At 41.5% G+C, this 72,089-nt stretch overlaps 2 protein-coding genes across 2 annotated transcripts; one reads left to right on the top strand and one right to left on the bottom strand.

Moving 5' to 3' along the window:
• Positions 1–41,138: 41,138 nt before the first annotated feature.
• cebpg (CCAAT enhancer binding protein gamma) lies at positions 41,139–49,003 on the bottom strand. Its single transcript, XM_060912092.1, has 3 exons — positions 48,872–49,003; positions 46,649–46,884; positions 41,139–44,207 (listed from the first exon to the last, which is right to left on the bottom strand). The coding sequence occupies exons 2-3, from the start codon at positions 46,766–46,768 to the stop codon at positions 43,845–43,847; spliced, it is 483 nt and encodes a 160-aa protein (XP_060768075.1). The 5' UTR covers positions 46,769–46,884; positions 48,872–49,003; the 3' UTR covers positions 41,139–43,844.
• A 4,389-nt stretch (positions 49,004–53,392) lies between these two features.
• On the top strand, positions 53,393–55,034 carry cebpa (CCAAT enhancer binding protein alpha). The gene has a single exon (XM_060911270.1). It carries the CDS (start codon positions 53,688–53,690, stop codon positions 54,606–54,608), a length of 921 nt encoding a protein of 306 aa, XP_060767253.1. The 5' UTR covers positions 53,393–53,687; the 3' UTR covers positions 54,609–55,034.
• The last annotated feature ends 17,055 nt before the right edge of the window (positions 55,035–72,089 follow it).

Here is a 72,089-nt window from a genome sequence, read left to right as displayed (position 1 = left end):
CATTATTCTTGTATAATATTACACCAGATTTGTGATGATTTTACAGTCTAAAGAAATGCAAATAAAATTCAAGAGACATCCATATTTCCTCAAATGCACCTCTGCATGACATCATGACACCACACATCCAGCAATGCCAAAGCTGGTGAAATTCTGGCCTCGTGTCTTTTTGTGTAATCTGTCATCATGCCCATTGATCTGTTTGAATATGTTCTCTTGGATATCTAACCTCAGATGACATTTACTCGAGAGAGAGAGTCAGTGTTCTGTGAGTGAGACCTTTGGAAAGCAGGAAATTGGATGGTTTGGAGGCTTGGCCAATCTGGTGACGAAGGTGAGCTACTTGCTAATCTGGTACTGATCACAAGTAGGATACTGCAAAAAAAAGTGAAGTGAGAAGTCTTTTTCATTTTACTTAAATTTTAAAAATCTTGATGTTGCTGGAAAAGTGTGGCATGGATCATCAATGATCAGGAATGACTGGTCTAAACGATTATCTTGAATGAGCAACCAGGTATAGTCCGACGGTTTGATGTTTTGTCATGCTTGCTTGTTTTGGACATAACCTGAATCAAACATAAAACAAAAATAAACAGAAGTAGTGTTTGTGAGGCGGCACGGTGGTGTAGTGGTTAGCGCTGTCGCCTCACAGCAAGAAGGTCCTGGGTTCGAACCCCGGGTCCGGCGAGGGCCTTTCTGTGCGGAGTTTGCATGTTCTCCCCGTGTCCGCGTGGGTTTCCTCCGGGTGCTCCGGTTTCCCCCACAGTCCAAAGACATGCAGGTTAGGTTAACTGGTGACTCTAAATTGAGCGTAGATGTGAGTGTGAATGGTTGTCTGTGTCTATGTGTTAGCCCTGTGATGACCTGGCGACTTGTCCAGGGTGTACCCCGCCTTTCGCCCGTAGTCAGCTGGGATAGGCTCCAGCTTGCCTGCGACCCTGTAGAAGGATAAAGCGGCTAGAGATAATGAGAGAGAGAGAGAGTGTTTGTGAATCATATAGCTGGCAGTAGGTTCTATATATCGGATCCTATTGTTTCATAGGAAATAAAAAATTATCTCTAGTCAGGCCACTCCCACAAGCAACAAAACTATAAGTGATGCCCACTAGTGTGAATGTAAGGTAATACAGAAACATTTCAAAGAGAAAAATGTGACTTTTGCATCATGGAATTTTGACCCATCAATCTATGAGGATGTGTCTACAAGGATAATTATCTGAGGATAAGTCTGCAAGGAGAAGTCTAGGAGGATAACTCTCAGAGGATAAGTCTATGAGGATAAATATATGAGGAGAAGTCTATGAGGGTGAAGTCTACGATGCTACTGTAAGTATACAAGGAGAAGTCTATGAGGATAAGCCAACAAGGATAAGGCTATGATGATTCTAAGAGGATAATGCTATGATGATAAGGATATGAGGATAAGTATATGAGGATAAGCCAACAAAGATAAGTCTATGAGGATAAGTCAAAAGGATAAGGCTATGAGGATAAGTCTATGAGGATAAGCCAAAAGGATAAGTCTATGAGGATAAGCCAAAAGGATAAGGCGATGATGATAAGTCTACGAAGATAAGTATACAAAGATAAATATATGAGGATAAGTCTATGATGGGCGGCACGGTGGTGTAGTGGTTAGCGCTGTCGCCTCACAGCAAGAAGGTCCTGGGTTCGAGCCCCAGGGCCGGCGAGGGCCTTTCTGTGTGGAGTTTGCATGTTCTCCCCGTGTCCGTGTGGGTTTTCTCCGGGTGCTCCGGTTTCCCCCACAGTCCAAAGACATGCAGGTTAGGTTAACTGGTGACTCTAAATTGAGCGTACGTGTGAATGTGAGTGTGAATGGTTGTCTGTGTCTATGTGTCAGCCCTGTGATGACCTGGCGACTTGTCCAGGGTGTACCCCGCCTTTCGCCCGTAGTCAGCTGGGATAGGCTCCAGCTCGCCTGCGACCCTGTAGAAGGATAAAGCGGCTAGAGATAATGAGATGAGATGAGATAAGTCTATGATGCTCAGTCTATGAATATAAGTCTCAGAGGATAATTCTACAATGATAAATCTATGATGAACAATTCTATGAGGATAATTCTATGATGAAATGAAAATCTTAAACTTGCAACATAAATTAGAAGTCAATAAAAAATTCTACAGAACACTGGAGACTCATTAAATGCTGGAAAACTTGTGTTGACTGAAATAGAGATTCTGTAATGTTCCAGTTTTGTGACATCAATCTGCAATAAACAGTGCAAAATAAACCAACATTATCGAGTCTGTACAAAAATATAATGAAGGCTGCTAGGTTTTGGTGCAAAACTAAGAAGCGAGTGTGACAGTCAAAGTGTCCAGAAGAACTGTGGCTGGTTCTGTAAGATGCTCAGTAAAACCTACAGATCATTTCCGCATAAAACTGCAACTCACTGGACCTCAGACTACTATTTTTTTTTAATCACACCAAATTTTGAAGGCATCTTTACTCACAGAGTTTCTTTGCACACGCCTGAGACTTTTGCACAGAACTGTGTGTAATCTGATCAGTATTCGAGTCTGAGCGCACTTCATGATTTTGCTTGTGCACAGATACACACACAGTCTTATTTAATGGAGAACACACACTCACTCACTCACTTCTCTCTGTCTCAAAACTCTCACTCTGACAGTGAGGGGATCTTCTCCCTGACCCATTTCACCATGTCCTCATGGACACAACACAGATGTCTTCCAGCTGTAGCGTTGCGTGCATGTGTGTGTGTGTGCGTGTGTGTATGTGTGTATGTGTGTATCAGCTGGGTGTTATTACATTGTGTATCTCCTCTACATGCAATCAAACACGTGATACTGGAGTCATGGTGATTTGCAGTCAGCACAAAGACTTTCCTTCTTCTTTAGTACAAAAATGAAACACTTTCTTTTCTTATTTTGAAATAAAGGTGTGAAGTGTGTGCATCTGTGTGAGATGTGCTGACTCTGTATGTGTGTGTGAAGAGAGATTGTTTTTTTACTGACTCTTAAATATAAACCCCAAAATTCAAAGAACCCCAACACATAGTGTGAGATAAAAGTGTGTGTAATTTTGCATGTTTGTAGATGTTAACGAGGACCAAATGTCCCCACGAGGACAGGAATGTCGGTTTTGACCTTGAGAGGGCATTCAGATGGTCCCCATAAGGTAACCTGATACACACACAGATATATATATATATATATATATATATATATATATATATATAATTCTCATCTCATTATCTCTAGCCGCTTTATCCTGTTCTACAGGGTCGCAGGCAAGCTGGAGCCTATCCCAGCTGACTACGGGCGAAAGGCGGGGTACACCCTGGACAAGTCGCCAGGTCATCACAGGGCTGACACATAGACACAGACAACCATTCACACTCACATTCACACCTACGCTCAATTTAGAGTCACCAGTTAACCTAACCTGCATGTCTTTGGACTGTGGGGGAAACCGGAGCACCCGGAGGAAACCCACGCGGACACGGGGAGAACATGCAAACTCCGCACAGAAAGGCCCTCGCCGGCCACGGGGCTCGAACCCGGACCTTCTTGCTGTGAGGCGACAGCGCTAACCACTACACCACCGTGCCACCATATATATATATATATATATATATATATATATATATATATATATAGTGTCTCCATTAAGAATGAGGTCCATGGAAAGTCCTCATAATGATAGTAAAACAAAACAAAAAAAAGTGTGTAATATTACAGATAGCAGAAACAAGAAAAATCAGGGAAATCAACCAAGTATGATAAAATCTCCCTCTCTCTCTCTCTCTCTCTCTCACACACACACACACACACACACACACACACACACACACACACACACACACACACACCTGCATCCAAACCTTACATAAACCATGAAGATGACCATTAATCAGTTTTCATCTCTCTCTCTCTCTCTCTTTCACACACACACACACACACACACACACACGTCTCTCTCTCTCTCTCTCTCTCTCTCTCTCACACACACACACACACACACACACACACACACATCTATCTCTCACACATTCTCTCTCTCTCTCTCTCACACACACACACACATCTATCTCTCACACATTCTCTCTCTCACATCTCTCTCTCTCTCACACACACACATCTATCTCTCTCACATCTCTCTCCCTCTCTGTCTCTCTCTCTCTTTCTCCTTCACCGTGCCGTGATTCTCCCTGACAATCAATGTGAATTATTTCATTCTGGTGTGTCAATCAACTCCATCCTGATGGCTTACAGATGCTTTGTGAGGTCCAGTGAAAACACACACACACACACACACACACACACACACACACACACACACACAGAGTTTTCTTACTATCCTTAGGAGACCCTTTCATGGACATTATTATTAACGAATACAGTAATTACTCCTCTGTTGCACCTAAATCTCTCCCTGACCTTCACCTCTGACACCAAAAGGAAGCAGTTTTCCTCACAGACACCAGTCAAATGTCCCCACAAGGTCAAATCTGTCAGATACTGCTATCCTTGTAAAGAAACCGGGTCCCCACCAAGATATAAAAACATGGCTCCCCCTCCCCTCCCCTCCCCCACACATAAACACTTTCTTTAACCCCAATCAGTCCGTTCCCTCCCAGCGTTCTTCCTCAAGCTTGTGCTTTCTTTTATTCGGCTCTAAACCTAATTGTATGCACACACACACACACACACACACAAATTATAAAAGTCATGATTTGTTCCTGATTTATTCTCAACCACAGCCAAGACTCACACACAGGTTTTAATTTCGCATGTTTGATGCTTGTTTCAGTCTGTAAATCTCACACAGAATTCGGCTCTCTGTGTCGAGGGAGTGACTGTTTAACTGTTTGCATGCCTAATACGCATGGAGAAACTGTAGATCTGGGAAATTCATACATGTGTTACATGTCTGACAAATAAATAAACCATTTTTTCCTCTGGACGTAATAGAAAGAGATGTGAATGCAGTATTTAGTATATTCAGAAATAAATTCCTAATATCTTACACGAAACTTGATGTGTGTCTCTTTAGATATACCTGGATATGCAAGATACGTTTATACAATGGTGAACTGTTACTATTAGAGCTGGGACTTGAGCTCAGCCAAAACTTAGCCAGACACCAAAAAAGCAACATGGCAAAGGATTCTGTAAGGGATTAGCATCAGGCTGCCGGGTCACTCTGTTGTGTGTAGCTGTCGATGTTGATTTTAAAAGTAACTCAGTAAATTACACAGGGAAATGAATACTTAAGTCTGAGTGAAAAATACTGTAGCGAGCGTGCGGCGTGGAAGAAGAGTCCGGAGACAGAAATCTTCATTTCTCAGTCATTAGTCTGTGCCATTTGCTCTCAGTAGATAGCACTAGCTGAACTGCTTTATTAATTAGCATTCGCTAACACTACTGATGAACGCTACACCAGCTGGAAGGTGACTTCACTGCTGCAGTGACGGCGCTGACTCGTGGTTAAGCTCACACTGGGGTTCGAGAAGGTCTAGGGTGATAAATTTTTGGTCCCTTTCATTATAAACCAAAATCTGATTGGTAAATTCATCTGTCACTTCCTACATAAACATACACTGCCATGACCTTCTGTCCCGGCAATGAAGTCCTAACCAGTGAGTAAACTAAACTCTTCTCAGCCTAGAGACAACAAACAAAACAATCGCACTGGATAACTCAATTTTAATGTTTTCAGGACAGTAACCCTTTCATTTCTGAAGCAAATTTGATAGGAAATGGGGCCGAATTAAAATCAGAAGAGAATAATGATCATGAATTATGAAAGAATGAAAGAAATTAAATATAACATTTGAAATGCTGATATGTTTGGGCTTCTCTGAAGATCTAGAAGGCCCTGACGGTTCCCTTCTGCATTTATCAATGCTAAACTTTAAGTATATCTACTCATGTAGTTCTCTTTACGATTAATGTACTTATAGTAAAGTTGAATAAACTTGTTGTATAAATTTAAAAAAAAAGTTTATTTGTGTCCAGGTGATGTTTCATTGTTTCAGCCATCGACTGTAGAAAACATGGACTGTGTGGCTCTGTTGAATCCTGTTCTATAGAAACAAAACCAAAATTTCTCCGCCATGTTGTCAGATTTGGAGCCGAGCCAAGAATTACCAAAGTCAGGTACGCATAGTCATTTGTTAGGCCCTGCCCTCTTCTTCCAATGTACAGTGGTAGAAACGAACAGATGAATCGTATAGTCGTCACATTCTCAAATTCTCTTTATAATATCTATCGAGAGCGTAAATAGTTTCAGCTGGAGATATTTCATTAATACGATGCGTCTCGGAAGGAAATTTATCACATGAACTGGAAATTCACTGCCACATCCTGGTGGTTTAGTAACTCGTGATTTGGGACACATGGCTATTCCGAGCGCACTGTAAACTAACTCACTGATTTATGAAATCCATCCTAATGTCACTGATGAACAAATGGGTTTTGTGTGGATTTTGATAGCTGACTGGCTGGATGTTGTTAGTGTTGATATAATGTAGCTATCAAGGTGGCGATGCGCCTCATTAGCTAGCGTGATTAAACTCGCCTTTTCCTGTGAAACGTCTTGATGTTTTCAACGTTTTTAACAGAAATGGCTATCAGTTTGTACGAGTGTATTAGTGCATGTGTTCAGAAAAGTTCTAATAACTCAGTATAGACCCTTTTCAGTCACGTGACCTTCGTAAACGCGACCACCATTTTGGACATGTAGTGGACTTCGGCTCGAATCAGTTTGAATGCGAGGAAGGCGACAAACGAAAAACATAAAAAAAAAAGGAGCGAGATGCAGAAAACACCTTCACTATCCAGCAACGTAGGGCATTTACAGGGTGAGCAGAGGGAGAGGTATTTGCAAAAATTGAGGTTAGCAGGCTTAGAGAACGACGTTTACCTGCTTCCACCAGGATTGTTCACTGACGTACGCTCCGGCTTGCTCCCCCTCAAATTAAGCAGCGCGCTTCGGCTTACTCCCGGAGTGCTCCGGCCGAGGTTCCGGAGCCCCGGAATCTTGGCCGGAGCACTCTGGGAGTAAGCCGAAGCGCGCTGCTTAATTTGAGGGGGAGCAAGCCGGAGCGCGCTCCGGAACCTCGGACGTTGGCTCCGGCAGCTATTTACACTGGATCCGGTGTAAATAGCTGCCGGATCATAATTACAGTAAACTAGTAAATACAGTAAAGGAAAAACTTGAGACTGAAAGGTTTTAACAGTCATCCAAATGACTGAATGTAAACATTGCTACAGTAACATACCAGCTATGATGTTGTTGACATTAGCTAGTCAACAATAGCTACTACAGAAGAACAAAGAGGTTACAATGGGTTATTTTAGCCTATTTGGTTACACACTCGCCACCACAGAATGTTAACAGCAATGTAATGCCTTTTCTGGCTAATTTTATTCGTCTTACCTCCAACAAAGTGGTCACTGCACAAGCGTTGGTATGCCGAGGGCTGCCAATCTTTCCTGTTAATGGCCGCTATCCATCTTCTCCGTCGGGATCCGATAAAATGATAAACCTTGCCTTGTGTGTTGATGGTTACTACATCCAGGTGCACAACAATATAGTGGCATGATGGAAGTCTTGCTGAAAGTAAAAACTTTCTTTGCTGCCGTTCCTCAATGTTGGCTGTGGTAAACTACTGGTAGTACATGTCCAAAATGGCGGCCGCGTTTGTCGTGACGTCACGTGAAAAGGGTCCATATGTAATGAACAGACAGGGCGTGACGCACGCAGGTGCTGCAGCCGGTTTCTTCCAGCCAAGGCTGTCAATCAGTTCGTTCCCAAGTGTAGCCACGCCTTCTTACGATAAAGTAGAGTAATGTTTTATAAACTAATTCCTGTGGGAAATTTTAAATGAAATGTGCAAATTTTAGCACAGGGAAAACTGTTTTGAATTAGACATTGTAGATGGAAAGACAGTTACTGTATGTATACACACACAATATATATATATATATATATATATATATATATATATATATATATATATATCAATTAAGTGTTGCTGGAGAAGATTTGAAAAATTACTCATCACTTTGCTAATGCTTCACTTTGTCTCTCTTTACCCTTTCTGACATTTGGACATCTCAAGACATTTAACATGTTGAGTGAAAGAAAAGAAAAGAAGTGAAGGATAGAAAGAAAATGTTCGAGATAGAGACACTCCCTATCTCTGATTCGCTCATCCATCCCCATCCCCTAAATGCCTTTTTCTGCTGTGGTTGCATAAAGTGCACATTGTTGGCAACAAGTATTGTGTGTGTGTGTGTGTGTTGGGGGGAAAGCAGGGCCATGCTGGACGTTCTCTCCTTGCGGGGGTGGACTGTTCTTGGCTCTGATGGGAGGATGTTTTCGCTTTATTTTTGGTCTCTGGCGGTTTTTTTGGGGAGTCGCGCTGTAGCCGCTTAGCACGCCGCAAACAGCGGCCCGTGACCTGAGAACACTGAGATGTCTCTCTCTGAATCATGGAGGGGGTAAACAAACACTTGCTGACACACACACACACACGTCAGTGCATGTTTTTTTTTTTTTTATCTCACCAAACAATTAAAGCTATCCGTGTGCAGCTGTAAATCACACCCACAAAAACCTGGAGCTCTATCTGTGAAACTCCTGAGAGCTTGTGAATATTTCTGACATCATAAAAATGTTGAAGACAAACAAAGAATGAAAGAATCCTGTCTCGGTTTCCTTATCTGACCTCTGAATGAGTCTGCGAGGTCTTGGCATGAGTGTGCGCTGCTCAATGCTTCGCCCTTTTATTATTATTATTATTATTTTTAAATGAGCAACCTGTATGAATGAAATGATGGAAAAAAATAAGATCTTTTGCTGTGTACTAAATTATGAAAACCATTACAGGCTTAAAAGGGCGAGCAACAAAAGCTCGATGTCTCCATGGGACATATTTGCCAGATGTTTTTGAGTGGAAAGACTCTTGCCAAGTTCTTCGAGGAGGTTTATTTTAAATGTATCTTGGCATGTTTGTTGAGGAAAATGGGGGAAAAGGGAGGAGAGGTGCAACCAAATGGACATCAGTCATTTTTATGATGTGCTCTTCGTTTGCTTATTTTTTTCATTGGGTGAGGGGTTGAGTAGGTTGGTTGGTTTGGATTGGTTGGATTGGATTGGGTTGGATTGATTGGTTTGGATTGGGTTGATTGGTTTGGGTTGGTTGGATTGGGTCAATTGGTTTGGATTAGGTTGGTTAGATTGGGTTAACTAGATGGGGTTGATTGGTTTGGTTATAGACCTATATCCAAACTACCATTCCTTTCAAAAATTCTGGAAAAGATTGTTTTTGCTCAATTAAAATCATTTCTGGATGAGCATAATATCATGGAGATCTTCCAGTCGGGTTTCAAAACCCTTCATAGCACAGGGTCAGCTTTGTTAAGAGTTTTTAATGACATCCTTGTAACATCAGATTCTGGGGATCATGTGATTCTTGTCCTGCTTGACTTAACTGCAGCCTTCGATACTGTGGACTACAACATTTTATTATATCGTTTACAGCATCTTGCGGGCATTTGTGGTTCTGCTCTGGACTGGTTGAGGTCCTATCTGTCAGATAGAACCATGAGCATAAACATTTGGGATTCTGAGTCCTCCTCCGCTCCCTTGGTATGTGGAGTTCCACAGGGCTCAATCTTAGGGCCCTTGCTTTTTTCACTTTATTTACTTCCCCTGGGCTCTATTCTCAGAAAGCATGGTATCTCTTTTCATTGTTATGCTGACGACAGCCAAATTTATGTACCATTGAAACGAAAGGATGACTACTCATTTAGACCCCTACTTGAATGTCTCAATGATGTCAAATCCTGGATGGCCCTTAATTTTTTAAATTTTAATGATAAAAAAACTGAAGCGATGGTGTTTGGTCCCAGTGGCTCTTGTGAGTGCCCTCCCATAGACCTGGGCCCCTTGGCACTGCATCGAAAGCCCACAGTCACCAACCTGGGCTTTAAGATTGACAGTGACTTTAAGCTGGACCATCAAATTGCTAATGTCGTGAGGTCCAGCTTTTTTCATCTTAGACAGTTGGCGAAAGTAAAGCCTATTCTTTCCAGAGAGCACTTTGAGACCGTGATCCATGCCTTCATTACATCTCGGCTGGATTACTGTAATTCACTCTATCTTGGAGTTAGCCAGTCATCCCTCTCATGTCTTCAGCTGGTTCAGAATGCAGCTGCGCGTCTTTTAACTGGTACACGTATGAAAGATAGCATAACACCCATCCTGGCTTTGCTTCACTGGCTCCCTGTGTTTTTTAGAGTTCATTTTAAACTTCTTTTATTTGTTTTTAAATCCTTACATGGTCTTGCTCCGCCTTACCTTTCAGAACTGCTTCAAGCGTACGTTCCTGCTCGGTCGTTCAGGTCAGCTGATCAGCTGCTCCTGGTGGTACCAAAATCAAAGTGGAAGCTCAGAGGGGACAGAGCGTTTTCAGTTTCTGCCCCTAAGATGTGGAACAGTGTGCCCCTACATATCAGACAGGCTTCTTCTGTGTCCACTTTTAAAACATATCTTAAAACTTATTTTTACTCACTGGCTTTCAACCCAGCCTGAGACATTGATTTGATCTTACTTGTTTTGTTTGTTATTATTTATTTATTTAAAAAAAAAATTTTTAGTTTCTTTTTATTCCTGTTTTAGCTGTATTTTATTGTCTTACCTGTTTTTATGTCTTGTGTTTTAAATCATACTCTTCATGTACAGCACTTTGTTTTCAACTGTGGTTGTGTGAAAGTGCTTATAAATAAAGATGGTATGGTATGGTATGGTATGGTATGGTATGGTATGGTATGGTATGGTATGGTTGGATTGGTTGATTGGATTGGCTGGGTTGGTTGGATTGGTTTAGTTAGGTTGGGTTGATTGAGTTGGCTAGATTGGGTTGGCTAGGTTGGTTGGATTGGATTGGTTTGATTTGTTAGATTGGGTTGATTGGGTTGGCTAGATTGGGTTGGCTAGGTTGATTGGATTGGATTGGTTTGGTTAGATTGGGTTGGCTAGGTTGGCTGGATTGGATTGGTTTGGTTGGATTGGTTGGTTGGGTTGATTAGATTGGGTTGGCTGGGTTGATTGGTTGGGTTTGTTAGATTGGGTTGCTTGGATAGGATTGGTTTAGTTAGATTGAGTGATTTGGGTTTATAGGTTGGGTTGGATTGATTAGATTAAAGCGACAGTTCTGTGGGTGGAAACAAACGCCTTGTTGACAAGAGAGGCCAGAGGAAAATGAGCAGTGCCGAGTTTCCTGATAGCATTATAGCACAAAGATCATCATTAAATGGTAGAGCGAGCAGCACAATGAACACTCTCTCTCTCTCTTTAGTGTTCTCCTTAGTGTTACTTTTAGTGTTAAGAGGCTTTTGGGAAACCCACCGCAGATTGGTTTGAGCTGTTTTGCCAGCAAGGATATAATAACTTATAGCAACTCATTACAACCATGGTGAGCAGAAAAGCATCTCAGCATGCAACAGCAGAAGAGCACATTGGGTTCCACTCCTGCAGCCAAGATCAAGAATGTCAGTTTACTTAACGTACATATTTACTGTAACATCCACAAGAGTAAAATGCACATAAACCTACAAATCCAGCAAATCATACAAATCTTTGATTTGGCAGAAATTGTTGCTTTGACCCTTCACTACATTATGCAAGCATTTCATGAAATCTACTCTCTTAAAGTTGTTTGCATATGATATATGAAAAGTAAATACTTTCCATCAAGTGGATGGTTGCTACAAGTTAGCACAAGCCTTCCAACACGACTGCATTAGTCTAAGAATTCACTTCAGGAGTTGAAACTCATCAACGCAGAGAAGATGTTTGGACAAGGAATCCGCCGAGATGCCTTTTTATCAGGAGGAACGTTCTGCTTTGCACCATGCGAGAGGCACCTGGCAAGCAAAACCTTCTGACCAGCCAATGACCTTCTCCCACATGAAGCTCCAGCCAATAACATCATCTGCTGGAGGCCAGTGGCCAATGACCTTTCTCTGACCAGAGCTGAACCAAACCACTGACGACACCAAACAGTTTGGCATAAACCACACCACACCACACCATGGACTATCTGTTTCTGAGACTCTTCAGTCAGCACTCATAACATGTCATCATTAACACCTTTACTCTAATCACTAATGTTTCTTGCTTGTTGTGAAATTTATGTTTAAAAAAAAATCAGACAGATTGGCGATATGAGGATTTGCGTGTCTGTCAAATATGCTAGTTAAACGCTGTACAGGAAGCGGCATCCGTGTCATGCCGTGTGATATTAATATATTACGAATATTAAAACAGGAGACAGCAAGAGCGGTGTTGAGAGTAAACAGAATCAGCATAGCTCAGATTCCTACTGTAAGCCCTGTGTCTTTTCCTCCTTCGTTTGATTTACAGCAGCATGGCCACTGTGGAGCGCTTCGTACTCCTGCACTCACTCCGACACTTCTTCAGCGATAAATCCCTCAACTACATACAAATGTATATTTAATAGTTATTCCACAAAATCAAGTCATACATGAGCCGATAGCTGACGAGGCGCGTAGCACCGAGTTGTTTATGATCCATGTACGACGAGATTGAGTGGAATAACTGTTTTATTCTATGCACATTCACTGGATTTTGAGAAACAGAGCATTTTTATTTTTATTTTTTGCAAATTCAATCAATAAAAACTTTATACAAAACGTCTGACAAAATCATTTCCGCTTAGACTGTAAACAAACCGGTGAAATGACAGGAGCAATTTGTGAAAAATGCAATAATAATAACGCTTGAAAAAGAATTTAAAAAGATACGTTCTTACCATCAAATACTTTTATTCCATATTTTGTTGCTTTTTTTTTGTATTTTTGGGGTTTTGCTTCCGAGTAGAGTTTTTATTTCATCCTCGGTTGGTTCAGCAACACACACCACCATTTTGTTTTTCTCTACTCACGGTATATGAGCTGATATCCTAGTATCCTAAAGTAGCCAATCAGAGCGCACGATTGCTCATATCCAGTCAGTGTGGATAGAATAATTATAGATATTTGGCTCGATTGTGAATTCATAAGGTTCACGTATAAATAATTAACTCCTCTCAGATGCAAATTCTGATTATAAAGACTGCTGTTTGTTTGGTAAATTTGTTAAATTACTCTCCCCTCCCCTCCTCACAGAGCATCAATATTATACTGTATAACTGATTTGGGGGAGGGGCCATGTACAGTTCCTTCCACAATTATTGGCACCTTTTGTAAAGGTTAGTAAAAAGGGTTAGAAAAAAAATCCACCTTTTGGTGAAGTTGATTTATCTCACAGGGCGGCACGGTGGTGTAGTGGTTAGCGCTGTCACCTCACAGCAAGAAGGTCCGGGTTCGAGCCCCGTGGCCGGCGAGGGCCTTTCTGTGTGGAGTTTGCATGTTCTCCCCGTGTCCGCGTGGGTTTCCTCCGGGTGCTCCGGTTTCCCCCACAGTCCAAAGACATGCAGGTTAGGTTAACTGGTGACTCTAAATTGAGCGTAGGTGTGAATGTGAGTGTGAATGGTTGTCTGTGTCTATGTGTCAGCCCTGTGATGACCTGACGACTTGTCCAGGGTGTACCCCGCCTTTCGCCCGTAGTCAGCTGGGATAGGCTCCAGCTTGCCTGCGACCCTGTAGAACAGGATAAAGCGGCTAGAGATAATGAGATGAGATTTATCTCGCACTGAAAAAAAGAGAAAAATCCAACCTTTAATTGAAACAAAGTTATTCAGAGGAAAATAAATCCATCATCAAGAAAATTATTTTCAACAAAAACACACTGTTAATACATGTAATACCTTGTATAACCTCACTTTGCCAGTAAAACACCAATGAGTCTTTATTTCCGAAAAAAAAAGGTTGGATTTTTCTCATTTTTTCAGCGTGAGATAAAGCGACTTCACCATAAGGTGGATTATTTCGAACCCTTTTTACTAATTCTCTCACAAATTTTGGCACAAAGGACTGAGCCATGTCCCATCCTTGCTTGTAAAGACTGACGCTTCAGTGCTGCACCTTTTATATCCAATCATGAGACCAAATAACCTGCTGATTGTGGAATCTTCCAGAATGGTGTTATTTGAATATCCGATAAACTTTTCAGTCTTATTTTGTCTCTGTCCCAACTTTTTTTTTTTTAGTGTGCTGCAGGCATCAAATTCTAACTTTGTTTATATTTACTGTACAAAATACAATTAAGTTGGTCAGTAAAATTTTATTTCTTAAAGTTTCAATTGTCAATAAAAATTGCGATGTTTTAATATTTTTATTCTTATTATATTTTATTTGCTATTATATTTGTTATGCACAGCTTTCATGTAAATACGTGTCAGCTTTTGAAACCCTCTGTCAAATTTTGTTTTTATTATTATTATTATTATTATTATAACTATTGAAAACCTTTTCTTTGTACTTTTGCTAGTTAAATAAAGTTTCACATGAATTAACAAATCACAGATTTTTGTTTTGATTGCATTTTGAAAATATCCCAACTTTTCTGGAAATGGGGTTTGTAAAACAAATAAATAAAAAAAATTGTGCTGTTATTGAACAAAGAAACAAAGACGTTGAGATGGTGGAGTTTTCTGTCAGGAGATGTTTGCTGAGTATTCATGGAAGGAGTCTCCAGTGTGAGTCTGAGGGAAAGATGGAACCAAGTTTTCTGACATCTTCAGGATAGAAGAGATGCTTTCTTCAGTAACACATTAGATTTTTTTATTTTAAATAATCAAATTTGGAGTCACATTGCGAGATTACAGTAAAACAGATTTAGTCATTTTAATCCTGTTTCTTTTGGTCGATAAATTTCCTTCTCTTTAAAAAAAGAACGATAAGCAAGATCTGGCAATAAAATGAGACTATTTCAAATGTGAAATGAATAAAAATGAGAAGTACTGTAGGTTTAATAATATATTTGTTTTATCTTAAGCTTATGATTCAAAATATGAGATAAATCCTGGACGATTTTGTGTTTTTTTGTTTTTTTGTGATGCTTTCCAGATCTTGCATTTATGAGGCTCCAAACTGTCCAAATGTCTCAAAGCACTTCTGCAAAGGAAACAGATGTGACTAAGAATGTTAAAATACCACTAGACATATTATTAAAATGTATAATAATAATAATAATAATAATAATAATGATAATAATAATAGAGGGCGGCACGGTGGTGCAGTGGTTAGCGCTGTCGCCTCACAGCAAGAAGGTCCTGGGTTCGAGCCCCGGGGCCGGCGAGGGCCTTTCTGTGCGGAGTTTGCATGTTCTCCCCGTGTCCGCGTGGGTTTCCTCCGGGTGCTCCGGTTTCCCCCACAGTCCAAAGACATGCAGGTTAGGTTAACTGGTGACTCTAAATTGAGCGTAGGTGTGAATGTGAGTGTGAATGGTTGTCTGTGTCTATGTGTCAGCCCTGTGATGACCTGGCGACTTGTCCAGGGTGTACCCCGCCTTTCGCCCGTAGTCAGCTGGGATAGGCTCCAGCTCGCCTGCGACCCTGTAGAACAGGATAAAGTGGCTACAGATAATGGATGGATGGAAAGGAAATGCATTTTAAGGTGAGTAATACTGACTGGTGAAGATAAAAAAAAGAAGGTTTACAAGCAAGAAAGAAATCAGTTATAAAAACAACCTGACTGACTCATTAATCAATCGATTAATTCACTCATCTATTCATTACAATTTTGTTACATTAACGGAAATGGAAAATAAGGGGAGTATATACACTCACTGGCCACTTTATTAGGAACACCCATCCATCCACCTGCTGTTTGTTTTGATGCAGTTTTCTAATCAGCCGAGCCCTTGATGCATCAAATCACGCAGATACAAATCAAGAGCTTCAGCTAGTTAAAGGAGAATTTAAGTCATTTTTAAACTTGCTTTATTTCTTAATTAACATGTTATTCAATGACGTTTTCAGTTTTAGTAACCTTATATTGAGACTCATATTGGCAACTAATTGCAATTAAATATTATACTTATCGGCCTATTCGGTTTTTAGCCGTGTTGAATTTAGTTCGTTTGGTCCACAGCAGGCGTCGCTTATCCGCGCGATCTTCACGAGACTTGTGCGAGACTTCGAAACGTGAAGTGTCAGCCAGGTGTCAGTGCCGCCATTTTGAAAACTGTTTTCCAAACGAAGTATTGCACAAAAACGAGTTTAAATGACGATTACTGCCTACTTTTTCAAACTTTCCTGATTGCTATCAAAACAAACAAAACTTCCGGCTTGATTACATCAGCATTTGAAAGAGAGCACACGCGTCTTTTGACGACGTTGGCAGATGTCGGTCACTTTGATTTCCGCTGTACGTTTTACTTCCGTCCTACGATGTCTTGCACAGGTCTCAACGAATCTCGTTTATGGCCATTGCTTTGACATATGGACTGATATATTACAGAGCATATTTCAAACACTCATAACTTGCTATAGCAGTGACAAAATAGCGATCAAAAATGCATTCCGATATTTAATAAAATGAGATAAATAGAATTTTGAGAATAAAAAATTTGCCTTCGGTTCTCCTGTAATGTTCACAATGTTCAAACATCAGAATGGGAAAAATTGTGATCTCACAGTGAATTGTGACTTTCTTTCACTGTGGTATGGGTGTTGGTTTGAGCCAGATGGACTGGTTTATTTGAGTATTTCAGAAACTGCTGATCTCCTGGGGTTTTCACACACAAACAACAGTCTCTAGAGTTTACACAGAATGGTGTGAAAAACAAAAAAACATCGAGTGAGCGACAGTTCTGTGGGTGGAAACAAACGCCTTGTTGATAAGAGAGCAGAGATCAGAAAATGGACAGATTGGAAGGATATAGTAACTCATATCATCACTCTTTACAACCGTGATGAGCAGAAAAGCATCTCAGTGTCAAACAGCAGAACACACACACACACACAATGTATTTCGAGGTGAGTGTAATACTGTAATCCTGGTGATCATAAAAAAAGGTCAAGAAGGTTTTCTTGTAATAAAAGGAAGAAACAAACAAAATGGATAATAAAAAAATAAAATAAAGATCAGACTGTACAAAAGGAAAGGGTGTGTATTTCAGGGTGTGTGCAATACCGACTAGCGATCATGAAAGAGAAATTGACTCCAAGTGGGAAAGAAATAAAATTAAAAATTAAAAAACTAAACTAAAATATAAAACAGCATAAACGTATTGTGTTTCCTTCAATCCTCACCAAACTTTTACTGTTTGCGCTGAGATTATTACAGTTTACACTAAAGTGGCAAATTTAATAATAGCAAAGAACAGAGCTGAAAGGAAACTCTATGATGTAAACCCCAACATGTGCCATGGTCTTCGCTGCACCTCCACACACACACACACGGCTGAATCATAAATCAGGTCGTGTTTGTTGGCCTCCATGCTGAAAGGCCGAGTGATAATTATAGTAACAGTGAAGTGTGGGAGTGCATGTGAGGTTGCTGTGAGATCAGACCAACAGATTCACGTGTCAGAGTACACGCTGTGCCCTTGAGAGGATCAGATACACATAGCACTTATTCTCTCTGCCTGTTTCTGCGTCTACCTGAACTTCTACCTGTCTGGGAACGACACTGACATCAGCGGGTCACTGATTAACTAATGTACCGCTGGGCGGCTGTACATCTGAACTGAAGCCTCAGCAGTGGTAATTTACCCTGCTATTGATTCAGCACTTTATTATCGGCTCGTTCATGTTTCCAGCTGGCAGCAGTGACACCGAATCAACAGCCTTGAACATGGTGGTGACATTGTCCAAGTCCAAAGCAACGCACCAAATTTATTGCAGTCATGAAAAAAAAGGTTTGCGAGCTGTTTGGAACGATCACAGCTTGCCGTTTCTGCATGAATGGCTACTAAAATGTTATCGGAACGTCATCTGAGGCTGTGATAATGAATCGAGACAGCTTTATTGAACATTGCTATGATAAAAGATATGCAATAAAAGTTTGGGAGGAGGACGAGCTTAACTCCCAGATAATCACCAATTCCATTCTTCAACATGTGTTTTCTTCAACGTCTCCTTTTTCTGCTGTTCTCCAAGACGTTTTTCACCTTCCACAGCCCACAGATGATTCACTGAAGACCCGAGGCTTCAACAAACATCTGGAAAATATGTATAAATGTAAATCCTTATATTGTGTAAATGTAAATCCTTATATTGTGTAAATGTAAATCCTTATATTGTGTAAATGTAAATCCTTATATTGTAAAAGCCCAACAGCGTCTGTACTTCCTCCGCAAACTGAGGAGAGCAAGAGCAAGAGCCCCGGCCCCCATCATGCACACATTCTACAGAGGCACCATCGAGAACATTCTGACCAGCTGCATCACCGTGTGGTACGGCGCCTGCACCGTGTCCTGCTGCAAGACTCTGCAGCGCATCATGAGAGCAGCTGAGAGGATCATTGGTGTCTCTCTCCCTTCTCTTATGGATATCTATAACTCCCGCTTCACCCGCAAAGCCATCAGGATTGCAGGTGACCCCACCCACCCATCTCACAGCCTCTTCAGCCTGCTGCTGTCGGGGAGGAGACTGCGGAGTCTCCAGGCCAAAACCAGCAGGCTCAAGAACAGTTTCTTTCACCAGGCGGTCAGGAGGCTCAACTCCCTCCCTGTTCTGCCCCTCCTCCCCCCTCTGCCCCGTGCCACAGATTCTGCCCATACACCCCCCTGCCCCCCCTTCAGCATCTGACATCATGTCACCCTCACAGTTCCCCCCCCCCCAACACACACACTCTCAACATTCATTCGCACACTGAACTCAGGGACCGCACATTTCACTTTACCTCGCTCATTTGCACTATTCCGCACTACCTCACCTTAACAGCTATTAGTTTATTGTTTATACTGCTTATTTCATGTTTACCTGCTATACCTCAAGTGCCCTTGACTGTTTATTTTATGTCCTTTGCTCTAATTTATATATATATATATATATATATATATATATATATATATGTGTGTGTATATATATCTCATCTCATTATCTGTAGCCACTGTATCCTGTTCTACAGAGTCGCAGGCGAGCTGGAGCCTATCCCAGCTGACTACGGGCGAAAGGCGGGGTACACCCTGGACAAGTCGCCAGGTCATCACAGGGCCGACACATAGACACAGACAACCATTCACACTCACATTCACACCTACGCTCAATTTAGAGTCACCAGTTAACCTAACCTGCATGTCTTTGGACTGTGGGGGAAACCGGAGCACCCGGAGGAAACCCACGCGGACATGGGGAGAACATGCAAACTCCGCACAGAAAGGCCCTCGCTGGCCACGGGGCTCGAACCCAGGACCTTCTTGCTGTGAGGTGGCAGCGCTAACCACTACACCACCGTGCCGCCTGTATTTATATATGTACCTGTGAGTGTTTAGTCTGTCTATTTCTTATCTAGAGTGTTTTATACTGTTTATATTGTTTATTTCAGTTATTCTATTTTTATTTATTGCGTTGCCTGTTTGCACCGTGGGTCAGAGAGGACTGAAATTTCATCTGTGCTGTATGTCGAGCATGTATAGCATATTTGACAATAAAGTTGACTTGACTTGTATTAAGTGACTGAATCATAAAAACACTTCTGGAGGAAATGGGGAATTATCCTCATTGGTGCAATATCTCAAGAACTTGTGGTTGAACGTTTGTCGGATTCATCACTGTAACTCGGAAATGAACAGATAAGGGTCAAGGTCACAGCAAGATTAACTATCAAGGAATAACTCCTTGTGACTCATTTTTATCTTTCAGATCCTCTATATGGCCAATAGTATGTGCACCCCTCCCTGACCATTACACTCATCTGTCCTTGTTGAACATCTCATTCCAGATTTAGTCCCTTTGCTGTTACAATAAGCTCCACTCATCTTCTGGGAAGGCTTTCTACTAAATTTTGGGGTGTAGCTGTGGGGATTTGTGCTTGTTCAGCGACAAGAGCATTAAGGAGATCAGGGACTGATATTGGGATTGTGAGGAGGTTCCAGTTACAGTTTATCCCAAAGATGTTCAGTGGGGTTCAGGTGCAGGACACTCGAGTTCTTCTACTCCATTCTGAACACACTGTACCTTCATGGAGCTTGATTTGTGCAAAGGGGCATCGTCATATTGGAATAGGTTAGAGCTTCTTCGTTCCACTCAAGGGAAATTTTAAAGCTACAGCATACACAATTCAATACAATTGTGTGATTCTAAACAACTTTGTAGAAAGAGATATGAGTGCGATGGTCAGGTTATTTTGTTGCTTTTTTTGTATTTTTGGGGGGTTTTGTTTTCAAGTATAATTTTTATTTCCTCCTCGGTTGGTTCAGCAACACACTCCGCCATTTTGATTTCCTCTACTCACAGTATATGAGCTGATATCCTAGTAGTAGGGTAGCCAATCAGATCACACGATTGCTCATATCCAGTGAATGTGGACAGAATATTATTTAATCGTTACACATACAAGACACTTTTTCGATGGAATAAAAACGTCTTCTATTCCCCTCTAGCGGATATACATGCACTGTGATTGCACTCAAATCAGGAACAGGTGCATGGGAATTAGTCCTAATCCATGAACATGACACAGACAGCTAGATAAGATTGGTTCATGTGATAGCATAATATCATGATATGATGCAAACATGATGCAATACTGTGCATTATTATACATACAGGACACTTTTTCCATGGAATAAAATCATGTTCTATTCCCTTCTAGCGGGTTTCATTTTGAGAGCATGCAATATTGTGAGGATATCGCTTATCCTATGTTCATTATGTCACTCTACTCAATGGAGAATGAATGTTGAATATGGTTTACGATATTGCATGGTTGTCAAGACAACACGATGTCACATGTCAGAGCCATAAAACTTCCACACTAGCTTGTGACTGGGACAATTTGGAAACAAACATGGCCACCAGGTTTGCTTCGTTAAATATGGAAGATTTTGAGAGAATTTTGAAAGAGAACGATGCGTTGAACACCCGAAAGGAACATGTATAATAATAATAATAATAATAATAATAATAATAATAATACAACCCTGATTCCAAAAAAGTTGGGACAAAGTACAAATTGTAAATAAAAACGGAATGCAATGATGTGGAAGTTTCAAAATTCCATATTTTATTCAGAATAGAACATAGATGACATATCAAATGTTTAAACTGAGAAAATGTATCATTTAAAGAGAAAAATTAGGTGATTTTAAATTTCATGACAACAACACATCTCAAAAAAGTTGGGACAAGGCCATGTTTCCCACTGTGAGACATCCCCTTTTCTCTTTACAACAGTCTGTAAACGTCTGGGGACTGAGGAGACAAGTTGCTCAAGTTTAGGGATAGGAATGTTAACCCATTCTTGTCTAATGTAGGATTCTAATTGCTCAACTGTTTTAGGTCTTTTTTGTCGTATCTTCCGTTTTATGATGCACCAAATGTTTTCTATGGGTGAAAGATCTGGACTGCAGGCTGGCCAGTTCAGTACCCGGACCCTTCTTCTACGCAGCCATGATGCTGTAATTGATGCAGTATGTGGTTTGGCATTGTCATGTTGGAAAATGCAAGGTCTTCCCTGAAAGAGACGTCGTCTGGATGGGAGCATATGTTGCTCTAGAACCTGGATATACCTTTCAGCATTGATGGTGTCTTTCCAGATGTGTAAGCTGCCCATGCCACACGCACTAATGCAACCCCATACCATCAGAGATGCAGGCTTCTGAACTGAGCGCTGATGACAACTTGGGTCGTCCTTTTCCTCTTTAGTCCGAATGACACGGCGTCCCTGATTTCCATAAAGAACTTCAAATTTTGATTCATCTGACCACAGAACAGTTTTCCACTTTGCCACAGTCCATTTTAAATGAGCCTTGGCCCAGAGAAGACGTCTGCGCTTCTGGATCATGTTTAGATACGGCTGCTTCTTTGAACTATAGAGTTTTAGCTGGCAACGGCGGATGGCACGGTGAATTGTGTTCACAGATAATGTTCTCTGGAAATATTCCTGAGCCCATTTTGTGATTTCCAATACAGAAGCATGCCTGTATGTGATGCAGTGCCGTCTAAGGGCCCGAAGATCACGGGCACCCAGTATGGTTTTCCGGCCTTGACCCTTACGCACAAAGATTCTTCCAGATTCTCTGAATCTTTTGATGATATTATGCACTGTAGATGATGATATGTTCAAACTCTTTGCAATTTTACACTGTCGAACTCCTTTCTGATATTGCTCCACTATTTGTCGGCGCAGAATTAGGGGGATTGGTGATCCTCTTCCCATCTTTACTTCTGAGAGCCGCTGCCACTCCAAGATGCTCTTTTTATACCCAGTCATGTTAATGACCTATTGCCAATTGACCTAATGAGTTGCAATTTGGTCCTCCAGCTGTTCCTTTTTTGTACCTTTAACTTTTCCAGCCTCTTATTGCCCCTGTCCCAACTTTTTTGAGATGTGCTGCTGTCATGAAATTTCAAATGAGTCAATATTTGGCATGAAATTTCAAAATGTCTCACTTTCGACATTTGATATGTTGTCTATATTCTATTGTGAATACAATATCAGTTTTTGAGATTTGTAAATTATTGCATCCTGTTTTTATTTACAATTTGCACTTTGTCCCAACTTTTTTGGAATCGGGGTTGTAATAATAATAATAATAATAATAATAATAATAATAGGCTTTTTTCGTGGTCTATCAGATATATTCCATTCAGCGACTCGTCTTTGACTCGTTCAGTATCATGCTAGCTGAATGGAATATATCTGATCGACCACGAAAAAAAGGCAGCCAATATTATTACAAAAATAATTCTCATTGCAGGATGATAATAAAACAAAGATTTGATGATTAAGCACATTTCAAGACATTTGGATTCATTTCAAACTCCTTGTTCTCGTGGTAGAGCCTTTACAGTTGAGTTTATTACACCAAAGAATGTATTCAGGTTGAAAATCAAGTCGTCTTTTCTGTGAAGTCTCTAAGTGCCATACCAGAGAGTTGTGTTTCATATCTACTGGGACAGATAGGAGATAGAAACTTTAAGGAGACCAAAAAAATGTTAAATTACCAGAGAAAACTTAACCTAATCATGCAGTAAGCAAGATTACTGTAAGAGAACTGAAGAAGATACCCTTTTCCCCTCACAAGTGCTTTTGAAGGAGTCTGACCAACATCAGGATAATTAACATCAAACATCCAATCTAAAGGTCTGATTTTGCACAAACAGCTGAGAAGGAGAGGAAGAGAGATACTCGTGAAGTTCACCGTGTTCTTTCTTTTTCTGCTGTGTTGGGAAATGTCAATACGTCACACCTCTTTATCACACTGAATAGATTAGAATGCTGAGCCTGGACACACACAGACACAGACACACACACACACACACACACACACCAACCTATTAGCTGTTCTCTTGTTCTCACAGTATATCAAAGTCTCTACTCACCTCCAAAACTCCTTTTGCTATTTATGACTGCAATTTGTTATTTCTGCTGTAAAGTATTAGAAAATTAAACTAAACATGCAATGACATATTGCTGATGTGATTTAAAAGCACAAAGATGGATAGAAACCAAAAATCACAAACGCACACATTGTGAGAGGAGTCAGGATTGGACGTGTTTAACCGAGACTTATGGTTTAGACCGAATCTGGAGGCAGAAACGTGATTAATATTCATTACTGCATGTATGAGATTGCTGTGTGTGAGATATCTGCAATGTTTATCTGGATTTTGCTTAGCAGTTAGGAATAAAACACTTGAGGATGTGTTAAAATGGGAAAATAATTAATGGCAGGGTGGTGTGATAAAGCAGCGTTATTGCTATCGACCTTAAATTTCGCCAGTGTGGTCAATTTGGAAGTTATTTTTGAATTAAATAAATAATGAAACATGGAACTTTTTTATCTGAATATCGTTAACGGTTATAGTTATGTTGTAAATGTAATTATGCTATAATTATTATACCGTATAGGTTGATGTGGGGTGGCCTTGGGCTGAGGTGCCCTTGAGCAAGGTACCAAACCCCTGACTGTTCCCCGGGCGCTCTGGGCTGCCCACTGCTCTGTGTGTGTGTGTGTGTGTGTGTGTGTGTGTGTGTGTGTGTGCGCGTGCATGTGTTCACTGCTTCAGATGGGTTAAATGCAGAGGATGAATTTCACTGTGCTTGAAGTGTGCATGTGACGAATAAAGATTTCTTCTTCTTCTTCTTATATAATAGCTATGTTGTAGTTATACTTTTTATAGCCCGACAATAATTCTAGTTATATGTTTTAGCTATAGTTATAGTTATGTTAAATTATAAGTATGTTGTAGTTATAGTTATGCTATAGTTATAATTATGTTGTCGTTATCGTTATATTTGAAGCTATGTTGTAGTTATAGTTCTGCTACAGTTATAGCCATGTTATCATTATAGTTATACTACAGTTATAGCTGTAGCTATGTTGTAATTATAGTTCTGCTACAGTTATATTTGTACCTCTGTTGTAGTGATAGTTCTGCTATAGTTATTGTTATGTTGTCATTATAGTTATACTATAGTTATAGCTATATCTATGTTGCAGTCATAGTTCTGCTACAGTTATATTTGTAGCTTTTTTCATATATTTTTTATATTTGTATATGTAAATACTTAATTTATCTAGAAGTTTTCTCTATTTTCTAATCTTTGTTTATCCTGTAATGATGCTGCTGGAATTTTTAATTTCCCTGAGGGAACCCTCCCAAAAGGATCAATAAAGTTCTATCTAATCTAATCTAATCTATGTTGTAGTTATAGTTCTGCTACAGTTATGTTGTCGTTATAGTTATACTATAGTTATAGCTGTACCTATGTTGTAGTTATAGTTCTGCTACAGTTATGTTGTCGTTATAGTTATAGCTGTACCTATGTTGTAGTCATAGTTCTGCTACAGTTATATTTGTAGCTTTTTTCATATCTTTTTTTTATATTTGTATATGTAAATACTTAATTTATCTAGAAGTTTTCTCTATTTTCTAATCTTTGTTTATCCTGTAATGATGCTGCTGGAATTTTTAATTTCCCTGAGGGAACCCTCCCAAAAGGATCAATAAAGTTCTATCTAATCTAAGTTGTAGTTATAGTTCTGCTACAGTTGTCATTATAGTTATACTATAGTTATAGCTGTACCTATGTTGTAGTTATAGTTCTGCTACAGTTATGTTGTCGTTATAGTTATACTATAGTTATAGCTATACCTATGTTGTAGTTATAGTTCTGCTACAGTTATATTTGTACCTATATTGTAGTTATAGCTATGTTATCTGCCAAACTGCGAGTTGGCCTAGTGGTTGCGTGCCTGCCTCTCGATCGGAAGTTTGCAAGTTCTACTTGCGGTCGGGTCATACCAAAGATCATCGTAAAAATTTACCGACTGCCGTCTGGCAAGGCATGCTGCAGTACAGATGTGAGTGGGGAGTCAACTCTCGTGGTTACCAGAGGACCAGCTCCCGCTGTAACCCTAGCTATGTAACCCTAATAGGTGAGAGGCCGAGGGTTACAGAAACGGAGATCGGCGCTGCCTAATGCGCCAAATGGTGCAGGAAAGACCTTAGGTAGTTATATTGGTAGCCATGTTGTAGCTATAGTTCTGCTACAGTTATATTTGTAGCTATATTGTAGTGATAGTTCTGCTACTGTACAGTTATTGTTATGTTATCGTTATAGTTATACTATAATTATAGCTGTACCTATGTTGAAGTTATAGTTCTGCTACAGTTATATTTGTAGTTATATTTTAGTTATAGTTCTGCTACAGTTATAGCTCTGTTATTGTTATAGTTATACTATAGTTGTAGTTGTAGCCATGTTGGAGTTATAGTTATGCTACAGTTAGTTATTTTGTCATTATAGTTATACTATAGTTATAGCTGTAGCCATGTTGTAGTTATAGTTATATTTGAAGCTATGTTGTGCTTATAGTCATGCTATAAAATATATATATTTTAAATGTTATCTTCGTTTTTCATTCTACTTTTATATTTTGCATTCCATATGCACTTTATATTTTATATTTCGTTTTATATATATATATATATATATATATATATATATATATATATATATATATAATTTCTTTTTATATTGGTAAGCATAGTTTGGTCGGGCAGTTGCAAAATAAGAATTTCATAACCCAATAATAAACCGCTGTGTCTGTTATTGTGTATATGACAAATAAACATCTTGAATCTTGAATCTATAGGTATAGTTATGTTGGCGTGATAGTTATACTATAGTTATAGCTGTAGCTATGTTGTACTTATAGTTCTGCTATAGTTATGTCATTGTTATAGTTATAGCTATGTTGTAGTCATAGTTCTGCTCCAGTTATGTTTGTACCTATATTGTAGTTATATAGTTATGCTATAGTTAGTTGTTTTTATAGTCATACTATGGTTATAGCTGTAGCCATGTTGTAGTTATAGTTCTGCTACAGTTATAGTTTCTGCTATGTTATAGTTTTGTGATGGTTATATTTGTAGCTATAGTTATACTTTCTCTTATGTTATAGTTACAGTTATATTTGAAGCTATGTTGTACTTACAGTTATGCTATAGGTATAGTTATGTTGTTGTGATAGTTATAGTTGTAGCTATATCCATCCATTATCTGTAACCGCTTATCCTGTGCAGGGTCGCAGGTAAGCTGGAGCCTATCCTCACTGACTATGGGTGAGAGGCAGGGTACAGCCTGGACAAGTCAGCAGATCATTGCAGGACTGACACATAGAGAGACACAACCATTCACACCTATGGTCAATTTAGAGCCACCAATTATCCTAACCTGCATGTCTTTGGACTGTAGAGGAAAACGGAGCACCTGGAGGAAACCCACGCGGACACGGGGAGAACATGCAAACTCCACACAGAAAGGCCCTCACCCTCAAACCCAGAACCTTCTTGCTGTGAGGGGACAGTGCTAACCACTACACCACCGTGCCAGCTACAGTTATATGTCACTATATTGTAGTTATTTGGGCAGCACGGTGGTGTAGTGGTTAGCACTGTCGCCTCACAGCAAGAAGGTTCCGGGTTCGAACCTCACGGCCGACAGGGGCCTTTCTGTGTGGAGTTTGCATGTTCTCCCCGTGTCCGTGTGGGTTTCCTCCGGGTGCTCCGGTTTCCCCCACAGTTTAAAGACATGCAGATTCAGTACAATGGGGCCACTGTAATTGGCGCAAGCTGTTGTGGTTTCCCATGCCATGATGTATGTACATATATATAGATAGATAGATCTTCCTATGGCAAAAGCTAAATAAATAAATTATAGTTCTGCTTTCGCTACATATAATGTTATAGTTATAGCTACTATGTTGTATGTTATAGTGCTTATGCTATAGTTACCGGTATGTTATAGGTATAATTCTAATTATAGTTTTGCTACAGTTATACTGTATATATGCTACAGCTATAATTATGCTAGTAATATAATTGTTATATTTATACTTTAATAGATTTTGTTGTAAGGCACAATATTTCCTGCTGTGAAACATCCATGAAAGTTAGTTCCTGTTATCACTTATTCTAGCAGCTATAAACAGTCATTCCTGCATGAGATTCTCTCTCTTCTGTCTCTTGAAGTTAATAAGACAAACGAATGCTGCTTGTTACTTTACTGATAAACTACAACGCGCAAGGTCCTCTGTCCTGGAGACTTGGTTACAACTTTGCCTCTGACTTTTACAAAATGCTGACCCTGGAGACTCATCTCATCTCATTATCTCTAGCCGCTTTATCCTTCTACAGGGTCGCAGGCAAGCTGGAGCCTATCCCAGCTGACTACGGGCGAAAGGCGGGGTACACCCTGGACAAGTCGCCAGGTCATCACAGGGCTGACACATAGACAACCATTCACACTCACATTCACACCTACGCTCAATTTAGAGTCACCAGTTAACCTAACCTGCATGTCTTTGGACTGTGGGGGAAACCAGAGCACCCGGAGGAAACCCACGCGGACACGGGGAGAACATGCAAACTCCACACAGAAAGGCCCTCGCCGGCCCCGGGGCTCGAACCCAGGACCTTCTTGCTGTGAGGCGACAGCGCTAACCACTACACCACCGTGCCGCCCCCTGGAGACTCCTTCCAAAAATGTCAAACAAACAAATAAACAAACCCTTACAGAAAACAATCACCGTATCAACAATGATACATGATTTTTAAAATCTGTTGATGTGAAACATCCACATCCATAACAGAAATCCCTATGAATGAGCTGCTGTTGTAGAAAATTAATCAACCCCTTCCTGACCAATCAGAATCGAGCATTAGACAGTGCTGTGGTATAACCACAATTTATAAAGTAAGCGAAGAAAACGAACAGTAGCTGCTCTTGTTCCTGGGCACTTTAACCTCTTCTTCCATCTTCAACAATGAATTAAAATGATTCAGTGTTTTTAATTCTTTCTCTGACATGCTGTTGATAAGCGGATTATAAATGTGTTGCGTGTTAAGCTGAGGTAAAATATGAACTGTGAATGTACATGTTGAAACAAGGAGGAAATTAATGGATTTAGATAATGTCTCTGAACATTCTGTTTCAAGATTTAAGAGTCAGGGATGGTTTGAATCAGCGTGGACTCGCGTCAGAGGAAGAATGCGGCCATAGGATGAGGTTTAGGATTTAACTTCCTGAAGCAGCGCTTCCCAATCTTTGTCCCACATTTTATTGTTTTACAATGTATACATGTCTGGTCAAACTCACAATCAGATGGTTTATACGTTGCTGCTTAAACGAAATTCTACAAGCATCACAGGGATGAAAATTACAGTTATACAGTACTTTCTGGATATGAATTCTAGATATTGGTCTACATTACAGAGTCATTTCCCTGTCAGAATTAACTGTATATGTATGTAAAATAAAGGTAAAAGACATTTTAAGCACAGGTAAAGTGTCTTTCACAACAACCAAAGTACAGTGGTGCTTGAAAGTCTGTGAACCCTTTAGGATTTTCTATATTTCTGCATAAATATGACCTAAAGCATCATCAGATTTTCACACAAGTCCTAAAAGTAGATAAAGAGAACCCAGCTAAACAAATGAGACAAAAATATTATACTTGGTCATTTATTTATTGAGGAAAATGATCCAATATTACATATCTGTGAGTGGCAAAAGTATGTGAACCTCTAGGATTAGCAGTTAATTTGAAGGTGAAATTAGAGTCAGGTGTTTTCAATCAATGGGATGACAATCAGGTGTGAGTGGGCACCCTGTTTTATTTAAAGAACAGGGATCTATCAAAGTCTGATCTTCACAACACATGTTTGTGGAAGTATATCATGGCACGAACAAAGGAGATTTCTGAGGACCTCAGAAAAAGCGTTGTTGATGCTCATCAGGCTGGAAAAGGTTACAAAACCATCTCTAAAGAGTTTGGACTCCACCAATCCACAGCCAGACAGATTGTATACAAATGGAAGAAATTCAAGACCATTGTTACCCTCCCCAGGAGTGGTCGACCAACAAAGATCACTCCAAGAGCAAGGCATGTAATAGTCGGCGAGGTCACAAAGGACTCCAGGGTAACTTCTAAGCAACTGAAGGCCTCTCTCACATTGGCTAATGTTAATGTTCATGAGTCCACCATCAGGAGAACACTGAACAACAATGGTGTGCATGGCAGGGTTGCAAGGAGAAAGCCACTGCTCTCCAAAAAGAACATTGCTGCTCATCTGCAGTTTGCTAAAGATCACATGGACAAGCCAGAAGGCTATATACTGCACTACAACATGAGAACCTTATCCCATCTGTGAAACATGGTGGTGGTAGTATCATGGTTTGGGCCTGTTTTGCTGCATCTGGGCCAGGACGGCTTGCCATCATTGATGGAACAATGAATTCTGAATTATACCAGCGAATTCTAAACGAAAATGTCAGGATATCTGTCCATGAACTGAATCTCAAGAGAAGGTGGGTCATGCAGCAAGACAACGACCGTAAGGACACAAGTCGTTCTACCAAAGAATGGTTAAAGAAGAATAAAGTTAATGTTTTGGAATGGCCAAGTCAAAGTCCTGACCTTAATCCAATCGAAATGTTGTGGAAGGACCTGAAGCGAGCAGTTCATGTGAGGAAACCCACCAACATCCCAGAGTTGAAGCTGTTCTGTACGGAGGAATGGGCTAAAATTCCTCCAAGCCGGTGTGCAGGACTGATCAACAGTTACTGGAAACGTTTAGTTGCAGTTATTGCTGCACAAGGGGGTCACACCAGATACTGAAAGCAAAAGTTCACATACTTTTGCCACTCACAGATATGTAATATTGGATCATTTTCCTCAATAAATAAATGACCGAGTATAATATTTTTGTCTCATTTGTTTAACTGGGTTCTCTTTATCTACTTTTAGGACTTGTGTGAAAATCTGATTATATTTTAGATCATATTTATGCAGAAATACAGAAAATTCTAAAGGTTTCACAAACTTTCAAGCACCACTGTACAACCCCAGTTCCAAAAAAGTTGGGACACTGTGTAAACTGGAAATAAAAACAGAATTTGATAATCTGCAATTCATGGAAACCCGATATTTCATTGAAAATAGTACAAAGACAACAAATGTTGAAACTGAGAAGTTTTATTGTTTTTTGAAAAATATATGCTCATTTTGAATTTGATGTCAGCAACACATTTCAGAAAAGTTGGGACAGGGGCGAGTTTACCACTGTGTTGCATCACCTTTACTTTTAACAACACTCTGTAAACGTTTAGGAACTGAGGAGACCAAGTGCTGTAGTTCTGAAAGAGAAATGTTGTCCCATTCTTGCCTGATATACAATTTCAGTTGCTCAGCAGTTCGGGGTCTCCTTTGTTGTATTTTGTGCTTCATAATGCGGCAAATGTTTTAAATGGGAGAAAGGTCTGGACTGCAGGCAGGCCAGTTTAGTACCTAGACTCTTTTACTACAGAGCCATGCAGTTTTAATATGTGCAGAAAGCGGTTTGGTATTGTCTTGCTGAAAGAAGGAAGGCCTTCCCTGAAAAAGATTTTTTCTGGATGGCAGCATATTGCTCTGAAACGTGTTTATATCATGTCATGTGCATTAATGCACCCTCATACCATCACAGATGCTGCTTTTGAACTGTGTGCTGATAACAAGCCGGATGGTCCCTCTCCTCTTTAGTCTGGAGGACGTGGTGTCCATGATTTCTAAAAAGAAATCATACTTTTGATTCGTCAGACTTTGGGACAATTTTTCACTTCACCTCAGTCTATTGTAAAAGAGCTCAGGGCCAGAGAAGGTGGCGGTGTTTCTGGATATTGTTTATATCTGGTTTTAACTTGCGTTTGTGGATGCAGTAATGAACTGTTTTCACAGATGATGGTTTTCTGAAGTGTTCCTGAGCCCATACAGTGATTTCCACTACAGACACGTGTCTGCTTTTAATGCAGTGTCTTCTGAGGGCCTGAAGATCACAGGCATCCAATGTCAGTTTTCAGCCTTGTCTCTTGCATACAGAGATTTCTCCAGATTCTCTGAATATTTTAATGATATTATGGACCATAGGTGATGTGATCCCCAAATTCTTTGCAGTTTTACATTGAGGAATGTTTTTCTTAAATTGTTGCACTGTTTGCCCACGCAGTCTTTCACAGAGTGGTGAACCCCTCCCCATCTTTACTTCTGAGAGACTCGCATACATGTCAACCTATACGGAATGTCCGTATTTTATACGGATTTGATTCAATAAACGTAGTATACGGGCGTACAAATAAAGTTATACGGATTCTTTAAAAAAACTTCAATATTTATTTAGAGCTATAATCAATTCCCATGATGATAAAACAGCGCATAACATTTACAAACATACAGTACACCACAGAAAGCACAGACAGCCAGTAAAGAGTCTTATGAAATCGCGTGTTATCTTGTGGTAGCAAGACTTGGTTCCACTTCTGATCATGCGCACACCGCATTGCAAGAATCCCACCAACCAGGAAGTAACATTTTGTTTGAAACGCGTATTTCCACCTGAGCGACTTTCACTAACGACTGAAAAGATTCTGAATGGGCACTCCGGCAAGATCAACACAGACACTTGCTGTGACATGCAGCCTAGTGAGGTATTGGTGCAGAGCGCTAAAAAAGCTGTCATGGAGTACAATTCAGAACATTAGAGTGACACTTTGTGTTTTTGTCAAACATTGGAGCTTTGTATTCATTCTGAAGGTTTATTGTTATTAATATTGAATAAAAAGTAACTTGGATATATCATTGTTAATTATCATTCAAATTTTAGGTAAATTATTTTAATTTGCATCTTATACGGATTTTATAAGGGAAATACGGATTTTGGAGGTTGGTTATACAGGTTTGATTGACCAAAGGTTGACATGTATGGACTCGCCTCTCTGGGATTCTCTTTTTATACCCAATCATGTTACTGACCTGTTACCAATTAATCAAATTAGGTTTTTGTTTTGTTTTTTTGCATTACACAACGTTCAGTTTTTTGTTGCCCCGTCCCAGCTTTTCTGAAATGTGTTGCTGACATCAAATTCAAAATGAGCATACATTTTTAAAACAACAACAACAAAATTCCTCAGTTTCAACACTTGATATGTTGTCTTTGTACTATTTTCAATGAAATGTCGGGTTTCCATGATTTGCAAATCTTCACATTCTGTTTTTACTTACAGTTTACACAGCGTCCCAACGTTTTTGGAATTGGGGCTGTACAAAGCAGGATTTTTGCTTGCCCTGCCCACAAGAAACCCAATTTACCTTGAAATATAATAATAAAAACACTTTTTTTTTTGCATCCGTTTAACAGCTCATGCTTGAAACACTTTTTACCATAAGTCGTTCATTATAGGATGAAAAATATACATTTCAGTGCCACGATATTCACTCAATCCTGTTACCTGAACACTTTCACCAGTGTGAAATTATATTTATAAATTAGATATAATTTGAATGATCTTAAAACGATCAAATCATGAGCATGGATGCTCGTCAGTGACATTTTACATATTTGATACTTCTGTCAAACATCTAATAGTGAAATGGTTAAATGCATATTTTTGTCAGTTCAGTGTTGAATAATAGAAAAAATGCTAACACTTAAGAGTTTATGCTTTAAGAGGGAGGCTAAAACAATCACAATTTTGTGCTAATAAATGTTGCTTCGACGTTTATTCATCGCTGGTTAAATCGTGCAGCTGAAACACAATCACAACTCAAAGATTTGGACTAAAAGTTTAAAGGGTGGAGTTAAGTAACTTGCCAAGGGGTGGTACAGTGGTCATCACTGTCACATCACAGCAAGAAGGTTCTGGGTTCGAACTTCACGGCTGATGGGGACCTTTCTGTGTGGAGTTTGCATGTTGTCCCAGTGTTTGCGTGGTGCTCCAGTTTCCCCCACAGTCCAAAGACATGCAGATTAGATAAAATACCCAGCCCCTGGGGTTGGACAAGCCAGTGTGTACTTAGTGCCAGTCCCAGGCCCGGATAGATTGCGGAGGGTCACGTCAGGAAGGGCATCCGGTGTAAAAACCTGTACCAAATCAAACATGCAGAACAGATCAGCTGTAGCGACCCCAAACTGGACCAGAAGAAAGAAGAAGAAGCTGGGCATTGCACCCACAACATTTCATGTAATTCTGTAATGCTATAAAGCAGTGACTGTAAATGAACGTAAAAGTCTTTTGTGACAACAGAAAGTGTGCTGCAAGTTGTAGATTTGTATTCATGCACAATTATTTCAGACAGGAAATAAAGTCCAAATACAGCCTCACAGATCTCATCGTTTTTTTACAGGTATGTTTAAAAACAAATTCATAATTCCGTATTGTATTTTTTTGCAGTTAAACAAGTGAACTATAGCTTTGGGGAATCGTTCCAAGAATTCCAAACAAGGATTTTGTTCTCTCAACCCAACAATCCTGTCATCTCAGAATGCATTTTACACTGTTCATAGTTTCGATGAGATCTTTTACTGGAGCTGAGAGGCATATCTGTTCTCAATTTTTGGTCCAAGTACATTGTGTAAGAATGCGAGAGAGAGGGAACCCTTGACCTGGAACTCACCTGATAACCCGAGTACTCAATCAAACAAAGCAGCCTGGTGTTAATCACCATTTAATACCTGACCAGCTTGCACCAGTTCACAGCCCAATGAGGTAACCGCATGTTCTGAAGTCGGCTTGATGACAAGGAAGCTGAATTGTGCAAGAAATCACTGATCATGCAATGCTCAAATTCTCACTTTATGAATCACAGTTACAGTACAGAAACGGTACAAAAATAATTCCCGCAAGTTTGCAGATCTAGCAAGTGAAAAATCAAGATCTGGATCTGGTTTTCTCCTGAGAGTAAAGAATCACAGTTTCAGCACAAAGTGTCAGAAAGGATTTCCTTTAGATTGGATGTTTTCTTTCTTTCAAAGAGGATTTTGGTTTATTTTCTGCATTCGACCGCATCAGCAAGAAATTTTTTTTTTTTAATGAAAGAGAGAAGCACAACTTTATTCATCAAATCAAATCAAGTTTATTTGTACAGCGCTTTTAACAATAAACATTGTCGCAAAGCAGCTTTACAGAATTTGAACGACTTAAAACATGAGCTAATTTTATCCCTAATCTATCCCCAATGAGCAAGCCTGTGGCGACGGTGGCAAGGAAAAACTCCCTCAGACGACATGAGGAAGAAACCTCGAGAGGAACCAGACTCAAAAGGGAACCCATCCTCATTTGGGCAACAACAGACAGCCTGACTATAATATTAACAGTTTTAACAGGTATAACCCTCAACTGTCCTCATGGGGCCGTCCTTCACAGGAGTGGGGCGATAAAACTCCGACCAGACACAGGGCACCAGGATGGATCAAGCAGGTCCGAGGGGCAGAAGAGGCCAGCATCTCAATCCCAGGATCAACATGTAACTCAGAGGGACAGATGGGGGGGGGGGGGGGGGGGGGGGAAAGAAAACTTGTGAAATTTCCTCTCTGCATTTAACCCATCTGAAGCAGTGAACACACACATGTGAGCAATGAGCGCACACACAGCAGTGGGCAGCCATGCTAACAGCGCCCGGGGAGCAGTTGGGAGTTCGGTGCCTCGCTCAAGGGCACCTCAGCCCAAGGCCGTCCCATATTAACCTAACCACATGTCTTTGGATTGTGGGGGAATCCGGAGCACCCGGAGGAAACCCATGCAGACATGGGGAGAACATGCAAACTCCACACAGAAAGGCCCTCGCCGGCCACAGGGCTCGTACCCGGACCTTCTTGACGTGAGGCGACCGTGCTAACCACTACACCACCGTGCCGCCCAAGAAAACGATGATTTTATAGAAATCATCTTCTGTTAAAAAAACCCCACACATTTTGAAATCTGTATCAAATTTGGATTTGACGCATCTTCTGATAAAGTGCACTGGATAATTTTATGACACAAGGACGATGTTCATCAAGCCAGCCACCATCTCGTCAGTGATATTTGTGTGAAACACGACAATCTTGCACCGGTCCTGGTGAGTTTCCTGCATCAAACACCTGAACCCAATCAGAAAGGGCTGTTAATGAGTGATCGTACGGTCAGTCGTCGTCACTGCCGAACCTGATCCGGGTTCTTGAGGCGAACCATGTTTGGTTGACTTGGCCAGAATTGCAGCACAAGGGTGACTGGTTCCTTTCTGCGCACTCGTGCACACACTCACACATATGGACAATTTAGAGTAGCCATTTAACTTCACTGCATGTCTTTCGACTGTGGGCGAAACCAGAGCGCCCGGAGGAAACCCACACAGACACGGGGAGAACTTTCTTCACACAGAAAAGCTCCTGTTGGCCACGGTATCCGGTTATTTAGCACAAAAGTCTTTTCGCACAAATCTAGTCTCTTAGCACAACTCTGGATTATGGTCACAATAATCGAGAAAAATACTCATCTTGATGTAAGAAAGGGTTTATTATGATTGCTTCGGGACTGGAAGCCGGAATTTCTGCTGCTGTGCTTGTTAAGTGCGGAAATGCATCTATAGCCATGGTCAAGTCAGGTCAAGTCAAGTCAAATTTATTTCTATAGCGCTTTTAACAATAGACATTGTCGCAAAGCAGCTTTACCGAATTTAAAAGACTTTAAACATGAGCTAATTTTATCCCTAATCTATCCCCAATGAGCAAGCCTGTGGCGACAGTGGTGAGGAAAAACTCCTTCAGACGACATGAGGAAGAAACCTCGAGAGGAACCAGACGCAAAGGGGAACCCATCCTCATTTGGGTGATGACAGACAACGTGACTATAACATTTTTCACAGTTTTAACATGAAGTCTGTTTCGATGATGTTATAAACTCTTCATTGATGGAAACTTGAGTGCAAAACTGTTCATGACAACTGCAGTCCTAAAGTTAGGAAGTCAACTGTAGTCCTCAGCCATAAAAAATGGTCAACACGTGCACGAAACATATTGCTGCGACGTCAAAACATTAGTTTCATGTACAAAGTTAACAGTTTTAATTACCTATTACTTGTAACGCAACTTTTTTCTCATGATAAATTTCTCCTTCACAAATGAAAATCGGGCAGCACGGTGGTGTAGTGGTTAGCGCTGTCGCCTCACAGCAAGAAGGTCCGGGTTCGAGCCCCGTGGCCGGCGAGGGCCTTTCTGTGCGGAGTTTGCATGTTCTCCCCGTGTCCGCGTGGGTTTCCTCCGGGTGCTCCGGTTTCCCCCACAGTCCAAAGACATGCAGGTTAGGTTAATTGGTGACTCTAAATTGACCGTAGGTGTGAATGTGAGTGTGAATGGTTGTCTGTGTCTATGTGTCAACCCTGTGATGACCTGGCGACTTGTCCAGGGTGAACCCCGCCTTTCACCCGTAGTCAGCTGGGATAGGCTCCAGCTTGCCTGCGACTCTGTAGAACAGGATAAACCAGCTAGAGATAATGAGATGAGACAAACGAAAATCCATCCATCCATCATCCTGTACAGGGTCGCAGGCAAGCTAGAGCCTATCCCAGCTAACTATGGGTGAGAGGTGGGATACACCCTGGGCAAGCCACCAGGTCATCACAGGGCTGACACACAACCATTCACACTCACGGTCAGTTTAGAGCCACCAGTTAACCTAACCTGCATGTCTTTGGACTGTGGGGGAAACCGGAGCACCCGGAGGAAACCCACGCGGACACGAGGAGAACATGCAAACTCCGCACAGAAAGGCCCTCGCCGGCCACGGGGCTCGAACCCAGAACCTTCTTGCTGTGAGGCGACAGCGCTAACCACTACACCACCATGCCGCCCACAAACGAAAATCATTTTTCTCAACTTATTGGCATGTACATGTGAATCTTGGAAAAGTTAATTTCCTTTTCTCCATCAGTGTTCTCTTTTCATCTTCATTATTTTCTTTCTTCCTGCTGTTCCCCATTTTTATACAACTTTGAGGACATTTTCATACACTGCTTTTTAGTGGCGTCCCCAAGCCGAGTGATCTAAAACTGTTCTTGTAATAACAATGGGATAGATGCTGAAAATTTTCACTTCTGTAATCCTATTGTTCCTTTTAAATTGAGCACTCGGTTAAGTAGCAAATAAGAGTTTCTAAAAGAAAGCTGTGATCTGTCCGATAAGTACAGTATAAAAACAGAGGGTCACATAACTACAGATCATTCCATCACTACTGGATTATGCATAGATAAAGCGTTCTTGGATTTTGTGCTAAAGAGCATAGAGTTGTGCTAAATAACCATGAACCTCAGCCACTGGGCTCGAACCCAGAACCTTCTTGCTGTGAGGTGACAATGCTAACCACTACACCATTGTGCTACCGTACTATCAGTATCGGAGCGAAAATGAAAAACATGATACATGCATGCGTATTCATTTTTTTTTTTAAACACTGATCCTGAACCTATAAAACGATATACATTATTTATTCCATCAGACAGATTCTGTACTGTAAATTGTTTCTACATGAGGGCTTTACGTTATATTCTTCACTGTGATGTGTGTGTGAGAGAGCGAGAGACACAGAAAGAGAGCAGGAGAGAGACAGGACGACAGAAAGAGTGTGAGACACAAAGCGCAAAGACATTTAAAAAAGATAGACAGAGAAAGAGACAAAGACTTACAGAAAACGTGTAACATGTAAATTACAGCATGACAGTGTATAGACTAATGCATCTCAAAAAATTAGAATATTGTGAAAAAGTTCAATATTTTCCATCAGTTATTTAAGAAAGTGAAACTGTTATATATTATAGACTCATTACACAAACTAAAAAGTTTCAAGCATTTTTCTATTTTAATTTTAATCAGTATGGCATACAGTCCAAAAAAAAAAAAAAACATCTCAAAATATTAGAATAGTCTTGAGAGGATTGTCAAGAAAAGTTGATTCAAGAACTTGGGAGAGCTTCACAAGGAGTGGACTGAGGCTGGTGTCAGTGTATCAAGACCCATCACTAACAGACATCTTCAAGAAAGGGGCTACAACTTTCGCATTCCTAATATCAAGCTACTCCTGAGCCAGAGACAATGTCAGAAGTGTCTTATCTGGGCTAAGGAGAGAAAGAAATGGACTGTTGCTCAGCGGTCCAAAGTCCTCTTTTCAGATGAAAGTACATTTTGCATTTAATTTGGAAATCACGGTTCTAGAGTCTGGAGGAAGAGTGGAGAGGCACAGAATCCAAGGTGTTTGAAGACCAGTGTGAAGTTTCCACAGTCTGTGATGATTTGGGGTGCCATGTCATCTGCTGGTGTTGGTCCACTGTATTTTATCAAGTCCAAAGTCAACACAGCCATCTACCAGGAGATTTTAGAGCACTTCATGCTTCCATCTGCTGACGAGCTTTTTGGAGATGCTGATTTCCTTTTCCAGCAGGACTTAGCACCTACCCACAGTGCCAAAACTACTACCAAATGGTTTGCTGACCATGATATTACTGTGTTTGATTGGCCAGCTAACTTGCCTGACCTGAACCCCATAGATAATCTCATCTCATTACCTCTAGACGCTTTATCCTGTTCTACAGGGTTGCAGGCAAGCTGGAGCCTATCCCAGCTGACTACGGGCGAAAGGCGGGGTACACCCTGGACAAGTCATCACAGGGCTGACACATAGACACAGACAACCATTCACACTCACATTCACACCTACGGTCAATTTAGAGTCACCAGTTAACCTAACCTGCATGTCTTTGGACTGTGGGGGAAACCGGAGCACCCGGAGGAAACCCACGCGGACACGGGGAGAACATGCAAACTCCACACAGAAAGGCCCTCGCCGGCCACGGGGCTCGAACCCGGACCTTCTTGCTGTGAGGCGACAGCGCTAACCACTACACCACCGTGCCGCCTTCCATAGAGAATCTATGGGGTATTGTCAAGAGGAAGATGAGAAACACCCGACCCAAAAATGCAGATACGCTGAAGGCCGCTATCAAAGCAACCTGGGCTTCAATAACACCTCAGCAGTGCCACAGACTGATCACCTCCATGCCACACCGCATTCATACAGTAATTCATGGTAAAGGAGCCCCAACCAAGTACTGAGTGTATAAATGAATATACTTTTCAGAAGTTGGACATTTCTGTATTGTAAATCCTTTTTTTTGATTGATCTTAGGGAATATTCTAATAATTTGAGATACTGGATTTCTGATTTTCATGAGCTATAAGCCATAATCATCAAAATTAAAACAAAAAAGGCTTTAAATATTTCACTTTACATGTAATGAATAGAGAATATATGAAAGTTTACCTTTTTGAATTAAATTATTTAAAAAAGGAACTTTTTCATGGTATTCTAATTTTTTGAGATACACTAGTATACTCCCCGGCCACTTTAATAGAAACCAGTTGTTGATTCCAAGACCCCTGTTCTTGGGTGCAGGACTGGAACCCAATGTGGTCTTCTGTTGCATGCTGAGATGCTTTTCTGCTCACCACAGTTGTAAAGAGTGATTATACAAGTTCCTATATCCTGCCTGGCAAAAAAGACTGAACCAATCTGTCCATTTTCTGATTTCTCTTATCAACAAGGCGTTTGTTTCCACCCACAGAACTCTCACTCACTCAATGTGTTTTTTGTTTTTCGCACCATCCTATGTAAACTCTAGAGACTGTTGTGTGTGCAAACCCCAGGTGGTCAGCCGTTTCTGAAATACTCAAACCAAACACCCATACCACAGTGAAAGAAAGTCACACTGTGAGGTCACAATTTTTCCCGTTCTGACATCTGAACACTGTGAACATTAAACGAACCGAAGCTCATGATTTGTATCTGCGTGATTTGATGCATCAAAGGATCAGCGGATTAGAGAACCTCATAAAATAAAATAAAATGGCAGGTGGATGTATGGGTGTTTCTAAGAAAGTGACCGGTGAGTGTATATGCATGCAGTCATGCATTTGAAAATGTAAAAAAAAAAAAAAAAAAAATACAATGCGTAATTCCAATTACTTTTTGATTTCCTTTATTCTATTTCTTAAGTGTTGGTTGTTGGATACAACTCATGCCAATAAAGCTATTTGAACGAGAGAGAGAGAGATAGGAGCGTGATCTTGAGCACTCCATCAAACAATCCAACAAAGTAACTGGGCATTAATCATTTAATAATCGCGAGTCTGGTTCACGGTGTACAGAATTACGAGATAAGCTCATATGCTGAAGCTGACTCGTGCTCACTCTGCACTTTTTCTTACTGTTTGCTTAATAAATAGGCCAAGCAAGGTTTAGTTAAACACGCTGCAATACGTGAGGACGTGCATCAACCCTTCACTTCGATACTGCTACAGTGATGTTACTCTTCACACGTTTAAAGAAGAAAAAAAAGGGGAAGACGACGTGTACAGCGATCGATATCACTGTTGTTTATACTGCCAATATTGACTAATGCAGGGTGACGCAGAGCACAAGCACACACTGTACACAGTCTACAGGCAAACACAGGAACTAATAACGTACAGGTGTGGACCGCTTTATGATTGCTGTTACGAGCTTGAGCTGCTCAAAAAAAAAAAAGCCTCTAACTAAATACACAGTATAATAATGTAATATATACACACATCTCCAAAGGGAAAAAGGAATAAAATAAATAAATTAAAAAAAAAAAAAATCCCACCACACACACACACACACACACACGTGTTGACAGTTTATAATCAATTTTTAATTTACAATGCACAATAACCCTGTCATATAAAAAAGCAAGTTGGCCAGCAACGCTCATACTTCAGCAAAAATGCTAATCAAATATTTGAGGAACATGACATGGACAACAATCGTTTCTTTGATATGCTTTTTTTTTTTCTTCACGCTCCACTCCCAGTTCAAAGCCGAATCTGATAACACATTGTGCATTATTTTTTCCTGAACAGTGCTTTAACCATGCATCATGCTTTTTTTTTTTCTCCAAACCTTTTAAACCTAAAAAGATATAGAAAATGACAAAAGAATATTACAAAAGAATCTAAGAGGGAAAAAAAAAAAAAAAGCTTAAATTCTCACTAAAATCACCTTGTGTACTTTGTGGGTTTTATTTTTTTAAATCGTCTTTTCTTTAAAACAGGTGTACAAATACATGAAAGTCTCTTTAGTGGCATCGCCTGAGGTACAAAAAGTCAGTGTAGAAATGCTAGAAAGATTTTGGCTGTCAGAGAACTGAGAAAAAAAAAATGAATGATTAAAGATTACAGATACTAAAGAACTATTTATTTTTTTAATCACTGCATGCTTCTGTATTTTTCAGAAGCCCAATCAATGAGTCAGTAAGAATGCACCATCGGTGTCTGAGCCTTCGCTGTGTGCCGAGACAAACACACAAACACGCATCAGACAGAGACTCAGACAGACCGGACCGCGGGTTGCTGCGCTGATGAAATCAGTTTGGGTTGTTTTTTTAAATTCAACCAACACCCCAGACAGCATGCGTCTCGTCCCAAACCAACCCATCCTATCCCATCCCTCCCTCTCTCTCTCTCGGATAGTTTTGTAAGACGGGTTTGAGGCTCAAGTGCAATTTAACGGCTTTTGTTAACGCCAGCGCTGTCTGCTCTTCGGTCTGATGCAACGCACTCCACACACACTCAGGCTGTCCACGCTGTCTGATTCCTCCGTCCCAGGACAGAGCTCCAACTCTCTAAGCACGAGCTTGATTTTTTTTTTTTTCCAAGAAATATGGACATAATAGAAAAGTTCTTTCTTTGGGACAATTTCAGGGATCGTTTCTTCCATACAGAACAACAACTTTAAAAATAAAATAAAAATATCATCCAACATTATTTACATCTGTATGCAGTTCACAGGTGGACAAATCATTAATGTAGCCTCCCAGTTCCACGATCTGTTTGCCTGGAAATCTAACTGACGGCTATAAAACCGACAGCTAAAATAACGTACGGTGAGATAATTCTCTAATTAAGCTTCTCTAACCATTAGGGCTGGACGCCACAGCCTAAATGGTGAGAGAAGTGGCTTTGGGACCATAAGGTTGCCAGTTCGATTCCCTGGCCCAGCAGGAATGGCTGAAGTGCCCTTGAGCAAGGCACCAAACCCCCAACTGCTCCCCAGGCTGCTCTAGGTATGTTGTACGTCGCTCTGGATAACAGCGTCTGCTAAATGCCAGTAAATGCACCAAGAGTGACGATCGACATGGTTACGCTCATGTAGCACATCGTGTTCGTGCCCTTGACATGAAAAGTCGTTAGGCACGAGATGTGATCTTCCGTCCGCCTGGGTCGCGCCTTGATTTCTCATACACTTCAGCTTTGTGCTTCACTTTATTTCTGCACGGTTTTCGGCACACCTGCGAGTCAGACCGTCTCAACTGATGTGTATTGTACATAAGCTTGCTGTAGTTACACAGTCGAGACGCATCACACAAAGCGTGCTACGTTTAAACACGACTACGTACCAAAACACCATATATTCTGTTTCATGAAAGCCAATAAAGGAAAAGAAGTTGCTGTGTACTTATTTCTCTCTTGTCCCGGGCTATTGATTTGTCCACCCCTGCAATTTCACGTCAAAGTTGGACACGACCGTCCGATTTCCCTGATCGCGCACATCCCTCGCGGCCTGAGTCCCTGTCTTCTTAAGTTAAACAAAACGCGCTTATAACAAAGATATCATCCAAGGAGATGGAGGAGGGAAAGCCCCTTTAAAACAGCCCTCAGGTATAATTAAAATCTATCCGTCTGTTTCCAGGACACTGCTCCTTTTGTCTCTTCTTTGCGTCTTTTTTCTTTGCTGCTGCCTTGTGAGAGTTGGATCGATTTGCCCGAACATGCTTGGAGAGATTCTTATGAATTTGAAAAGCTGTCACGGACCTGCGGCGAGGCTTTTGCGAAAATCTGCTGCTTGTTTTCGATGCTGTCTCCCCGAGTGACTCGCTGTAGTCATAAACGGAAACAAAATCCAAACCTACGGCATTCCTAAGCTGTGCTAATACTTTTCCGCGTTCCCTCCACGCTTATTTATACACCGCGTCAAAAAAGAGGACGATAGGAAGAAAGACGAGAGGGATCGTGAAAAAGCTTATGAATTGAGAAGAGGAAAAAAAAAGAAAAAAAAAAGAAAAAACCCCACCCAATTCCAATCCAAAATCATGCAGTGTTTCTGATGTTTCAGTTTGGGAAATAAACCATCTTGTACTTGTTTTAAAGTCCAGAGTGCTCATAATTAAATATTATTGATTATTTTCTTTTTTTTAATCTCAAGCCTAAAGGGAAAGCTTCATTCTTGTGAAATGCAAACGGCCTAAAAAACAATCAGGAAAGCTTCCATTTCCTTAAGAAAAAGGTTAACCGAGATTATTATAGTACAGAGTTGGCGCCCCGAACAAGTCACTCGATCTCACTGGTTGTTGTTGTTACAGAGGTCTCCGGGGGCGACGGTTGCTGCGGTAGCAGGCTGCACGTTGTCAGCCAGGTTGTGTGCGTGCTCCAGGAACAGGTCTTTGAGCACACTGAGCTCTTTGCTGAGCAGCTTGATCTTGGCCTCCAATCTCTCGTTCTCCTCTTTAAGCTCGTTGACACGCTGCTGCGTGTCCTGCGCCTTCTGCTTGCTGCGCATGCGGCTCTTCTTCACGGCCAGGTTGTTGCGTTCGCGCCGCTGCCTGTATTCCTCGCTGTCCTTGTCCAGCATCGTCTTCTTCATCTTGCTGGGTGACGTGGCTTTGCCACCTCCTCCGGGGCTGACTGGGACGAGTTGAGGAACCTGAGAAAGAAAAAGAAGAGAAGCGTTATTAAGGCCTTGTGGTGTTTAGGTTGCGACGTTTATTTATACTGCAGAAGAGATATCTGATTTTAGTCACAGTCACATAACCGCTATCTTTTATTAGCGCATGGACTTCCTATCAGGAGATTCTATAAAGACTTTGTGCCTACTTCCTAAAAATGCTGCTTAGATTCATAATGATCAGGCTACGTTTAGGACCTTCACTTAGACCCAATCCATAAACCAGAAGTATGAGCTTTAAACAAACAAACACCAACTAATACCATCCACCCTATCAGCTTCATATCACCATATATGAACAAACCTGCAGTAACACTTGCTATACTGCATGGTGCTGTGTAATGTGTTTGGCAGGAAAACAGCGAACCCTGAGGAACCCCACACAGACTAACCCGAGCTCAGGGCTGAACTCAGGACAATACTCCTTGCCCGCTGCTCCAAGGCGCTCCCCAAAAACTTATTTGCTTATATAATTCTCATCTCATTATCTCTAGCCGCTTTATCCTGTTCCTGATCGCAGGCAAGCTGGAGCCTATCCCAGCTGACTACAGGTGAAAGGCGGGGTACACCCTGGACAAGTCGCCAGGTCATCACAGGGCTGACACATAGACACACACAACCATTCACACTCACATTCACACCTACGGTCAATTTAGAGTCGCCAGTTAACCTAACCTGCATGTCTTTGGACTGTGGGGGAAACCAGAGCACCCGGAGGAAACCACGGGGAGAACATACAAACTCTGCACAGAAAGGCCCTCGCTGGCCACGGGGCTCGAACCCGGACCTTCTTGCTGTGAGGCGACAGCGCTAACCACTACACCACCGTGCCGCCTTATATAATTATAACCATCCTTATTCTATCCACATTCACTAGATATGAGCAATTGCACACTCTGATTGGCTACTCTACTACTAGGCTATCAGCTCATATACGGTGAGTGATGTTCGTCCATCGCCAATGTGAAGATGACCACTACATCGGAGTAGTTGATTAGGTTCTGCGTGTCCAAAGATGACTGATGAAGCCAATTCGAGCACGAAAGTATCGACCGCATACCGTGAGTAGAGAAAAACAAAATGGCGGCGCGCATTACTGAACCAACCGTGGACGAAATAAAACCTCGACTCGAAAACAAAATCCCAAAAAATACAAGGCAACACAATATGGACTGAAAGTATTTGACGGTAAGAACGTATCTTTGTTTATTTTTCATGAATTATCATGATCACATTTCTCACAAATAGGTCCCGTCATTTCGCCAGTTTGTTTACATTCTTCACCTTTCAGCATGAAAAAATTGGTTGAATTTTTTGAGACTGGTTCAAAAGCTCAAAGAAGTTTGAAAATGACAGAATTGAAGGAAGAATGGAAGGAAGAATTCAATAAATGTCTAAAGCTATTCAATTCCTTGGTACGACAGCGAGAAGGCACTTTTTACAAAAAACACTGAAGTCAATTCATCTTGCCATCGATAGGTTTTTAAGAAATCCACCTGAGCAGAAATGATTTTGTCGGACATTTCGTACAAAGTTTTTATTGATCAAATTTGTGCAAAAAAATAAAATAAAGCTGTTTCTCAAAATCCAGTGAATGTGGACAGAATAAAATATTTATTCCGGTCAATCTTGTCATACATGGTTTATAGCCAACTCGGCACATACGACTCAATTTCATGGAATAACTTAAATATACAGTTAGTTTTGTAATCAGGCATAAATGCAGTCACCCGTGTGTGTGTGTGTGTGTGTGTGTCAGTATTTCTAACAGTAACGCCACATGCCCAGTGTTCCCAGGACCGAGACCAGGTCCAGAGTCCACTGTAAAGTGCTTACTGACTGAACTCGACTCAGATGGACTTGTGCTGAGCTTTCAGTTCACTGTACAGGTTTTAAAACGATGATCAAACACCACATGTAGTGCGATTTCTGCGCACATCCATATTAGAGGAGGATAAAAATAAAAGAGGAATAAACTCCTGAATAATGATGGGAATGATAATGAGGACAGGGCGTGTTTATGTCGATGAAGCTAAACGTCAGCAAGAACAACAGACTGCTGGGGGAAAATAAATAAAAGCAAAATCATTCAAGCTCATTAATATGTGACTTATTATAACGGCTTGTTGAAAGTTTATTGCACCGAAATTAAAAACTAACCAACGTTCATTGAATTGCAATAAAAAAAAAAAAAAAAAATATATATATATATATATATATATATATATATATATATATATATATATATGATACATACAAGACATGACATATACTGAAGTGTCACTAATGCACATAGAAACAAATTTAAAGACAAATATATAATAAAACAACAAAAATATTTGAAAACCAGATGGCATGCATGTACATAATCATGTCAGTCTGTGCACTTTTTTTTTTTGTGTGCGCGCGCGTGTATATACCTGCTGCAGTCCTGCTGTAGCTCCTGCAGTTTGCACGACACTGCTATGAGCCTGGCTCTGTATGACACTCACTCCGTTCTGATCTGTGTTGGTTAACTTCTGCTGCGGCTGCTTGCTCATTTGGATCTGCTGCCTCTCTCTAACTCTCACGCCTGCACCTTCGCCTGCCGCTGGATGGTGCTGAACGCTGTCCAAAGGTTGGTTGCTGCTGGTTGCGACTGCGCACCTGTACGTTCCTGAGTGGAAAGAAAAACGGAGATGGAACCATCATCATGTGCAGCGCTGCAAGATCTCTACAAGAAGAACTCAACAACTTTTGACCCGTCCCCCCCCTTCCTACCTCCGCCCTCCCCCCGTCGGCGGCCGCCGGTCCGCCGCCTCTCCGCCCTCCCCCCGTCGGCGGCCGCCGGTCCGCCGCCTCTCCGCCCTCCCCTCGACGGCGGCCGCCGGTCCGCCGCCTCTCCGCCCTCCCCTCGACGGCGGCCGCCGGTCCGCCGCCTCTCCGCCCTCCCCTCGACGGCGGCCGCCGGTCCGCCGCCTCTCCGCCCTCCCCTCGACGGCGGCCGGTCCGCCGCCTCTCCGCCCTCCCCTCGACGGCGGCCGGTCCGCCGCCTCTCCGCCCTCCCCTCGACGGCGGCCGGTCCGCCGCCTCTCCGCCCTCCCCTCGACGGCGGCCGGTCCGCCGCCTCTCCGCCCTCCCCTCGACGGCGGCCGGTCCGCCGCCTCTCCGCCCTCCCCTCGACGGCGGCCGGTCCGCCGCCTCTCCGCCCTCCCCTCGACGGCGGCCGGTCCGCCGTCTACCCCCCTTCCTCGACAACTGGTCCGCCGTCTACCCCCCTTCCTCGACAACTGGTCCACCGTCTGTCCCCTCACCAACCAAGTTGTCCCCCCCTCCCCAAAACAACCGGGTCACCATCTCGACAATTCAAGAAATTAAAGCTACCTGCTGCTCCACCATGGATTCCTGAAACTTAATTAAAATACCCTGTCAAAATAATGCACCAGTCTTTAGCTATGTACATTTCTCATAAAACAAATAATGTAGCCATAGATATCACTAGAATTATGGTTTGATGTACGTTTTGCTCTTGTGGGTGTTCTATGACGTACCTAAGTTCATTTAAAAAGCACATTTCATCCAAAGTGCTGTGCATACAAACCTTTGTAAAAATAAAAACAGCAGGTTGATACAGATCACCCTGTATGTCATGCAGGGTGCCAATAGTTTGGGATTTGACAGTGATGGGTTTACAGTGTGTGTTTTGGCAGTTTAAAATCTCATGCAGAGTCACGAAACAGCGCACCAACAACACCACGGTTTAATGTTTAATACACAAGCAGCAGCAGCAGCACCTCCACCTGATTCTCTCTCTCTCTCTCTCTCTCTCTCAGCGCGTTGCTCTCGGTTGCATCATCATCACAATCCGCGCTCGCGCTCCCGCCGCCTGTCCCCCCCCGTGGCACGGAACAGGAAACTCTCCGCGCGTGCACAACTCTTCACAGGCGTTTCATTTATTTATTTTATTATAATTTTTCTTTACACAAAACCCATGTTATTTTTAATCCAAAGTGAGTCATTAGGTTGTTAAGACGTCTCTAATGTTTTTAAAATTAAATTTATTTATTCTATTTTTTTATGTTCAATACGCGACTAGCTAGCAAGCGATGCTAACAAGCTTACATCAATTACCTAAGTATTGCTTCATACGTAAGTGAACAGGAATGACGGGGAATACCGCTAGCTAAGCACTTAGCTAGCTAACCATGCTAACCTATAGTACCCTTCATAGAACTTCATCAAAACACACACAGAAAAAAACCGTTAATAGAAATAAAGTAGATAGTGCTGAACTGTAAACTGAGTTTACAACGGTGATGACATCACGTTAAATAAATACATACGTGCGTATATCCACACATTCCTTAGCTAACTTTTACTCTATTGTTGTCACGTACACCGAAAATGTCTCATTTAGAACAACAGACAGTTTAATGTAACATCCGTACGGTCTTCCTGTCAACCAAAAATATCATAACGCTTATTTTAAAACAAATAAACAAAAAAAAAAAAGCCCAAAACTAAACCTGTTTTGCAATCAGGTGCTACTAAAGTTAGCCTGTTAGCACGCTAAACGAGCGAAAGCAAGAACCTTCCAGAACTAAACAAAAGTCCTTTTCCTTTTCTCCTACATCATTATAAACACATTTAAAAACTTTCCTTACCTTAACAAGGTTGAAACCTTATCACTGATCCACACATACAACAATTAAACAGGTTATTTTCCTCCGAACAGGACGGAAGTATCAGAGAAGCTGTTATTGTTTGGTTTCCACTAAACCGTGCCTGGCTGGGAGTATTGCGAAATCTTTTTTTTTTTTCTTTGACCATGTAGGGAAATCTATTCGTTCAGCCAATCAGAGAGGAGTATCTAAGAGGATGACGACATACCGCATATGATTGACAGCTCACCTAACCAATAAAGTGACGCGGTGCACTTTAGAGGCGGGATTTATTTTATGTAACAGGATCAGCCATGAGATCATAGGATGAAATTAATATAAGGAATACAACCAAGTTAAAGGTATACAACAGATAGACTAAGTAAACATTTTATTTAAAAAAATAAATACACAAACATATTTAGTTTCAAAAGAACTTTTAAATTTAGTGTTTATTTGTTAATTATTAGCCATTTTATAACCAGTCAGCTAATTGTGCTCATTAATATAATAAATGTAATAACACAATGCAAGATATTTGAATGCATATAAATAACTGTTTGGGTTTAGTTTTGCCTACACACACACACACACACACACACACACACACACACACACACACACACACACACACACACACACACACAAGAAGTCATACCAGGTAAAGGCTCTACAATGAATACAAACATTTCAAAATGTGTATTTTTGATCCAGCACTCTGAGGTCAGGGTTACAGAAGAAGATTAAAATGATGAACTCTGACCAAAAAAAATACAACGCAACATATTCAGTTTAATGCCAGGATCTTATGAAAGACTGATCATTAGCCTATGTTTCATAAAACATTGTCCACATCTACTTCACTTGTATGTAACTTAGTATATGAACAACATCTTTTTCATTTAGGCCTAGAGTGCATAACTACACCTGGCATGATGTGCTGGACTGCTGTCCATCTTTATGCAGCTTTCAATCATTGTCCCATGTGTTGTGGTTTGTTAAATTCTCACTACCATGTATTACCTTTATATTCAAAACATTACACAGCTATGAGAATAAAAATAGTTAGAAATAAATACATAAATAAAGCCAAATGATCTGTTCTATAAACTACATATTAGGGGATGAAAATAATGACTGCATAATCAGCAAATGTTGTGTATAAGTCATAAATTAGACAAGATCCCTCTGTGATGTAAGACTTAATGTCATAGCAGCTTATTAGATTTAAGTTGTCCTTCTGAAGGAAGCCTTTCAGATTCAAAACCTACAACAGATTATTTTATATGAGAAAGTGTTCCGAGTAGAACCTCTTTTTTCAAATCTAAGAACCCTTAATTATTCAAAAAGTCCACATTGTGTTTTATATGATATAAAACGTTGCCTATAAATGATTATTTAGATGATATGCATGCTGAATCATGTGAGCTGAGTATATAATGCGATGCAAGATGTACAAGATTCATCCACAAACATGACACACTACACAGTCCTTCAAGTCATCCTATCCTCAAAGGGTCTAACGAGAACCCTACAATGGAACGCTTCAAGAAAGAACCCTTCAAGAACCATTAAAGGACCCTTCTGAGTTTAGTTTAATAAATAATGTATGACACAAGAAGTGGCCTACTGTCATCATCATCAGATTCATACACAAACACACACACGACACACTCTTAGAACTTTTAGAAGCCTAAAAGTCATCCTTCTGGAGGAGGAGGACGACGAACCCTTAAAGGTTGTCTGTAGAATTGTGATTGTTTCCTGTCAGGACAGGTTCAAGAGCCATTTTTATTTTAAAGCTGAAGACTTTTAATTATTCAAGGAACCCTGAAAGAACAACTGAAGAATCCATCCTTTTGACTCCACACACTCTTAGAACTTTTAGAAGCCTTAATGTTGTCCTTGGAAAGGAAGAGGAACCCTTAAGTGTTGTCTGTAGAACCCTACAGCATTATGTATTCCTATCAGAACGGGTTCTAGAGCCGTTTTTGAGAGCTAAGAACCAAACTGACCCTTAAAGAACCATTATGGCGAGTTAGATCTCAATATATTTAATACATCAAGGTATTTAAATATATTTGTGCAGAGATTTCTTTTATGTTAAAATTGCTTAAGATACACTACCGTTCAAAACTTTGAAATGTCCTTATTTTTGAAAGAAAAGCACTGTTCTTTTCAATGAAGATCACTTTAAACTAATCAGAAATACACTCTATACATTGATAATATGGTAAATGACTATTCTAGCTAAATTCTACTAAATGTCTGGTTTTTGGTGCAATATCTCCATAGGTGTATCACTCCAGTGTTCTAATGGTACAATGTGTTTGCTCGTTGCCTCAGAAGGCTAATGGATGATTAGAAAACCCTTGTACAATCATGTTAGCACAGCTGAAAACAGTTTAGCTCTTTAGAGAAGCTATAAAACTGACCTTCCTTTGAGCAGATTGAGTTTCTGGAGCATCACATTTGTGGGGTCGATTAAATGCTCAAAATGGCCAGAAACATGTCTTGACTATATTTTCTATTCATTTTACAACTTATGGTGGAAAATAAAAGGGTGACTTTTCATGGAAAACACAAAATTGTCTGGGTGACCCCAAACTTTTGAACGGTAGTGTATGTTTCCTCTTACCAGCTACCAGATTATCTCATCTCATTATCTCTAGCCGCTTTATCCTTCTACAGGGTCGCAGGCAAGCTGGAGCCTATCCCAGCTGACTACGGGTGAAAGGCGGGGTACACCCTGGACAAGTCGCCAGGTCATCACAGGGCTGACACATAGACACAGACAACCATTCACACTCACATTCACACCTACGCTCAATTTAGAGTCACCAGTTAACCTAACCTGCATGTCTTTGGACTGTGGGGGAAACCGGAGCACCCGGAGGAAACCCACGCGGACATGGGGAGAACATGCAAACTCCACACAGAAAGGCCCTCGCCGGCCCCGAACCCAGGACCTTCTTGCTGTGAGGCGACAGCGCTAACCACTACACCACCGTGCCGCCGCTACCAGATTATTTAACCTAATTATAGGCTATGATGATGATGATGATGATTGTTATTATTATTACCGAACACACACACACACATTGCATTTGATGAAACCAGTCTCATGTGCAGAGAAGCCTTTTAAAAATCTTAAATTCACATTAAACTTGTGCGTAAAGGATTGCCTCATTTCTCACTCCTGCGCCTTTCGGTTCGTGCCAAGCGCGCGCTGGGACAATAGAGGGAGCTGCACGCGCTGATATCGGTGATCAGAAGCGCGCGTGCCAGGGCCGGTTTCGGGTGCCTTCTGCCAGTCAGGCTGTTGTTGGGTTTAATCCCCAAACTGGCGCGCTGAGACTGGAAATGGTGAGTTTGCGTTGGGTGTCTGGAGTAAAAAAAAAAGCAAGCAAGCAAGCAAGCAAGAAAGAAAGAAAGAAAGAAAGAAAGAAAGAAAGAAAGAAAGAAAGAAAAGCACACCGTCTGCGCCAACATGAGTATAAGTTATTATTCGGTATAGACATCATGCCAAATGCCAAATGGTCGCGCGCAATATCATTCATTTCCCATGCACGGATATTTAAACGAATAATTATTTTTTATTCCTATGATAATTAACTCTTCATTTAAAATTATTTATTAGGTGTGTGTGTGTGTGTGTGTGTGTGTGTGTGTGTGCGTGTGTGTGTGTGACTAAACATTCTTAAATTTAACCATCAGTCAGGGTAGTTATTACCCCCCTCCCCCTCCCCCTCATGCGCGTTCAGGTATCTGTACATCTTCTCCAACCAGGACAATGTGCTCTGACTTCATTCGGTCTCTCCGTCTCTCCTTTATATCCCCGCAGATCCACATGAGGTCTGAGATCAACACTCAACTCAAACGCAGCTCTTCAAATTCTATCCTTTTCACATATTGCAAGCCAAATTTGCCCCCACCCCATTTTCTTAAAACATATTTTTCTCCATACAAAGCAAAAACAACCCCTCTGTATGAAATATATCCCAGTTTTCCAAATGCATCCTCGAATTATTATTATTATTATTATTATTATTATTATTATTATTATTATTATTATTATTATTATGCTTTCCTGCACATTATGGTGGTGAACCCGGGTTTGTGTCTGTTATGGAGCCGCACAGAACTTATATGAAAATGAAAGAGCAGGTAATCAGTGATAAGTGCAGGGCAAATATTCTGAGATTCGTATGCATGATGAAATCTGAATAAAAATGAAAAAAAAAAATCAAAGCAGCATTTTTTTTAATCTATAGCTATCCAGCTTGTCCTGTTTAAACGGTGACGCAATGGTTTACATTGTAAGCATGTAATAATGTATGTTATGACATGATCTTCTTTATCAGGCTATATAAAATAACAATCTTTTTTTTTTAAATCGGGCTATGAGATGTGAAATAACTCTGAGTGGTGGAGTGCGATGTGCGCTCTGAGCAGTCAGGAAAGCATTAGGACCCAGGGCGCGCCCGCCCAAAGCTCACTTCTCTCTATATAAGAGTGTCAGAGCAGCACTGACTCGAGGTCAAACACACACACATATACACACACACATACAAACACGGAGAGTGAAGTTTTTGCTCTTCCACTGAGCCGTTCCGTGACTCCTGCTTCGCTTTGCAGGCACATCAGGAGCCGCTTGCCTGCGGTCAAACCGGCGAGTTTGCGCCTTCTAGAAAACTCTTTATTATTTTTTATTTTTATTATTATTGTATTTTTTTTTCTGTAAAGTGTGACCCCGGGCAGTGTGAGCAAGCTGGATTCCCGGAGCCCTTCACCATGTCAGGCGGGTTTTAGGTACTCCATGGAGCAAGCAAACCTGTACGAGGCAGCCCCTCGGCCCCTGGTGACAAACCTCGCACCGAGCGCGCAGAACGCCTACGGCTACAAGGACGACCTGAGCGCGATCTGCGAGAACGAGAGCTCCATCGATATCAGCGCGTACATCGACCCGGGCGCGTTTAACGACGAATTCCTGGCCGACCTGTTCCACAGCAGTGGCGCGCGTCACGAGAAGCTCAAGCTGGCGAACGGCGGCGACTACGAGTACAGCCACGGCCTGGGACTCGGCGCACCCGGGCCGCAGCACTCATACGGCTGTGCAGTGGCGAGCTACGGCGACTCGTCCAAGCTCGAGCCCGTGTACGAGACTCACGAGACGCGCATGAGAGCCTTGGCGATCAAGCAAGAGCCGCGCGAGGACGGAGAGCTCGGGCACGCGCCACAATCCGGTGCCTACCACCCGCACCACCACCCGCAACACCACCCACACCTGTCGCACCTGCAGTACCAGATCGCGCACTGCGCGCAAACCGCCGTGCACCTGCAGCCGGGTCACCCGACGCCTCCGCCCACCCCGGTGCCCAGCCCGCATCACCAGCACCAACACCAACACCAGCACCATCACCAACAGCAGGGCGGCCTCGCCGTCAAAATGATGGCCAACGGTACAGGCGACAGGCCCAAATCCAAGAAGCAGGTCGACAAGAACAGCGCCGAGTACCGGCTGCGGCGCGAGCGCAACAACGTGGCCGTGCGCAAGAGCCGCGATAAGGCCAAGATGCGCAACGCCGAGACGCAACAGAAAGTCATCGAGCTGTCAGCGGACAACGACAGACTGCGCAAACGCGTCGAGCACCTCACGCGCGAGCTCGAGACTTTGCGGGGGATCTTCCGGCAGCTCCCCGACGGCTCGTACGTCAAAGCCATGGGCGGCTGCGCCTAAAAGGACAGACTTTTCTTGGTGTTTTTTTTTTCCCTTATCTTTTTTCCCTTCTTTTATTTTTTGAAGTCGTGCTATTCCTATAGCGTCCGCTGGATATGTACTATAGATGTCACAGATCATAATTAACTGAAACTGTTTCTATCCAGAAGCCAGGCAGCTGCCGTCTACACGTGCCTTTTTTTATTTCTATCACACACACACACACACACACACACACACACACACACACACACACACACACACACAAAGAACTCAATAAGCTCCTCTTTGGACTTCGTCCTCTGTATAAAAAATGTACTACAGTAAAGGTATAAACGCAGCTCCTGTAGGGCATGACATGACTTCACATCAGCAGAAGCAGAAGTTCTAGGCTATTAAATATGTGTGTGTGTGTGTGTGTGTGTGTGTGTGTGTGTGTGTGTGTGTGTGTATAAAAGTAGCAACTTTTTTTTTTTAGGGCCGCAATGTCTAAAATGTGCCCTTTGGAACTGTAAGAAGAACTGCACAAGGCTTATCCAAAAGCGTAAAAAGTGCACTGGAGGAGGAAAAAAAAACACACACAACAAACTGCTCTTCCTATTCCATGTTTATTAAGATGTTGTATGTTGGAGTTAGTCTACATATGGACTGCAAACGACATGCCAAAGCAAAGGACTGGAACAAAACAGGCTACATTCCAAACCGCCTCCTGCATTACCATGCCAAAACTGTGCATAAGTAGTGATTTATAGTGGTGCACTATATATTATTTTTTTTTTTGCTTATTTAGTGTGATAATGTGCGGTTTGGGACGTAGCCAAATCTCCAAACTCTGGTGTCTGCCCTTCAGCTCGTGTGCACTATGAGTCGTGAGACTGTACAACCCGATGAAGCACATTTTTTTTCTCTGAGAATTTGCCATAGGCTCGGGTACTGATGTGGAGGGCTTGTGTGTGTGTGTGTGTGTGTGTGTGTGTGAGAGAAAGAGTTTGTGAGGGCGCTTTTTTTAACAGTCCAAACTTTGTATTTATGCAGCAGAATTGAGATGAAATGTGAAAAAGGTGTCTCTATGCAATGGCTGTTCATGACTTTGCAGTGAAAGTGCTGTGTAGCCCATATTCTTTTGAGTGTAGGAGACTCCAATCTCAGTGCCTTTCAACTCCATCATCATCATCATCATCATCATCATCATTGGGAGACATGTTTAGCAGTCTCTACACTAAAAAAGAAATACAGGCTACAGCAAGGAAAAGATAGCACTTTAAAAACAAACAAACAAACAAACAATACAACAGCTGCCATATTGCAAATGTTATATGAATGTTTGTTATTGAAATACGTGTGTGTGTGTGTGTGTGTGTGTGTGTGTGTATATATATATATATATATATATATATATATATATATATATATATATACGTCAAAAAATTTACAAATTATAATAAAAGAACATGGTGTTACATAAGAACATGGTGTTATTTGTCATCTGATGGTCTTGTGCATTACTCAGTAGGCTCTTGAGTTTGAGTTTTGATTTTTGATTCAAGCTTCTGATTTCCAGAAGGTTTGTAGCTCATTGAGGAGCTACAGGGAGCCATCTTCGTTACCGGTAGATGGCGCTATGAAGTCATGTGCTCTGGATAAACACTGGAATGGGAGATTAAATGCCAATCCATTCACCTGATTTAACCCATTAAGTATTTAAACACCTCATGAGATCATGAGATCAGATCAAGTGTGTCAGTGCATGGCTGAGAAAATATTAATGACTATTTTAAATATTAATAATGCATTTATAATTCAGGCGATACGACATGTTTCTCTTGTGCAAAGTATCAATGCATCACATTGTGGAGTCATATCATAATCTGAATTATTTTCCCTGAGAGTAAAACGAGAATACGGTCAAAAGGAACACTGTTTAATATCATACGTAATAATAACAGCCCATATCATCATCTGGACACTAAAACAACAAACAGCTATCAAAATGGCTCTACAAGACAAAAAAATAAATAAAATAAAATAAAAAACACCACTAAATATCAACTTCAGGTCAACAGTTACACTGAATGTATGTAAATTTGATGCCACTCACTGAATTACATGTAAAATCACCTTTTTTAAACTTATTTCTTTGAGTTCCTGGTCATTTTGTGCACATTTTATTAATACCACTTCAAATATGCCACAAATCGACTTGACTCCATGTATTACGATGCGCTCAAGGTGCAATGATTAGGTGATTCAGCTCAAAGCATGACAGCTGATTATTATTCACAAAGAAGGACAACTGGTGTGGAAGAAGTACAAAAATATCAAATTTTTTAACACGTGTAGCTCGTAATAAGCTAGCAAGATGATTTGGTGTTAACTCTGATATATTATTTCAAGAAATAGTCCTTCTTTACATCACCATTCCTGAATCAGTCCAGATTCGGACAAAGTTGGTGACATCGATCGATTAGAGCAGGGGTGTCCAAACTGATCCATAAAGGGCCGTGTGGCTGCAGGTTTTCATTCCAGCCATGCAGCAGCACACCTGATTTGGCTTATTCAATCAACTGACACACCCACCCTTTAATCAAGGGTGGGTGTGGCTGCAAGTATTTGACTGTGTGAAGACAGTTCAGTTGATTGAATGAGCCAAGTCAGGTGTGCTGCTGCATGGCTGGAATGAAAACCTGTAGCCACACGGCTCTTTATGGATCAGTTTGGACACCCCTGGATTAGAGGATACTTAATCGAATCATAGAGTGCCATCCATGATTATTGTCCCCCCTTGTAATGGTTAATAAAAAGGGTTAAAAAAAATCCACCTTTTTGTGAAGTCACGTCATCTCATGCTGAAAAAACGAGAACCTTGAATTGAAATAAATTTATTCAGAGTAAAACAAATCTGTCATCAAGAAATAATTATTAAAAAACCAACAACAATGCATGATCCACTATTATTGGCACCGCTGTATTTAATATTTTATACACCTTCCTTTGGCAATAAAACAGCACTGAGTCTGTCTGATAACATTTTATAAGGTTAGAGATACAGAGCAGGGCATCTGAGCCCGTTCCTCATTACACAGTCTCTCCAGATTATCCAGGGTTCTCGACCCTCTCTTGTGCTGTCTCGCTCTCCTCTTCAGCTCACGCCACAGGTTTTTACTGGGGTTCAGGTCAGGGGACTGAGATGGCCAGGGCAGAATTGATTCAGTGCTCAGAGAACCATTTTTTGTGTTGTTTTTTTGTGTAGACATATGCTTCGGATCATTGTCCTGCTAGAAGATCCGATGACGAACGACTTGGTTTTAGTTTCCTCTCAGAGGAGCCAGATTCTGATTTAAAATGTCCTGGGATTTCATGGAGTCCATGATGCCATGGACCCTAACAAGGTTTCCAGGGTCTCTGGAGGAAAAACAGCCCCACAACATCACAGAACCTCCACCATATTTTACAGTTGGGATCGGGTTCTTTTCATTATACTAGCCATCCTTCTTTTTACACCAAGCTCACCTTGCGTTGAGTGTTTCTTGCCAAAAAGCTCCATTTTTGTTCCATCAGACCAGAGAACACAGTTCCAGTCAAAGTTGTAGTAGCATTTTGCAAACTTCAGGTGCTTACGTTTGTGGTTAACTGACAGAAAACGCTTTTTCTGGAACCTTCCAAATAATCTGTTGGCGTGGATGTGGAGTCTGATGGTGGTTTTGGAGACTTGGAAACCCCAAGATTTGACTTTTTCTTGTAATTCATCAACAGGGGTGCCAATAATTGTGGAGGGCACTGTATCATAGCAGAGGTTCACTAACCAATTAATACTATACATTTACATCATCCTGTCCCCACCTTCAGCCTCAGGTCAGAGCAAACGGTAAATACAGGCACACAGTGTATGTAACTAGTTCAATTATTCAGTCGATTTTAATTATTTTACAGGTTGATGTCTGACGTTTTATTTGAGCTGAAAAAACTCAAGACCCTGCAACAGTATCAGTGATCATTCCCCTAACAAACATCCCAAATATTTATAATCATGTCGTACATTTATAGCAAATGACTCATTATAACCAGCGCTGCATCATCAGTGTCATGACTATCATCACTGATAAGCTCTATCTCAGTGGCTTTTCTTCAATACACATTATTGATTAGACTCTTTGTCCTGACTTCTGAATCAATCAATACGTGATCTAATGTTAAACGCCATTCTGCTGATCACGTCACGCTGAGTAGCGTCTCAGACGAGGTAAGGAGAGAGAAAGCGTGTGTGTGTGAGAAAGCCTGAACAAGACTAACGTTTATTCTGAAGTGACCATCATGTCTCAGTGAGGTTACAGTGAGGACTCCAAAAGCGTCTGCAGTTTGTTTATGTTCGAAAGTGACATTCAGGATAAAGGTTTCAAAGCTGAAGTGTTCATCACATGCTCACTGACACTTAAACACAATATGAGGCCTCACACATTCCTCAGATTGCTCATTACTTTCTCATATCAGCAGCTCTGAAAGCCGTTCCAGCATTAATTCAGTTCACAGGTTTATATTAATGCGCTCGTTCTGATACGTTGTCGTTTCTATAGTAACAGCTCATTCACGGGGTGTCGTGCTGCAGACGATCGACGTGAACAGATTTTAAAAGGTGCTCAGATGGTGAAGAACGAGTCTCCAGTGTCAGCGCTGTGTAAAGCCGTACGTTTTCAAAGAAAAATGGTCAATTTTTTCACCCGAAATCCATGGGGAGTGCAAACTTTAGCACTCAGCTCTTTCAGAGATCTTAGTGTTTATAAGCTTTAAAAATTATTTTTGCTTACTGTTGAATATTGACAAATATAATGTTCATATCTCTCTCTCTCTCTCTCTCTCTCTCTCTCTCTCTCTCTCTGTCTTTCTGTCTTTCTTTCTCTCTGTCTGTAGTTTTCTCTGCCTGTCTTTTTCTCTGTCTGTCTGTCTGTCTGTCTGTCTGTCTTTTTCTCCATCTGTCTGTCTGTCTGTCTGTCTGTCTGTCTGTCTGTCTTTTTTGCTATCTATCTGCCTGTCTGTCTTTTTCTCTGTCTGTCTCTCTGTCTGTCTTTTTCTCTCTCTGTCTGTCTGTCTGTCTGTCTGTCTGTCTGTCTGTCTGTCTGTCTGTCTGTCTTTTTCTCCATCTGTCTGTCTGTCTGTCTGTCTGTCTGTCTGTCTTTTTCTCTATCTATCTGTCTGTCTGTCTTTTTCTCTGTCTGTCTGTCTGTCTGTCTGTCTGTCTGTCTGTCTGTCTTTTTCTCTGTCTGTCTGTCTGTCTGTCTGTCTTTTTCTCTATCTATCTATCTATCTATCTATCTATCTATCTATCTATCTATCTATCTATCTATCTATCTATCTATCTATCTATCTGTCTGTCTGTCTGTCTGTCTGTCTGTCTGTCTGTCTTTTTCTCTGTCTGTCTGTCTGTCTGTCTGTCTGTCTGTCTGTCTGTCTGTCTCTCTTTCTCCCTCTCCATCTCTATCTGTCTTTCTTCATCTCTCTCTTGCACTCTATCATTTATCCCCCCTCCCCTTTGCAGTTCATCTGTCACAGTATTTGTTTTCTATCTCTCTCTCTCTCTCTCTCTCTCTCTCTCTCTCTCTCTCTCTCTCTCGAGTGAGTTCAGTTCTCAGGCCAGTTTGATCCCCATTCAGCGTCACATGTGAACGATATCCACATGCTGATGTTGATGGCTGCATCTTTTACCTTTTTGCTGTCCAACTTTTAACTCCAATCTGTTTCTCACTAACATTTCCACTCTTTCTCTTGCCGAACCCCCTGCCCTGTCCTGTCCTGCTCTGTCCTGCTCTGTCCCGTCCTCTTCTCCTTTTCCCTCCCATTCATGCAGCTTCTCTCCCACGCCAACGCCGGGCTCCGCTAAGACTTTCCGCACAGATGTTTGAGCGCTCTGCTGCTGCTCATAGCCAGGGACAAATCAGCACTGTTTAATTCTGCCTAATGACATGCAGTCCAGTGACGTGTTGCTTGGACGAGCAACATCTTGATAGGATAGCTGAATGAATTGTAATGTGCTTCACACATTTATATGGCTGAGCTCAAGAAATACAAGGACACTCAGCCTCCAGGCTCAGAGCAGCTACGGTACGACTGAAAAATATGAAAACTCATGATACAGATATGATTGGAAATGTTTTTTTTTTCTCGAATGCTACAGTTACTTTCCATCACAGCATCTGCATGACGTTTTCCAGTTTGTTTAAAAGCCGACTCCCGAACGGTTCGCTGGTAAACAATGACTAAAAAGCAAAGGCGTGTCCTGCGGCTTGGACCCAATCTGCCGAGATCCGTTTGTCATTATGTTGCTGTTTAAGGCCAGTGTTTAACACCCAGGCAAAGACTGTATTCATCTTGGAAGAATTATTTACAGCTGTCATCCTTTCTAATCATGTTGTGTGATGTGTGGTGAAACTTGCATGGATTGCCAATGGGAAAATAATCTGGCAAGGACAAGAGAAAAAAAAGTGGGACAAACAACTTTAAGTGTAAAATAAATTCCATCACACCATCTCAGTACAGATAATCCAACTCGGTTTATTATTTAAATACGTACAATAATATTTTGCGTATTTATCAGCAAATTATCGTCAAGCTTTTTATTTTATTTTATTCTCATAGAACGTATAACGTATAATCCAAACTCACATTATTTATTTTATAGAATTGTATTTGAGTTTATTGAGGTTTTGGATTGAAACCCATTCGACTCTAGTGACCAGTGAAACACACTGATAATTGTACAAACTCAATCATAAATAGAATAGATTTTTTGTTGTGATTTACAACAGTGGAACAAACTAAAAGTTAAAAAAAATCACTTTCCAAACCAGTGGTGTAAATATCAAATGTGAACATCGTGATCATTGTGACTGGCCAGTCAGGATAATAGGTCAAGTGCGTAACGTTCAGTGAGAGACAGGACACAGGTGCACAAACTTCTGAAATGCTTTTTTGGGATGAAGCCAAGAATTTTTTCATCCAAGACCACAGGGACGAGTTAAACATTTACAATCCATAATCGTGAATGATGAAAACAGAAAACCAGGAAAAGATGGAATTACAGGACACTTACATGTAGAGTGACAGTTTTTTGACTGCGCTTTGGAATTTTAGGCATTTTGGCTCACTTTAAGAAAAAAAAACCTTTTTCGAAAACTCTAGTGTTGTAGTACTCGAGATCATGTACGGTATGCGGAAGAGGGTAGACAGCGCTTGAGACCGGTCTTGTTCTCAAGACCACTTTTTGAAGGTCTCGGAATCGACTGCATTTTTATTCGGTCTTGTCTTGGTCTCGGACATAGAGGACTTGGGATTTTATTTCAAGATGGGTTAAGACCACAACTGCAGGGGGGATTTCACTAAACTGCCTGTTAGGGTGCATCAGTTGCCCCCTAAAAATGAAAAGTTCCTCCGATCTCATCTCATCTCATTATCTCTAGCCGCTTTATCCTGTTCTACAGGGTCGCAGGCAAGCTGGAGCCTATCCCAGCTGACTACGGGCGAAAGGCGGGGTACACCCTGGACAAGTCGCCAGGTCATCACAGGGCTGACACATAGACACAGACAACCATTCACACTCACATTCACACCTACGCTCAATTTAGAGTCGCCAGTTAACCTAACCTGCATGTCTTTGGACTGTGGGGGAAACCGGAGCACCCGGAGGAAACCCACGCGGACACGGGGAGAACATGCAAACTCCGCACAGAAAGGCCCTCGCCGGCCACGGGGCTCGAACCCGGACCTTCTTGCTGTGAGGCGACAGCGCTAACCACTACACCACCGTGCTGCCAGTTCCTCCGATCATGATGCATTTTTGTTTTTATGTTCCTTTTGGTAAGAAAACACACCGGGTGAAATATTTTGACAAAATTCAAAAGTTTAATGGCGGCACCAGGAGCTCAAAGTTATGGAAAAAGCTGCTATTTTATGACTTTTATGACAAAATTTCGATCAATTTTCATGAAACATTATGGCACCTTATAGAGTATACCAAATATCTAGATACACATTTTAGTCCATATTCTAAATATATTATCAAGCACAGTTTGAGTTTTAGCTGTTCATTGAATCATTGTTCAGCTACTTTTAAACAATACAAATGTATTATGAATCACATTAATGCTTCTCAATCCCTTGCAAAGGTTCTTAACATGATCTCTGGCTCACAAGAAATCAATAAATGGAGTCCAACATTGTGATTCAAACCTTACGCGAAAACATAAAATAAGCGTTTTTTGGCAAAAAAAAAAAAAATGAACCTCATGGTGCCACCATTAGACTTTTGAATATGGTCAAAAAATTTTACAGGATGTCTTTATTGGTGAAAAGGAACACCCAAACAAAAACGCATCAGATTTTATGAAAGTGAGGGCAACTGATGCACCCTACTGCCTGTGCTTTGTCTGATTTATTTGTTAACATCGTTACTGTGATTGGATGTAAGATTTCCTGCTTCAAATGCGACCAATAACGTGACTCATTGCTAATTTGAATTTTTTTGTCCTGTTAACGGCCGCCACCCTCCCCCCTTCACACACACTGGTCTGGTTCTGGCCTTGACTCGGTCTCGTCCTGCCTTAGTCTTGTTCTTGACTTGATCTCAATTCCTCAAAGTCTCCGCCTCGATACGCTTTGATCATGACTTGGGCTCGGTTTAGCTCGTTTTCACGACAACGCTCTTCAAATCTGATGTCGCAGTATGAGCAGCTCCATGCTCATTGTGGTTTTGTGTGCGTTATAAATGTTTTCAATTCAATTATTTTTGTTTAGCTTTATTACTACATGCTTGTGTCTTGGTGTTGTGTTGCTCCTGAATCCACAGCTACAGCACTGAGGACTGAGATTTTGAACAAGGTAACCCTGAGCAATATTTCCACTTCGTTGTCCGGCCATCCAACGTTGTTGTTTTGTTGGTTATTTTCTCCACATTTAATGACTCACGTCACTTTATTTACTTCATGTGCACTGAAGTACAAATAATTTCTTACTTAAATGCTGTTCTTCAAAAGTACACGTCACAATGCGGACGACTTTACAGCTACGAGCCGAGTTTCTGTGGCAGAAACGCAGAAGCGATATTTTAAAAATAAAGCAATAAAACACAAAAATGGTCTGTGTTTCCACTGAGTGATGTTATCACTCAAAAAGAAAAAGATGGGTTTTCTCCTCACGCTCTTTCTCTTTTTTCAGAAAAGTAGCATTTCCATTTTTTCTTCATGCCACATCATGTGACTTAAATGAGAACAAAAGTGTTTCCATTTCAATTTTGCAAAATTCTCAAATTGTCTGAAAAACCGCCTCATACAAGAATAAAAACCTTTTTGTGATATGTGTTTCCATGTCTCTCTCTCTCTCTCTCTCTCTCTCTCTCTCTCTCTCTCTCTCTCTCATTCTTTCTGTCTTTATCTCTGTCTTTCTCTCTTTCATTCTCTGTCTGTCTGTCTGTCACTCTCTTTCTGTCTTTATCTGTCTTTGTCTGTCTGTATGTCTGCCTTTCTGTCTGTCTGTCTATCTGTCCTGCTCTCTCGGTCTGCATGTCTGTCTGTCTGTCTGTCTCTTTCTCTCTCTCTCTGTATTTATCTGTCTGTCTTTCTCTCTCATTCTCTGTCTTTATCTCTCTGTTTGTCTGTCTGTCTGTCTGTCACTCTCTTTCTGTCTATCTGTTCCTCTCTCTGAGTCTGCCTACCTGTCTGTCTGTCTGTCTGTCTGTCTGTCTCTCTCTCTCTCTCTCTCTCTGTCTTTATCTGTCTGTCTGTCTTTCTCTCTTTCTCTCTGTCTTGATCTCTATCTGTCTCTTTCTGTTTTTATCTGTTTGTCTGTCTGTTTGTCCCTCTCTCTCAGTCTGCATACCTGTCTGTCTGTTTGTCTGTCTTTCTGTCTTTATCTGTCTGTCTGCCTTTCTCTCTCTCTCTTTCTCTGTCTTTATCTGTCGGTCTGTCTTTCTCTCTCTCTGTCTTGATCTCTGTCTGTCTGTCTGTCTGTCTCTTTCTGTCTTTATCTCTGTCTGTCTATCCCTCTCTCTCAGTCTGCATACCTGTTTGTCTGTCTGTTTTTCTGTCTTTATCTGTCTGTCTGTCTGCCTGTCTTTCTCTCTGTCCCGCTCTCAATCTGTCTGTCTCTCATTTTTTTATTTTGTTACTGGAAAGATGGCTAAAATAGAATGAAATGCTATCGTTACATAATTAGCTAACATGCTCACATAAGTGGACCAGAACATTTTGAAAATGCTGTCAGGATTTTTTTTTTTAAATACACATATAAAAATGATGGGGCGGCACGGTGGTGTAGTGGTTAGCGCTGTCGCCTCACAGCAAGAAGGTCCGGGTTCGAGCCCCGGGGCCGGCGAGGGCCTTTCTGTGCGGAGTTTGCATGTTCTCCCCGTGTCCGCGTGGGTTTCCTCCGGGTGCTCCGGTTTCCCCCACAGTCCAAAGACATGCAGGTTAGGTTAACTGGTGACTCTAAATTGACAGTAGGTGTGAATGTGAGTGTGAAAGGTTGTCTGTGTCTATGTGTCGCCCTGTGATGACCTGGCGACTTGTCCAGGGTGTACCCCGCCTTTCGCCCGTAGTCAGCTGGGATAGGCTCCAGCTTGCCTGCGACCCTGTAGAAGGATAAAGCGGCTAGAGATAATGAGATGAGATGAGATGAAAACTATCTGTATACGTATGGACACGACCTTAGAAACACAGACATCATTGCGTAAACCTCACAATAAAATTATGATAAGACTCACAACGAGACACTGACACACCAGGGTATAAACCGAGAAGCTAATCAAAACTAAACATGGAACAGGTGAACACAGTCGGGTAACAAACCAATCACCGATCTCTCCCTGGATATTTATTGCAACTTTACGAACACACTGAATAGCACAACTTCCTTCATTATGTGTCTTTAACTTGTATCGTTCCACATTTTCTTCCCCGGCCCCATGTCGTCACTACATGTGTCATTCGTTACGTGTTGCAGCTTTTATTTTGCATGCATTCCTCATGGAAGGACTCCAGCTGGCTCCTATTCCTTATCAAAGCCTGAGTGTACTGAGAAATATGTAAAGTCAAACACTGTGGTAGTGTCAATAACGCTGTGTGTGTGTGCGTGTGTGCGTATGCATGCATATGTGTGTGGGGGGGAAGGGAAGGGGGTTGTGCACATATGTTTAACTGTACTATTTGACTGTCCACTCTGTTTTATTTGTCTTTTGATAAAATTTTAACCAGACCTTTCACTGTGAATTTGACTGCGTGCTCTTGACTGAGAAAAGAGCTTTTCTTGTACAAAAGCCAGACATCTGCAGTTATTCCTGTCATTCCTGCTAGATATATTTTATCACGCTTTTTGAGTTTGTGTTTGAGTTTTTAACCGAGTGCTATTTCCTCTTATATCATACAAGTTCAAGACAATCTTCACTCCAGTCCTTTCCGTACTCACTAACAGGCTTTAACCTTTAACCCTTATGAACGTGTATTCATTACACACGAATAAAAAAGGTGCTTTATGGGTTCAAGGCTGCTTTGAGTCTTCGGAATGTTTTTAGCTCTGAACCCGATAATGAAACACTGCTGTAGAACCAAACCATGAGTTTGACAGCAATGCAAACGTAGAAATATGTCTTTAATGCATGTAGTATGCACCATACGAGCAGTGTTCACAGAAACAGTGAAGAGGATCTCCTCTGATAACATCTTTTATCTCTTATTTGCACCTTCATTTGACCTTGTTACTCACCCTCAACATAATCTCTAATCTCTGTTATACAGACAGTTACAGCAAGTCATTTAGCAGATAATTACTCATCTCATATTGTTCCACTCCAACAGTTCTAACTTCAAAATGGATCAGTCTGACACAAGCATGTGTGTTGTGTTTACCCACTGTTTATATGCAACACAAACTCATTTACAAAGTGACATCGTGTGAAACAAAAGAAAAAACTTTTTATTCACAACAATGAATAATAAAACAGGGTTTACATTGATCATGCTGTCACAGATGAAACACGTTTCAGAAAGTAATACATTTTACAAACCTATTACCTTCAGAACACTCCCGATCAGATCCTCTTCCCTTCCATAAATTGACTCAAAGACACACCCACATTCCCATCTAGGGCCCTCAGGACATGCCCACTCAGAAAATTTTCCAAATATAGAATCAAATCACACTCACATTCCCACCCATAGCCTTAAGGACATGCCAACTTACATCTTTTTCCATATATAGATTCAAAGACAGACCCATATTCCCTGCTATGGTCTTCAGGACACGCCCACTCAGATTCTCATCCATATATAGAATCAAAGACATACCACCATTTCAAACTATGGTCTTCAGGACACGCCCATGCAGATATATGCACTCAAAGACAGAGCCATATTCCCTGCTATGGTCTTCAGGACACACCCACTCAGATCCTCTTCTATACACGGAGTGCAGAATTATTAGGCAAGTTGTATTTTTGAGGATTAGTTTTATTATTGAACAACAACTATGTTCTCAATCAAACAAAAAGACTCATAAATATCAAAGCTGAATATGTATGGAAGTTAGAGTGGGGTGTTTTTAGTTTTGGCCATTTTAGGAGAATATGTATGTGTTCAGGTAACTTTCACTGTGCAGAATTATTAGGCAACTTAATAAAAACCAAATATGTAGCCATTTCACTTATTTATTTTCACCAGGTACACTGATATGACAACTCCAGATTTGCAAATAAACATATCTGACATTCAAACACAAAACAAAAACAAAATCAGTGACCAATATAGCCACCCTTCTTCATGAGGACACTCAAAAGCCTTCCATCCATAGATTCTGTCAATTTCTTTATCTGTTCACGACCAACATTGTGTGCAGCAGCAACCACGGCCTCCCAGACGCTGTTCAGAGAGGTGTACTGTTTTCCCTCTTTGTAGACCTCACGTTTTATAATGGACCACAGGTTCTCTATGGGCTTTAGGTCAGGTGAACAAGGGGGCCATGTCATTATTTTTTTCACCTTTCAGACCTTTACTGGCTAGCCACGCAGTGGAGTATTTGGACGCATGAGATGGAGCGTTATCCTGCATGAAAATCATGTTCTTCTTGAAAGATGCTGACTTTTTCCTATACCACTGCTTGAAGAAGGTTTCTTCCAGGAACTGGCAGTAGGTCTGGGAGTTGAGTTTGAGTCCATCCTCAACTCGAAAAGGTCCAACAAGCTCGTCTTTGATGATACCAGCCCATAGCAGTACTCCACCTCCACCTTGCTGGCGTCCGAGTCGGAGTGGAGCTCTGTGCCCATTACTGATCCAGCCACAGGCCCATCCATCTGGCCCATCAAGAGTCACTCTCATCTCATCAGACCACAGCACCTTAGAAAAATCAGTCTTAAGATATTTCTTGGCCCAGTCTTGACGTTTTATCTTGTGTGCCTTACTCAGGGGTGGTCGTTTTTCAGCCTTCCTTACCTTGGCCATGTCCCTCAGTATTGCACACCTTGTACTCTTTGACACTCCAGGAATGTTGCAGCTCTGGAATATGGCAGAACTGGATGCTAATGGCTGCTTGTTAGCTTCACGCTTGATTTTCCGCAGATCATGTGCAGTTATTTTGCGCCTTTTTTTTCCCCACACGCTTCTTTCGACCCTGTTGACTATTTGCAATGAAACGCTTGATTGTTCGGTGATCACGTTTCAACATCTTCGCAATTTCAAGAGTGCTGCATCCGTCTGCAAGACATCTCACAATTTTAGACTTTTCAAAGTCTGTCAGATCTCTCTTCTGACCCATTTTGCCAGAGGAAAAGAGGTTGCCTAATAATTATGCACACCTGATATAGGGTGTTGATGTCATTAGACCACACCCCCTCTCATTACACAGATGCACAGCACCTGATATACTTAATTGGTAGTAGGCTTTCAAGCCTAAACAGCTTGGAGTGGGACAACATGCATTAAAAGGATGTTGTGGTCAAAATACTCACTTGCCTAATAATTCTGCACTCAGTGTATATAGAGTCAAAGACACACCATCATTTCATACTATAGCCTTCAGGACACGCCCACTCAGATCCTCTTCTATATATAGAGTCAAAGACACACCATCATTTCATACTATAGTCTTCAGGACACGCCCACTCAGATCCTCTTCCATATATAGAGTCAAAGACACACCATCATTTCATACTATAGTTTTCAGGACACGCCCACTCAGATCCTCATCTCATCTCATCTCATCTCATCTCATTATCTCTAGCCACTTTATCCTTCTACATGATCGCAGGCAAGCTGGAGCCTATCCCAGCTGACTACGGGCGAAAGGCGGGGTACACCCTGGACAAGTCGCCAGGTCATCACAGGGCTGACACATAGACACAGACAACCATTCACACTCACATTCACACCTACGCTCAATTTAGCGTCACCAGTTAACCTAACCTGCATGTGCTTGGACTGTGGGGGAAACCGGAGCACCCGGAGGAAACCCACGCGGACACGGGGAGAACTTGCAAACTCCACACAGAAAGGCCCTCACTGGTCACGGGGCTCGAACCCGGACCTTCTTGCTGTGAGGCGACAGCGCTAACCACTACACCACCGTGCCGCCCGCCACTCAGATCCTCTTTCATATATTTCCTCCAAAACATACCCATAGTTCCTGTTTTGGTCTTCAGAACATGCCCACTCAGCTCCCCTTTCATATATTTCCTCCAAAACATACCCATATTTCTTGCTTTGGTCTTCAGGACACGCCCACTCAGATCCTCTTTCATATATGTACTCAAAGACATACTCATATTTCCTGCTATGGGCTTCAGGACACGCCCACTCAGATCCTCTTTCATATATGTACTCAAAGACATACTCATATTTCCTGCTATGGGCTTCAGGACACGCCCACTCAGATCCTCTTTCATATATGTACTCAAAGACATACTCATATTTCCTGCTATGGGTTTCAGGACACGCCCACTCAGATCCTCTTTCATATATGTACTCAAAGACATACTCATATTTCCTGCTATGGGCTTCAGGACACGCCCACTCAGATCCTCTTTCATATATGTACTCAAAGACATACTCATATTTCCTGCTATGGGCTTCAGGACACACCCACTCAGATCCTCTTCCATATATAGAGTCAAATGCCGCTTTTCCACTACAAACGCGGCTGAGTCGGGCTGAGCCGTGCCGTGCTGAGTTGGGCTGAGCGGGGCTGTTGGAGTTGCATTTCGACTACAACCGCGCTGAACCGTGCTGGCTGGAAGTGGGTGGACACATTGGGTGGAGTTAGCGAAAGTGGGTGGACGTCAGGTGATGTCGTTAAGCAGCGCAAACAGTGACAACAGTGAGCTTTTAAGCGGTCGTCTCACGACCCGAATAGTAAACAATAAACATGGAGGACATGGAGTCGTTAGTGTTGCTGGTCTTGGTGCTGTGGCTTGTTGTCACCGACAACGCGGACAGATACTGGCAAGAGCGTATAGATGAGGCGAGGCGCATAAGGCTTCAGAAATTCTCGTAATTCGTAATTCTTCTTCTTCTGGGTTTACGGTGTTTACAGATCCCAGCGTGCTGGCGGGGAGTGTGTGGGCATGTGAGGACACTCCTCCTCACCAATCAGTGCACAGGGGAGTGTCTGCTCATGCCCCCAGCCTCACTCGGCTCGCTTTGGCTCGCTTCAGCCCCACTCCAAAACGGTGCGAGTTTTAGGGGCTGAGCAGGGCTGAAGCGAGCTGAGTCGTGCTGGGTTTTGGTAGTCGAAACGCGAGCCGTGTCGGGCTGAAGTGAGCTGAAGCGAGCTGAAGTGAGCTGAAAAAGGGTAGTGGAAAAGGGCCAAAAGACACACCATCATTTCATACTATAGTCTTCAGGACACGCCCACTCAGATCCTCTTCCATATATAGAGTCAAAGACACACCATCATTTCATACTATAGTCTTCAGGACACGACCACTCAGATCCTCTTTCATATACAGTATTTCCTCCAAGACATACCCATAGTTCCTGCTTTGGTCTTCGGGACACGCCCATTCAGATCCTCTTCCATATACAGAGTCAAAGACACACCATCATTTCATACTATAGTCTTCAGGACACGCCCACTCAGATCCTCTTCCATATATAGAGTCAAAGACACACCATCATTTCATACTATAGTCTTCAGGACACGCCCACCCAGATCCTCTTCCATATATAGAGTCAAAGACATGCCTTCTGTGGTCATTAATATGGGCTTAAACTTAGGTTGTGAATGAGAATTTACTTTTCGAACATTTACAATTTTTTATTCTTGGAAAAATCAAGACTTAGATTTAATATTAAACAAAGGAACCACATTTGTGCATGAGTTATTTCTCCTTATTTTCCCAAATTAGTTCTATGACGGTGGCACGGTGGTGTAGTGGTTAGCGCTGTTGCCTCACAGCAAGAAGGTGCGGGTTCAAGCCCCGTGACCTGTGAGGGCCTTTCTGTGCGGAGTTTGCATGTTCTCCCCGTGTCCGCGTGGGTTTCCTCCGGGTGCTCCGGTTTCCCCCACAGTCCAAAGACATGCAGGTTAGGTTAACTGGTGACTCTAAATTGACCGTAGGTGTGAATGTGAGTGTGAATGGTTGTCTGTGTCTATGTGTCAGCCCTGTGATGACCTGGCGACTTGTCCAGGGTGTACCCCGCCTTTCGCCCGTAGTCAGCTGGGATAGGCTCCAGCTTGCCTGCGACCCTGTAGAACAGGATAAAGCGGCTACAGATAATGAGATGAGATGAGTTCTATGACTTTACTATGGAAGCCCATTTCCGCCAGTAAAAAAAAAAAAGAAAAGGTGGTCAGAAAAAGTCGAAATTATGAGATAAAAAGTCGAAATTATGAGATAAGAAAGTCGAAATTATGAGATAAAAAGTCAAAATTATGAGATAAGAAAGTCGAAATTATGAGATAAAAAGTCGAAATTATGAGATAAAAAGTCGAAATTATGACATACAAAGAACGCATGCTCTAACTGCTGCCATGGCAACGAATGGCCACTGGAAAGGGAAGTCGTGGAAAGTGGCTGCCAACCGGCCTGGCCCTGAACATGTGAACTTAGCGACGTTGACTCTGAATGCAAGACACAAGGGATGCAGTTGAAAGGTAAGATTATCATTCTGTTCTGTTTGATGTTACATTGCATTGCGGATATGGTTAAGGGTACGTAATATCAATTAGGATCAGAAGTGACACTTACTACCATGCAGGCTGCATGCTACAACCACAAGGCGTACTGTCTCTGCTAGTTTAGAAACGCTGCACTCACAGTGATCTTACAATTACCTAAAATTTAGTTACATTATACAGATTTAGCAAAAGTGTTTGACCATTGAGTAATGCGGAGAACGTTGTTGAAATGTGTACCTCAAGACGCTTTCAGACAGAAATTGAATCTCTGATATCTCTCTACAATCAAACGGTAGGCTGAAAGGACAGAAAACATTTCTTACCTGGACATGACACTACCCTTAGTAGCCTATCATG

This window comes from Neoarius graeffei, chromosome 27, assembly GCF_027579695.1.
Source record: "Neoarius graeffei isolate fNeoGra1 chromosome 27, fNeoGra1.pri, whole genome shotgun sequence".
NCBI lineage: Eukaryota > Metazoa > Chordata > Actinopteri > Siluriformes > Ariidae > Neoarius > Neoarius graeffei.
This window is presented reverse-complemented; position numbering and strand designations above follow the sequence as displayed.

Coding starts and splice junctions, on each gene's coding strand:
- cebpg (XM_060912092.1), bottom strand. CDS start 46,768: ATGAGCAAGCAGCCGCAGCAGAAGTTAACCAACACAGATCAGAACGGA. Junction 44,208..46,648: donor CTACAGCAGGACTGCAGCAG/GTATATACACGC, acceptor TTTCTTTCTCAG/GTTCCTCAACTCGTCCCAGT.
- cebpa (XM_060911270.1), top strand. CDS start 53,688: ATGGAGCAAGCAAACCTGTACGAGGCAGCCCCTCGGCCCCTGGTGACA.